General features: G+C 36.9%; 1 protein-coding gene across 2 annotated transcripts; it reads left to right on the top strand.

Annotated features, from left to right (window-relative positions):
• The first annotated feature begins 15571 nt into the window (after positions 1-15571).
• On the top strand, positions 15572-68241 carry SOCS5 (suppressor of cytokine signaling 5). Of its 2 annotated transcripts, none has more exons than XM_069494218.1 (2): positions 15572-15746; positions 63648-68241. In XM_069494218.1, exon 2 carries the CDS (start codon positions 63660-63662, stop codon positions 65268-65270), a length of 1611 nt encoding a protein of 536 aa, XP_069350319.1. In that variant the 5' UTR covers positions 15572-15746; positions 63648-63659; the 3' UTR covers positions 65271-68241. The 2 variants fall into 2 exon arrangements, with proteins under 2 accessions (XP_069350319.1, XP_069350318.1); XM_069494217.1 differs by lacking the exon at positions 15572-15746 and adding an exon at positions 15899-16085.
• The last annotated feature ends 3848 nt before the right edge of the window (positions 68242-72089 follow it).

The raw sequence follows: 72089 nt of genomic DNA, 5'->3' as shown, positions 1-72089 counted from the left end.
CCCTGGGCAAAGACACATCAGCTAGAATGGGAAAAGGAGAGGGGAAGGCACAGAGAACATAAGTCAATATCTCAAATTTTCTCTAAAATGAAATTCCTTTAGTGTTCATTTTAGAGTTGAGGCAACTGAGACATGGGCACAATGACCAAAGGCATACAACTAGTTACTGACAGTGACACAACTGGTTACTGACAGTTACTGGCAGCCAATAATAGCTGGCTCTTTCTGTTATATCAGAGTACTTCCTTCTTCTTCTTCTAATTTTCAACCTCTATTCTATTCTAAATCTGCCCTTGCTAATTGGCACTTAAGTCTCTGTACCTAGAGTTTTAGACATATTTGGAAACGTCTTTTAAAAATGTTGATCCAATCAGAGCTGAATTATTTGTGATAGCAAGAATTACTCTACCCTGAGGCAGATCCTGCAGGATAAGGGATTCAGGGAGAAATCACATTGTGTTCCATTCTTCTGGCTCTTGATGGTTTCATACAGTAGGAATTAGCTTCCCGAGAGCCCCCAGGGTCCAAAAAGCCATCCTAAGGGAGGATGGCAAAGTCCCATGGGTCCAGCCACCCTCCACAGCCACCTCCAGGATCACTTTCAGGAACCTGATTCTTCCTGTGGCAATGATGCTCATGGACAGGGTGTTTTGGGAAAGGCACATTAATGAGCTATTCATATGTAGTTAAGTCTTTGGTCTTTCTCAGCACCAGCTGGCAAGGCTATGCCCTTCTCTCACTGTCCCTGAGAGTCACTGTTCAGCAGCATCTAAGCAAGGAGGGGAAGAGGGAGTGGTATTGTGTCTAATTTTGAGAGTAATCATTACTGTATCAGTGTGCAAAAAACATGTTCCGCAGTGCAGTTGTCTAGTTATCTTGTATATTATAGGCATGTTCCAATACCTCCTCTTTCTTCTAATAATGAACCGCAAGAGAACAGGATGCTCTATGTTATGCTTTATAATTCAGGCAGACAATACAGGTATTGGCTAACTTGATTTGACGTGATCAGCTGCTTTTTTTTTCAGCCAATGTGGCTGAAAAGAGTTGGGCTATTGTGGGAGTTGCGTTGGCCCTTCCAACACTTTTCTGTCTATCCATTAATCAGCAGCAGAATAGCCAAGGGACTATGTTACTTTGCTGTAGCACAGAGGTCTGTGGTTGTGGGTGGGTTGGCTGGGAACAAAGTTCTATCTTTCCAATTCTGATTGATTAGTGCTGAAGTCATTGCTAAATAGTTACCACGCTCCGTCTTCACAAATCACTCTGTGGACAGATAGAACTAAGTTAAACAAACTGGGGCCTGTGAACACAGGTTTTCTTTTTTCTTTCTTTTTTTTTTTGCAGTGGGGAGCAGAGATGTGGTGATGGGAGGGAAGGAGGGTAAACACTGGATCTGCCTCAATAAGGGAAGAGAAAACAACCACAGTGTAGGTTCTTGTGGTGCCTTCACTACTTCCCTTCCTCACGCTGTTCCTCCTGCCCCACCTCTGCATCCGCCATCTCTCTGCCAGCAGATGCCTCTGACTGCAACTCCACCACCTCTCCCCTCTCACCCGTGGCTCCCTCCTCGCACACTCCACGGTGAGCCAGACAGAGTTACTGTCTCCTCACGTGGTTTAACCCCCCCGCCCCCCCGCAAGGCTTTCCCACCCAAACTCTCCAACTCCCCCAGTTCCTCCCCCGTCCTTGTACATATTTCACGTCGCTCTCTTCGTCACTTTCTGTCTCTTTTTCACTGCTCCCACGTCTAGGTATGCTCAGGCATGGAGAGATAGCATTCTACTTCAGTTTTATGACCTTTTCAAAAATGTTTAGTGTTATTTCCACTAATCCCAGACAGAGTAAGTAGGATATTAGAGTTGCAAGAATGTTTGGACAGTATCACATTTAAATATTGCTTTTCTGTTTGTGGTTCTTTGATACATATCCAAACAACTAATGGAATTTTTTTTTTTTTAAGTTTTAAGTAAACTCTGGTTGCTTTGGTGTCAGCAACCTCTAATGCTGCTTCTTGCCAACTTTCCACTTGGTAGGAGATGCTTCCTAAAGATGCACTTTTGTGAAATCTCTTCAGAACCAGCATAGACCGAGCCAAATTGTGATTAAAATTCTTGCTGTCTGCTCCTTTTGCCAGTAGTCCTGTGTTTCCACTTGTTGGAAGTATATCTGCCTGTCAATGTTTGAGAACGCCAATGCCTTTTTGATATTACTAACTCAAAGCGCTCCTCTTCAAGAATGCCAGCATTCATAATTTTTAAGCCTCAAACTTTCAAGAATTGAAAGCAGTTGAATTTCACTGCATTTTAAAATAGAAAAGGTAATATTGCATAGCTAGAAATTTCTATAAAGTATGGATTGGCATTAACATTATTTATACTTTTAAAAAAAGTCTCCATCTAAATTTATGCTTATGTACCAGTCACAAGCTATGTTTCAAATACGTTATTTAACTTCAGATGACTTTCTTTTTTGTACAAGAAATTCTGATTGCTACAATGCAGAAATTTACAGAAGTTTGAATTGAAATGAAATGTTTCAAAACTCAGGTATACATAAATTATATTTGTTACTGCAAGGAAAATACTCTTAGTTGCAACATCTCTCACAGGAAAGTTTTTGAATTTTTTAGATATGACTAATAAAGATTTATGAGGTACAATTTCACAAGGAGAAAAAGTGTTTTGGTAAAAACTTTTTTTGGAAGGTAAAATAGGAAATCACAAGAGTAACTACATGAACTTCTGTAGAATCAATCTACTATCTTAATTGAGTAAATTAAATACATTAAACTTTTAAAAATTAGCATATTTATTATTTAGTTTTTGGTACTGAGTTCTTTTTATTTTCCTACAGAGTTATTTGTTGGATCTATTATTTTGAAAACATGTTATTTTAACATGGATTGTCAATAACTTGATTCCAGTAATATGGTAGAAAACCAGGTGGCCTCAGCTTTATTCTCACCCTGCTACTTACCAGGTTTGTGACTATGGCCATATCTCTTCAATACTTTGGACCTCTGCTTTCGCATCTGTTCAACAGGAATAAAAAATACCTGATCTCTTTGCCTCTTAATATTGTGAGGATCAAAATAAGGTTCTGGTTGTTAAATCACTTTGAAACGATAAAGTGATGTATAGTATAAAGCATTCTGCTCATTATTACCTCAGAATTCCTCTCAGATTACATTGCCTCAAATGCATTATTTAGGAAAAGTACAAACTTGAATGCCATATGGAGTCCTTGTTGACACTGCAGATGTTGGTTAATTTTAGATTCTAAAAGAACAAAAGAACAGAAGCACTACCAGGCAAATTAGCCTCTCTTTAGCTTTTTCTTCGAAATCTCCCATTATACGAATACCAAACTAAAAATGGCAGGCTAAATATTATAGAAAATTACATCATTTGAAGCATTGAAATTCTGTATATCCAAGCCCTTTTGCAGAACATGAGTTTATTTCCCTCCAAAGCAGATTGCCAATGAATTTAATGCTATAAGATTAATTATGGTTATTCTTTTGAGGGCCAAATAAAAGGATTTAAATCTTAAACTTTAAGTTTAAATAACACAGAGCCAAGGGAAATGTAAAAATCTCAGAAGAACCACGAAAAGACATGCGATCAATTTTGGTAGCCATAGTCTCTCTCGAACTAATGGAAAACTGTACTAAGTTCAGCTAACCTTGGGTTCTGATTCTGAAGATCTGGTCATAGTTACAAGAGGGCATTTCTTCACAGAAGAACAGGTATGACAGATGTCCACATATTCAATGACGACTTCTTTTATGGCTCCATCAGTTTGGGAAGACCTGTCCTGCTCCTGTGTGCCATCTGTAAGACATCTTTTTGCATCTTGTCAAATTCGATTTCTTGCTTACACATGCATAAGCAAGAGATGTTTTTGTAAAATATATAGATTGCATCTGTCATTCTATCTTTTGTTTGCATACAACCCGCTCACAAAATATATGCTGGAACAAACTGAGCATTTTGTAAGTATCTTGAATTTTTTAAAAAATTATGGAAGCAATGAAACAAAGGATACTTTATATCAGAGCATATCAGTAGATTATCTAAAGTAGTTTAAAAATAGTCCAGTTAATATTCTGAGCTTATATTTTTAGTGATGTTTTCCAGAGAATAATTCTGTCCTAAGACTGCTCACTAAATATTAGGACCTTAAAACATTGATGAAATATGACTCTAACTAGAAATAATTTTGAAATAGAGACTGAAAATGTTTTGCCTTTTTAAAAATGTGGTCCTCTAAAAGAGGCAAAAATTATAAAAGATGTTTTAACCTATATTTTAGTAACTTAATGGATACAATATGATATATTTCAAAGTGTGCTCTTATGTGAATTAGAAATATTAAAAGTAAATCCAAAAGGTAGGCTTTATGACACTGCTCATTTTGGATGTAGTGTAGACTGATTTTTTAAATTATTAAGTATTTTACAAATTGACCCCTATCCTGCCCATATGCTACCTCTTTCAGTACAAAAGGCCTAGTGGGACAGGTGCAACTTGATTCCATGTTTTATAGTTCTCTCAAACTGGAACAAAACTTTAAACCCCCAAATATTTTTCTCATGTAAAGAACTTTAGATCAGTCCAGATGATTATAGGCCTGAACCAGAAATGGATTCAAACAACTTCATTCACTGCTGAAAGTGAACTAAAACTGACCCCCAAAGTAAATTGGCTTAATTCCCTCAAGTTGCCATCTGTTCCCTTCCTTCTTTAACTTCACCAGTGGGCTAGGTTTAAGCATAAACTAGAGGAGTCATTGGGGTAAGAGGAGGGAATTTTGGATTGGTGTTCAGTCCATGGGTATGCTGCAATGGTAGTCTGGCTCCTACCAAGAATAGCAGAATCTAGGAATTAACTGGAGAAATCACTTGTTAAACCATGGGAACACCATGAGTTTAATTTGTCTAATTTTGTTTGAAGATATTTATCAGCCAAAAATCATCTGCTTGCCAGAGATTAAAAAAACAAATAAAACAAAACATAATCCAAACTAGCTTAATTAAAAAGGTGAATTTACTGGCTCATGTAACTGAATAATTTAGAGTATGTGGTTCAGGACAAGGTTGATCCAGGACTCCAACAGCATGACCCAGGGTCTGATTTCTCTCTCTCCATTTCTCAATTCAGCATCTTCAATATTTGTTCTATTCTTAGACAAGCTCTCCTCTTGTGTGCCCAATATGGATGCAAGCTACTTCAGGGACTACTTACATGTAGGCCCAAATCCAGAGTTAACTTTTTCTCATAGGTCCAGAATTGATTACTGTGGCCAACGGATTAGGACAGGACTAGACAGTTTAGACCAGGGTCACATGCTTTACCCCTAAGGCAGGAGGTAGGGACTGGGGGTGGGGACATAATTCCCCTCCTCAAGGCCATTGACAAAGAGTAAGGGAGGACTATAGTCCCCAGAAGAAATGAGAGTGTGGTCAGTAGAACCGATGTTTTCTACAGATACTGGAACTAGGTGCACAAACAATTTCATCAAATATTATTTTTCACATAAGAAAGAATTCTTAATATATCTTAAGTTAGAGTCCAAGTCTCACCAGCTAAAGAAAAAAATAAGTAATGGCCAAAAGAGAGACTGTGGAATCTTTAAGTGAGACATTTTAAAGATGGAAGATATCCTGGAAAACATTTAGGGGATTAAGAAGAAAAAAAGGAAGATAGTTTCAAGTAGAGGTGGGACTAGATACTCTTCAGAGAGATTGGACAGTTGTACAATTTGTAGATTCTGTGATTCTTGAAGAGCACTGGAGCTAAGATAAGCTTTCTGGATGGTTATTTGCTGTATCTTGTTAACCACATGTTCTATTTTCAACACTTCTCTTATGCTATAATTAAACAAGAAAAAAACCAAAATCAAAAACTTCCATTCACATGAAATGGAACTAAAGAGAAGTTCTACGTAGTATGTAACATTTTCTAAAAATGATAGTAATGTGGCTGGGCTAGCTTCTTAAGATGTACGTATTTTTTAAAATGGCATCTGTCACTGCCATATCACGAGTACAGATTTCTGCATCTGTATATATTCTCCCAAAGATCTCATGTAAATTAAGTGTTCTACGATTCTTCCATCCTGGTCTCATATATCTAGAATCTAATAAATAAGAAAAGGTCTTTTGGGGGTACAGGGGAACTAGTGTAAAGATGTGTGAACAAAAGTTCTCTGAAAAGGAATTTGGAGGAAGATTTTTTTTCCAGGAAACAACTTACATTGAATTTAGCCTTCCAGAGAAGAGAGGGTTGGAAGGAGAGTTATGGCAAAAATTCCTGCCCAGGGTCCCAATCAGGTCCATTTATGCAAATGAAGGCTTGAAAGTTGCTTAGTTGTGATTGGTTGATACAGATGAACCCTGATTGGCGATCAGTTGAGCCTTGATTGGCTAGGACAGGTGAACTCTGATTGGTTGCTTCAGGTGAGCCCTGAAGTTGGTTTCTAAGCCCCAAATCAGAAGTCTTGGCCTATGTTTCTTTCAAAAAGGGAGAAGGGGTCGGGCACCTTGGCTCAAACTTGTAGTCCCAGCACTTTGAGAGGCTGAGGCTGGAGGATAGCTTGAGTGAGACCTTGTCTCTACAAAAAATTTAAAAATTAGGTGGTAATGGTGGTGCACTGCCTGTAGTCCCAGCTACTCCAGAGGCTGAGGGAGGATTGCTTGAGCCATGATCACACCATTGCACTCTAGTCTGGGCAACAGGATGAGACCTTGTCTCAAAAAAAAAAAAAAGGCAGAAGGGGCTCCGCCAGCAATTTATCTTGGCACCAACAACAGGAACTCGTTTGCCTTGACTGTAGAAAGGGAAGCCCTGTGTTATTTTTACAACATCTTTCTGAGAACACAGAATATGTGACCACTTCTTCACCCAGCCATGGCTACCTTTGTCTGTTTTAACATTGAGATCTCACTTAGCCAGGGCGAGTCCATTGTCCATTTTGTCTATTGGCCAGGAGCATACATTAACAGATAGAATACTTACTCTACATGGCCAGGTTATAAAGCACATTTACAAAAGTCTACACACCTTACCAAGCCCTAAATTTCCAAAAGCAACTATGGGAAAATGAAGAATTACTAAGAGAAATGAGAAGGGATGCTAATGAAAAATGGCTAAAGAGTATTTGGCCCTGGGTCTAGGGTAGCACTAAAGCAAGCTTTTGGGGGCAGGGAATACCTTACAAGTTCTAAACTCCAAACCTATCATCCCTATTTGAGACTTCATTCCAGAGATGATTACATATGTTGAATTAAGAAAATGCAAGTATTTTTTAGGGCTTGCAATTCATTAGCTGGGGCATAATCAAACTGAATTTTACTCTCTGGATTTTTTTTTCTTCTTTTTTTTTAAGCATCATGCCAACTATTATTGGTTGTAGGAGAGGTAGATTAAATATTTTTTAAAATTTCCTTATTGGAGGAAATACAAAGATATAATTTACAGCCCACAAAACGAGTTACTCTTAATGGAATATGAAAGTTAATCCTGCTAATCCTTGGAAAAGTGGAGCTCCAATTTGGACTCACACCGTTTTTGAACATTCCATTAGAAGATTTTATTGAAGTTTATTAACGTTTTGGAGACTTCTGGGAATTTATTGTAAGGATATACTTGCATACATATATGCCAGGTTATTCATTACAGCATTGTTTGTAATGAACAGCAAAGATTGGAAACAACCCAAGTGCCCATCAGTAGAGGAATGGTTAAATAAACTATGGCATAGCCTGCAGGGTAATGCTATGCAGCTGTTGAAAGAATGAGGAAGCTCTCTTAGTATTGATATAAAAGATCTCCAAGGTATGTTGTTAGAAGAAAAAGCAAGATGCAGATCAGGGGATACAGTATTTCACTTCTATGTAAGAACGGGGAAGAGAGAAATATAAGAATTTCTTGTACTTGCATGAAAAAACACTGGAAAGATACATAGAGAAACCAATATAAATAGCTCTCTCTACTTATGAGGGTGAGTTTGGGAGGAGACCTGGGTGGAAGGGGTGGGGTTGGAGAGAGACTTTTTACTCCAACTTTTTAAAGCAGTCCCCCCATCCTTGAAGCATGTGTTCCAAGACCCCCAGTGGATGTCCAAAACTGCAGGCGATACTGAACCCTATATAGACTATGTTTTCTTCTGTACATACACACCTATGACAAGGTTTAATTTATAAATTAGGCACAGTAAGAGATGAGCAATGAAGACTAACAATAAAATAGAACAATTATGACAATATGCTGTAATAAAAGTTATGTGAATGTGGCCTCTCTCTCAAAATATCTTACTATACTATAGATCTTAGCAACCTCAATACATGATTTTTTTTTTTTCCTTTCCTTTAGAACTCTCACCTTTTCACTTAAAGATACCACTTTCTGGCTTCTCTCTGGCATATCCAAATTGCCAGCATCACTACTTTTCTCCTTTGGGGCCATTATTAAGGGTTCCTTGAACACAAGCACTGTGATACGGTGGCGATCAATCTAATAACCCACAGGGCTACTCAGTGACAAATGGGTGAGTAGGCTGTGCTGGACAAGGGGATGATTCATGTCCCGGGTGGGAAGGAGCAGGATGGCAGGAGATTTCATCATGCTACTCGAAACGGCTCACAATTTAAAACTTATGAATTATTTCTGGAATTTTCCATTGAATATTTTCAGACCTTGGTTGACCACAGGTAACTGATTCCATGGATCAGGGGGAACTACTGTATTTCATTTTGATTTGTGAAACATGCAAGTATATCAGCTGGTTAAATGTAAATAAATACTAAAAAGAAAAAAACTTGAGAGGAGTCATTCTGGTCATATGGTAATTTCATAAAAGTTTAGCTATTATTAAAACAACCACAAAAAACCTGAACACACCCTCAACCAAAGGCATACTGTGGGTAGGGTTCAAGTTAGGGGCTACAGCAGAAGCCCATACTGATTCCCATTTTCGTTTGCTGAGCACCTTCTCTGGACTAGGGGTTCCTTTTTGATGCTCTTGTTGTAACCAGTGCTTAGCTTTCTTTGTGCTTAAAACATTCCACAGGAATTACCGGGGCATGAGGCAGTCTTTCCCACTAGACTGTGACTTTTTTGAGGACAAGGAGTCTTAGCCATTGAGTTTTGTATTCTCAGAGCCTAGCTCGTCCCCAGCACAGAATTGGCACTCAATAAACTGAACTTTCATCCACCTCACTGCTTAGGTCCAAATGCTAGGAGTTGTATTTAATGTCTTTCCCTCTTTCATCCCATTAAAAATCAGTCAGTAAGATCTTTCCATTCTACCTGCAAAATATACCTTAAAACCCACTCCTCATCACCATCTTCAGCGCTACCACCCTAATCCAGACCACTAACATCTGTAGTCTGAGCCATCTGCCTTCCGATCCTCTCTCACCGCCCGGGGAATGCATTCTCCATATGTAGCTGGGGTGAAATTAATCATATAGCATCCCTGCTTCAATGGCTTCCTATTACAATTAGAATAAAATTGAAAGTCTACCCTGAACTTCAAAGCCTTGTATGATCTATCCCCTCGATCCGCTTCTTTGATTTCAACTCCTACCGCCACTCCTCGCTTCTGCCACACCATACAGACCTCCCTTCCATGCACATCTGCTTTGCCTGCTCCTGTCTCAGGGTCTGTGTTTGCTTCCCTTTGCCTGAAATGCTCTTCCCTTATTTTTGTATGGTTGCCCCCTTCTAATCATCAATGCTCAAACCCACGACCTCAGTGTGGGTCCCATGACCACTCCAGTTATATTATTGTTCTATTCTATTTGTAGCTATATAGCTATATTGACTATATAGATTAAAATCTTTAATTGTTGGTTTGTGCTTATTGTCTCCTACCATCAAAGTAAGTTTTATGAAGTCTCTTGTTCGTTTCTGTATGCCCAGTGCCTACAACAGGGCTGGGTGCATAATAGCTCTAAAAAGTTTTGTTGAGCAAATAAAGGCCTTTAAAATTAAACATGGATAGAATATTTATTTCATTTCTTCAGAGACTTTTTTATGTGACTATTTAATTATAAAGGTAATAAACAATTATAAAAAGAAATGATGATGTCATGATTGGCTTTTGAAGAAACATTGTAGAAAGTAGGCTAAGAGAGTTAATTGAGGGAATAATTGGGATAATATGACTCTACAAAAAAATGGAAACTTATGTCATAAACCAATCTACGGAACAGGCAGGCCCAGCCACTATGTTAAGTAGAAGGCATATAAAGATGGCCAGGCATTGGTTTTTGTTTTTTTTTCTTTTGAGAGAGCATCTCACTCTGTTGCCCGGGCTAGAGTGCTGTGGCATCAGCCTAGCTCACAGCAACCTCAAACTCTTGGGCTCAAGCAATCCTTCTGCCTCAGCCTCCTGGGTAGCTGGGACTATAGGCATATGCCACCATGCCTGGCTAATTTTTTCTGTATATTTTTAGTTGGCCAGTTAATTTCTTTCTATTTTTTAGTAGAGAGGGGGGTCTCACTCTTGCTCAGGCTGGTCTCGAACTCCTGAGCTCAAACAATCCTCCCGCCTGGGCCTCCCAGAGTGCTAGGATTACAGGTGTGAGCCACTGCTCCCGGCAAGACATTGGTTTTTTTACTCAGGGCCCTAAAGTCTATCAGGAGATACAGATTTGTAATCAGAATATCTAATATCTACAGAGTACAAATCATGTTCACATTTATAATTACTTCATTTGATCACCAGAGTCCTATGAGATAGGGCATTATTATAGTTGTTTTTAATTTCAATTTTATAAGTGAAATAACTGAGGTTCAGAGAGGTTATGTGACTTGCCTTGGATGACACAGTGAATGATAAATGAGATTTTTAATTTAAACTCAGATCTTCTGACTCAGCTCTCCTGTTATGTTTCACCACCCTGTTTATTTAGTGTGATAAATATATGTGCGACATGCCATTGGAGGTTAGGTGTAACAGAGAGAATGACTGTTTTTATTGGAGAGGTTCTGGGAAGGCTTCACCGAGGAAAAATTATTTAAATGGGGCTGTGAAAGATGAAGAGTTTTCAGGTGCAAGAAGAGGCACATTGCAGGCAAAGATTTGATGAAAGTCACAGAAAGATGGGAATGAATATCATACTTCATGCGGTGACGAGCAGAGAAGTCCAGAGGGGGAGGTTGGGGCAATCCTGTGAAAGATTTTCAGTGCCATTTCATATGCAGCTGGGCAGTCCAGGAAAGCATGACACTGAAACAGTCAGACCTGGGCTTTCAAAAGAAAATTAGTGTGGCAGATTGCTGGATGAACTGGAGCATGAAGAAACAAGTTAGGAGTTTTTTGCAATCATGCAAGCGAGATAAGCGTCTAAATGAGAATAGTGAAAATGGAAAGGAGCCATTAAAAAATGTATGTGTGAGTCAGAATCACTTATTGACCTTGGGAGGTGGAAGAGAGGGAGAAGAAAAGATTATTTTAGAAAATTTGGTAGATGATTACCTCAACCAAATTAGCGAGTACAGAAAAACTGGTTTGAGAAGGAAATGGTAGGTGGGTGATGGGCGTTTTCTTGCATTAAGATAAAGCATTTCCCATTAGTCATGTTTGGTCTGAGATACCTGTTTGTAATATCCAGGTAGATATGTCAAGCAGGTAGCTAAAAACATGGGTCTAGATCTTGAACGTAAGGTTGAAGCCGGGGATCTAGATTTTAGAGTCATCAAAATGCAAGTTGTATTAAAATTTCTACTGCAAAGGGGCACAAGGAAACTTTTTGGGGGTGATAGAACTGTTCTATTTCTTGATTATGATAGTGGTTACAGAGTATATATGTATCAAAACAGAGCAAACTGGTACATTTAAAATGAGTATATTTTTTGCAGATGATGTGCGCTCAATAACATAAAAAAATAATAATAATGAGTATATTTTATTGAAACTTAAATCCCTTTAAAAAATTCCACTAGAAATAGTAGAAGCGAACTGCCTTGTATAGCATAGTAAGTACCAAACAGTTAAAAAATTGTTAATCAATTGTTTTAGAAAACAGAAGAAAATGGGGACTTGTTCTACACACATCAGTTAAAAACAAGTGATTGGCAGCAGAAAAAGCTACCACGGTTTTAGTTGTTTCAGAAGCCACTGGTAGATAGATGTACCAGTTTATTGGCCATTTGGGGAGTTCTCCATTCAAAGACTTATTCCCCCCTCAAACCACCCATCTCCACCCTCAGCACACCCTTCCTCAGCCCATGCCTCCCAACCCAGTACCACATGGGCTGACTTCCCCATTTGGAGTAGCTGAGACAATAAAGGTACTTGAAGAATATAATATGACTCATTGCTGAACAAGAAATCTTTCCCTATTGATTGATTTTAGGCTTATGGCCAGTTTGGCCTCCTCATTTGGCACAATTCCCTCAGCATCTCTTCTGAATTGTCCTTTCAGTGCTCAGCTTAAAATCTACTTTGTACAAGAAACCATTTTTAATTTGACAGAAAGAGGTGAAATCTGATACCTATATTCAGCTACAAGGAGGGAGAAATCCACTATAAGTATACAATTACCGAATTTATATATTTATGTTGGAATCTCAGCTCTGTCATTTACTAAGTCTTTGTGACCTTGAAGAAAATGGGGATAATGAAACCTATCTTGCAGGATGGTATGGATTAAGTCAGAGAGCATATGTGAAAATGCCAAGTGTGGCATTGACTAAGTGCTTAATAAATGGCAGGTTTCTTGTCAAACCTGACTATGCTTTCTGAATTATTTAGTCTAAAAGTTTCTTGAAAGTAAAAGCACTCTTCCTTGTGCTTTGTATTCTCACCCTAACTAATACAATGCTATATATCCTCAGAAGACATTGTGGAATGATATTTAGGAAGCTAGCTGGCCAAGGATAAAGTTGAAAGAGATTTATGCAATAAATAGGTAGATGAGAAGAGAATGTTCTCAGGAGATGAAAAAAAAATTTGATTCAGAGGTGGTGGCAAAGGGCTTTCTTTATATTTCCTCTTTCCATCCATTTACAATTTTCTTTTGCCAAAGAGAGGGGACAGAGGTCTCATTTTGATGAGTGTGGAGGTGCAAGACGATGTGCCAATACACCTGGTATTGATTCGTGCCAGCTGGGAGAGGAGCTTGGCTTCTCACTGTTTTACTACTGTGGTTTCCTGGGCTGGGCAGCTTGGTGCCTAATAATGATAAAAACCATAATAACACTTCATAATTACGTACTGCCCTTTGCCAGAACTTGGATTTAATTACAATGACTATGACGGAACTGGCAACATCTCACTCCTTGTTGGGGTGCAATACCCAAGGGCCTGGAAATACAAAGTGAAGTAGCAACTGCAATCTTCTCCTGCAGGGCCTATCCTGGCAATTCACCCAGAGTTCTCTGGGTTTGAAGCTCATCGTCAGAAACAAAGAGTACTTTTAAATTGCCCACATGTACTTGGCACTGTCAAGTCGTATTTATGAAGCAACTATTGCCACGCATGGGGCAGAGCATTATGGAATCCCAGGCCTGAAAGGGACCAAAAAAAAAAAAAAAAGTGATCTCATTCATAATACTGTCCCTAGCCTAGAGGCACCACTGCCACTACACTCAAATAGGTGTGTTCACTCACCTTCCCATTCTGATTTGCACTGGAGATGCTTTTGTGGTAGCCTGTTTCAGGTATCAGTGGACTCACCAATTGATTTAACACTCATTTTGTGAGCACCTACTGTAAGCCAAGGGACTGTGGTGGTACAAAGATGTATAAGATATGATCCCTGACCTCAAATAGCTTATCATCTAGTTGGGGGATTTGTATTCAGGCAGCTGTAATATAAAAATATAAAGATAGAGGAGGAAGTCCTGTACTCCACGGGAAAAGATCAGGGCAATCTCCTCTTGGAGAATGAGAGGAAAGAATGAGAAGGAAGAGGCAGGGGACTGCAGTGAAGAGCCGAGCAACAACTTCAGGAGGTTCTTATAAGTTTCCCTATTTTATTGCCTTCATAACACTTATCACCTCCTGAATTATCTTGTGTATTTACTGATTTACTCATTCATATGCCATTTGTCTCACCTCACGCACGAAGCTTGCCAGTTTTGTTCACCACTATGTCCTGAGCATCTCAAACAATGCCTGGCACAGAGTAAAGTGCTCAGTAAATATTGCCTAATGTATAAATGATGCAGGCGAGGCAGTGGCAGTAGAAATGGAGAAGTGAGGGCATTTAGTAAATATAATCAACACATCTAGTTAGAAGAGGTAGGGAGATGTCAGAGCAGTGAGGAAGTGGCATGGCAAATTACTTCTAAGTTCCTGGCTTGGGCAAATGCATGGATGGCGGTATTGTCAAGGAAGGTAAGGAACAGAGGAGAAGGAGCAGGTTTTATGGACCTTGACGGGTGTATCAGTTCCTACCTGGACACTTCAGGTTGGCATACAAGTGCAGATGTCCAAAAGGCACTTGTATATGCAGAGCTAGACCTCATCAAATGTACATTCAGCTGTTGGGCCGTCAGAATGGTTAGATTACCTAGTGTGCAGCAGAAGGATTGTGTGCCCCTGAATAAGAGGACTGATGATCAGATCCTAGGACTCTAATAGAGTCAACAGAGAACAGATTTAGAAAGATTAACTAGAAAGATTAAGAGAAAACCATCTGAGGGTTTACAGTGACAGGGAAAATGGGGCAAGGGGTGCGTTGGAGAGGAGAAAAGCTTCATGTCCACAACAGATCAAGTAAAAAGTGACCCTTGAACTTGGTCAAATGGATGTCACTGGTAGCCTTAAGAGAAGCATTAGCAGACAAGCAGGGAGAATAATTTAGCCTGTATATGAGGCATGAATTGAAATAAAGGATCAAAGCTAGACAGGGTCTCACAGGCAAGGTTTTTGGTTTATTTTATTTAAGTTTGGAGGCGCTAGAACACGATCATGGGGATGTTCAACACTTAGGAAGTGACCAGTAAATTTATGAATGACAAGGTTTCTAAAAGGCCAGATGGAAACAGCCCTGCAGGCGTCACCGTCCTTGAACTGTGCTTCTCTTCTTCTACCCTTTCAGTCATTTGTAGGCGGGGGCCCTTCCATATAAAGCGCAGGCCAAACGTGGGAGACAGAACACCCTCCTTCAGAATTGTGAGCCATTTTTGTCGCATCTGGGAGTGGAGACGGAAATATTTGAATTAAACGAGGTTCTCGGGTTCCCGTGGATCTTGGAACTTGGTAACTGGGTGGCTCTATGCTGAAGGGCGCCAGGGAAACTCATTCACATTTTCCTACCCGGCGCTCACGCCCTCCATTCAGCATTTTCCTCCCCTTCTCCCTAAAAGAGTTGAAACCAGGGACAAAGCTTTCTCCCTTCTCCCACCTCAGGCTGACCTTCCTACCCCAAACCCACCGCTGGCCCTTCTCCGACCACGTGATTCCCCTAGCCACCGTGACTCGCCGCCGCCGCCCCCTCCCCTCGGGCCGCAGCCCGCTTTACCCCGCCCTTCAGACCCACGTGACCACCTCTCTCCCACCTGACTGGCTCCTCCCTTTCCCCAGGCCGGACCCGGCCGCCGTCGCAGCTGCCCGACTCCAAAATGGCAGCCGCGCACAGCGCGCACCCAAGCGGCCCGACCTCCCTGACTCCCGGGCAGCCCTCCTCTCGCTCGCTACCTCCCTCCTTCGGCCTTCACCTACACGCCTCCGGATTGGTCGCTAGGAATCCCGCCCCTCCAAAGCCCCGCCTGCTATTGGTCACGGTAGGCTGCTCTTCAGAGAGGCGTACCCCCGCCCGTTCCCAGTCCCCCGCCCGGGGAGGTATTTTCCATTCCGGTGGGGGTTGGGGGGAGGGGGGAGGGGAAGAGTGTGAAGAGGGGGAGGTGGCCGGGGAAGGGGGTGGGGGCTTAGCGGGGGCATCCGGCGGAGCTGGGGTCCCCAGGCTCCGTCCGGAGGAAGAGCGGCTGCGCTCGCTGAGCAGTCGGAGGGGACGGGACACACCAGAGGGCGGGCGGACTAGCCCTGTCGGTGACTGCGCCGTCCGGGCCCGTCCTGCCTGGCCGCAGGTGCCCTGCATGAGGCCGCCCTGCGCGCCTGGACCGGTGAGTGTCCCCGCAGTCGCGCCCGGCTCGCCGCCTGCTCCCTGTCCCCCGCGCCGCCGTTAGCGGCCACCTCTCCGTGTCCCGGTGCCGGCGCTGGGCGCAGTCCGCCCCCGGCCGTCGCCCCCGCACCCCGGCTGAGGCAGCGCCGGCCCTCGGGCCGGGATGGGCCGGCCGGGAAGAAAACGGCGAGCCCGGGCCCCGAGCCCGGTGCAGACCGCGCTGCACGTAGTGGGAGCTTGCTCCTAGTAGGCTCTCGATGCTTTTCTGTGGGATTGCTTTTCTGGCTGGAGGAACGTGAGGTACCTAAGGGGAAGAGGGTCGTCCCGGGATAGTAGGAGGGCATTCGTGATCCAGGTCATGGTGAGTAGGGGAGAGGCCGCCGGAGACTGAACCAGTTAGTAGGCTGCAGGGAAGGGGGCACCGGCCAAGTCACTTGGGGTTCCAAGGGCCTCATCTGGGGGTCCTCAAGGTCGAAGAGTAAAGGGCCACTGGGGGATGGATGAGAGAGGGAACCGGCAGGCAATGAATGGGGGAAGTGAAAGGAGCACCTCGGGAGGTTTAACTTGAGATGGTAAGGGATGCGGAGGCGGGCGCAGGAAGACCCCTTTGCAACTGCTTGGGCTCCAGATACTCTTTGGTGCTGGAGTCTGAAGCTGAAGCAGAGTGACTTTGTGGAGAGGGAGTTGTATTTAAAGAAGGAAGCTAAAAAGCAGTGTAAGTACATCTTGGTTTGGTTCTGAACTTTGAAAGGCTTGGGAGATTGGGGTCACAGGAGGTTTTGACATTTTCTTTTGGCATTCCAACAAAAAGGTGCCTGGCTGCTGGATTTTGTTAGTTGTCGTTTACTTAAAAATGTATGCATATGCTTGATGGTATTTTATCACTTACTTTTGCAGAGAATTCTCGTAACTGCACCTTAAAATTGTTGTAGCAACCTCTCCACCTATAGTGGTGGCTTACTTCTTCTGAATTTAACATTTAGACTGGACTGTACTATTATTTACCACTGATTTTTATTCCAGGAGATTAGTAATTCACGTGCTTCCTTGTTTCTTTACAAGATCATGCAAAATTGACCTACAAATTTTAGAGAAGGTTTAAAATATTTTAACTTTAAATTTGCGTTGGGAAGGAGATGGTAAGCTAGCAGTTCTAGAAAGGAATACTAAAATCAGGTTGAGTTTTCTAACAGTTCGTAATCTTAGTGTCAGATGTTTAATTTTAATAATCTTGCATTTAGGAACATAGAAAAACGCAGTGGCAATCCAGAGTCCACAGAACCGCTGTGGAGGTTCTTCATTTCACTGAATAGAGTAAGCTAAGAATTGCACAGCTAGGTCTTTAATCTTTTTAATATTTTCGTAATCATATATATGTTACTGATTTTTTACGTTTGCAAAGTACTTAAAATTTACGAAATGAAAGTTGTTTGATTAAGGGAGTACTTAGACATACCTTAGAAAAATTCGTAGGTTGTATTTTGCACTTTATCATAGAAAACGTTTCTGCAAAAAGGTTAATATTTTCAGTTGGTACCTTCTTAGTTTGAACAGCTAATGGATAATTATATATTTTTTTTCCCCATTGTCCTTGAATTTTACTATTATTTGTCCTTAGGGAGAATGTACTGGCATGCAAAACAGTAGCCTAAAATATTGAAACCTAACACCTTTTAACATTATAATGGCTTCTACTTTATTCACCTTGCTAATGTTCTATGGCAAGCAGGTGGTCTGGAAAGCTTTCCCCTCTCACCTTTGTTTAAATTGGGTTGTTTTTTCCTTTTGTAGAACTAAGGAAAAATAACACTTACTGACTGTGAAGTAATGGTATTAACTAAGAATGAGAATGGGAAGCTTGGAAAAAAGATGTATGTGTATGAGTCACATTTCTTTTAGAGCTGGAAGAGTAGACTGTGGAGATGATTATTTTGTAGATCAGGAAACCAAGGCCTAGAGGAGTTAAAGGGACTACATTGCTAGTTGGTGATGGAGCCAGGATTGGTGGGCAGGTCTCTGGACTCCAGTCTAGAGTTTTTTCTGCTTTATCACATTCACATTGTTTATTTCTAAAACATTCTAATGCCAACTATAAATGGTTTTTGGATTATGTGATACTGTTCCTTTCTAAGAATGGAGAAGTTTGAGATGACTACTTCATACATGAAATGATGTGAAGCTGAGTGAGCTTTTATTTAAAAGTTTAAAACAATCTGCTGCATTGCTAGTGGAAGGGCTGATAGTTCCCTGTCATTCGAAAGAGACAAACTGTCATCTATATTAAAATATGAGATGAATGTCTTAGAGTAGGCTAGGATTCTATAATTTTTATGCTAAAAATTAATTGCTTTAAAGATTTTCAGAATTCAAGAGGCTCTTATATTTTCAAAATAAATTATATGAAGATTATTATTTTCAGTTATTGTGGGAGTTTTGTTATGTTAAAATGGATTTAGTACCTTTAAAAAGAGCAGTGGTAGAATTACATGGTAATAATGAAAACATAATTTCTATAATAATTATAGTAGAGAAAGACAGGATTTGTATCTCAGCCACTTAACATGGTCTCAGGCAAGTGATTTAACTATTGTGTACCTGGGTTTACTCATTTGTAAAGTGAATTTATTAAAAGTATCTACCTCATAACATAGTGGTGAGGATTAAATGCCTAGGACATAGTAAGGGCACAACAAATATTAGACATTATTCTTTATGGTTCATTAGGTATAAGTAGGCAGTTGTATGCCTATTTGTTTCCATGCTGTTAACACAGTCACTTTCAGGCTATAAAAAATTCCTAGATAAATGCACAATCAAATAATAGTCTGCCTTAAAGAACACAGTACAAATGATGCTCTCATGTTTTGTATTCTCCTTCTGCGTACCTTGGACCTTTAATTAGGTTTACATATCAAATTAGAGTGAATGTTTCATTTTTCTGAATGTCGTTGGGAGATCCTTGTTGCAGTTTTATTCTAGAACCAAAATGTTAACAATTGGTTTGCAAGTATTCTAGTGAAAATACAGTGAGTTCTGTAGGCCTACTGGGTTAGCTTAGGTGAGGAAGTCAGGAATTTGTAATGTGTCTTATTGATTACAATTCTTTTCTGCCAGTGGAACCGTGGTAACTCATTGAATCTTGTTTTCTATTAAGTGAATGTTTTGATGACTTCATTCATTAAGCCATTAGGTTGTAGTGATAAAATTTGTGTAACTCCAATTTTATAACATATGGTTCGTTTTAATTTGTTGTAACCCAGGTCCAACTAGTGTCATGACCATGTGCTTTAGCAAAGATTTTTGATGGTGGCCGGGCGCGGTGGCTCACGCCTGTAATCCTAGCACTCTGGGAGGCCGAGGCGGGTGGATCGCTCAAGGTCAGGAGTTCGAGACCAGCCTGAGCAAGAGCGAGACCCCGTCTCTACTAAAAATAGAAAGAAATTATATGGACAACTAAAAATATATATAGAGAAAAATTAGCCGGGCATAGTGGCACATGCCTGTAGTCCCAGCTACTCGGGAGGCTGAGGCAGGAGGATCGCTTGAGCCCAGGAGTTTGAGGTTGCTGTGAGCTAGGCTGACGCCACGGCACTCACTCTAGCCTGGGCAACAAAGTGAGACTCTGTCTCAAAAAAAAAAAAAAAGATTTTTGATGGTGACAGTTTGATTCATTAGCTATCTCAGAGCCCTTGTTAATGATGTCTTACCTAAAGAATGGTGGATATCTCTTGGTGATATTTCTATGGTTCTGCCTTCTCTGGTTCTTCTATTGCTTTTATAGTAGCTTTTCTTCTGTTTATAGTCCTCTTAACTTTGATTCTCAAGCATCTTTGTGGTCTTTCCTTCTCATAACATCTTTCCCTCCTGTTACAACATGGAACTTCTTATCTGTCAGGCAAGAGCTTTTTTTATGAGCCTTTTTTTAACATTAAATTAGTTTTCAAATGTATTCACATAGTATCTTTTAATTGCCCTTGTTTTTATAGTTTTGTTGAAATAAGTCCATTTTACAGGTTAAGGATTAAAATCAGAAACAAGTTGTAGCTCAAAAGTCTGTTCATTATGCCGGTAGTAGTCTTGATATTGTTTTAGATCTTAGGCAGCCATGCTGTCATTGGTACTTCAGATGATAAATACATTGGTTAAGTCTTTAGTCCAAAGTGGTGCTAGCAGGGCTAACAGAGTTACATCTAGCCATCACAGATTTCCAGGGTTATATTTTTCTTTCACTGATATACAGAATTTTAGTGTTTAAAAAGTGACTAACTCCTAATCTTCTTTTGATTATTATCATAAGAAATTATCACAATTTATTGGATTCATGACATGCTTTTAGGAATTTTTAGAACCTAGGGATGCAGATCCTTTCTTCAGGTTTATTACATAATCTAATTATGTAAATAAATTATTTCGTTAGTTTTAGAAGGCATTAGAAATACCATGTCATATTAAAATATAACCAACCATTGCTCATTTTTTCATTAAGTTAAAGTTTTCTTTATTAAAAATAATTATGGCATTGTGTATGGGCTGCTACTTACATTGAAAATTCATGGGTTATGTAGACGGAAAAGAAGCCAAACTGTGTAAAATAATTTTAAAGAGATTTATTGTGAGCCAAATTTGAGGACTATGACCCAGAGCCATGTCCAAGAAGCCTTGAGCAAGTGGACTTGCTGTGGTTGGGCTACAGTTTGGTTTTATATATTTCAGGAAGACAGGGGTTACGGGTAAAGTCATAAATCAATACATGGAAGGCATACATTGGTTTGGCCTGAAAAGGTGGGCCATCTCAAAGGGGGGGGGGGCTTACAGGTTATTAGGTGGGTGTAAAGATTCTTTGGCCTGTAATTGGTTAAAGACATGAAGCTTTGTGTAAAGGCTTGGAATGTTTTAAGATAAGGAGGTCTGTTAATTAGAGACAAGCCGCTGGACACATATTTGTTGTGTAAATTGAGGACCTACAGGCTTGTCTTGCATACCCTTAGGCTTGTTAATGTGTTACAAAGGATATCTCCAAGAAGGAAGGGGGGCATAATGTGGCTTGTCTGACCTCCCTCCTCCCGGCAGGCAACTTAGTTTTAGGATATCTCTTGGCCAGGAGGGGGGGATGGGCTTAAGATTTTATTTTAGTTAACAGGTACATGGATGGAGTAGATGTAGACCATGCAGAAACTTTCTTAGTTTCAATATAGTTGTTAGAGAATGAAAGAGGGAAAATATGAATTATTTGCCTTGTCTAACTTAATGTAATTCTTCATCTGAGGTAGCCAACTATCCTATTTTTGGAGGGGTGGGGAGAAGGGTTTTTGAATCTGGTTAGAGCAGAAATAATCTTGAAAGGGTAATTGGTTGGGATTGACTCAAGTTAGTGTTGGGGATATTTGCATCTGAGTAAACTGAAAATTAGTTGCCTGCCTTAACTTTACACATAGGTGAAAAATTCTAACGAATGATTTTAGAGTGACCATACTGTATTATGAAACACAATATAGCAATAATATGTTTTCACAGGTTCTTATGTGCTGTTTAACACCAAAATTAAATTTATGTTTACTTTGATGAGTTATCATATAGTAATCTTCTATCAAAGCTAATAAGAAGCAGTGATGAAGATAATTTTTTAAAAATTATATTTGAAATGGACTTATCTGCTCTGGGATTGTCTTAAAATTATGACTTCCTTATTTTATTTGAAGACTACCATAAAGAGGAACAATGTCCAATCTTCCTATTTTGAGCAGGATTCTTGAGTTAGAGGTGATAATCAACTATTGATATACTGTATTTCAAGCGATTTAAAAAGGTAGATGTTCATTTAAATAATATGTGGAAAATGGAACAGTGGGAAATAGAATGATGAAATGGAAATGGTATGAACTTTAGGCCTGTATATATGGTAGGTAGTTGGAAGGAGGGGAATTGGGATAAGAATTGGAGGTTGGATAGAAAAGAGTGTTAAGGAAAACTAGGATTTTGTAGTAGTTTAGTCCTAGTGTAAGTCCTGAGTCCCACAGATTGGCATGCCTTTGTTTCAGGATGTAATATTATGATGTACTGTATATATTTTGGTTTTGGTTCATGGTTCCTGGCTCACATATCTGTAAGCCTTGTTATTTCCTAAGTGACTAGAGCAATAAGGATATCTTTTGTTAAAGTGTTCAGCCTTTTGTCCTTGGGACAAAAGCTGCTCAAGAACAGCTTCACAGAGATGAAGATGCGTGATAGTCTTGTTATTTACAGCAAGCCCTTTCAAACACACCTGAGCATATGTTAATAAGGCAAATTTTGGAAAGTCCCTGGATAACCACTAGATTGGGGGGTGGGGGGTTGGTCTGCAGGGGAACCAGCCTTGTGCTGGGGGGCAGGGTTAGAACTTGCAGTCCCATCCCCAACCTTAGAGGAAGAGATAGGCTAAAGGTTAAGTTGATGACCAGTGGTTTAATCAGTCATGTCTACGTAGCAAAACTTCTATAAAAACCTGAAAGGGAGGAGGTTCGGGAAGCTTGAGGATAGCCAAATATGTGGAGGCTTCCAGGAAGGTGAACCAGAACACATCCACATGCTGGGAGGGTAGCACGTTCCATGGGGACAGAAGCTCCTGTGCCCTGGACCCTTCCAGGCCTCACCCTACGTATCTCTTTATCTGGCTGTTTTATTCATATCCTTTAAAATATCCTTTGTAATCAACTGGTAAAAGTGTGTTTAAACACTTGTAAGTACTTTAAAATGTACTTTTAAGTTACCTTTTAAACACCTTTATGTGTTTTAAAAGTGTTTCCCTGAGCTCTGTGAGCTGCTCTAGCATATTAAACCCAAGGATAGGGTTGTGGGAACTCGATTTATAGCCAGTTGGTCAGAAGCACAGGTAAAATAACCTGGAATTTGGGTTTGGCATCAGAAGTGGGGCTCAGCCTTGTGGGACTGAATTCTCAGCCTATGTGATCTGACTCCAGGTTGATGGTGTCAGAATTGGCTTGAATTAGACGGTATCCTGCTGGTATCCACTGCAGAACTGATGGCATGCTTTCTGGTGGGGAAAAATCCCCATACATTTTGAGGTCACATTTATTTTCTATGTTGATTGTTGAGTGAGAGTATAGGAGAAACTCAGTTTGATTTTTTTTTTCCTATATGTTACCAGATAGGAAAACTTCTGAAAAATATTCTGTAGCTAAAGGACAAACTCACTGAACATTAAGTATAATCTGTAAGAAGTCCATGTACTTTCCTAAGTGCTAAAATACTCATGTGGCCAAAGGGGAGCTGGTTTATCTAATTATTTGTTTAGTTTTTGACTTTGGCTATTTACATGAGAACAGCAGTCTAACCCCCTTACCCTTCATATGCTCAGTACTAAGACCAGTTTTATTTAACATTTTTATAAATGATTTAAAAGTCAGACTGGCAGTGAAAGTTGCCAGATTTGCAGCTGCCTCCATGTGCTGTTCCAGGTAGTTAAAAGCCAAGCCAACAAGGAGAAGCTACAGGAATATCCTTTGATGAGTTTTCATGTGGCACAGAACAAGATAATGCATTTAGGAGAAGATATTCCAAATTGTATTTATAGGGCCTGAGTTGTGACCCAGGAAGGGGATCCAGAAGTCTGTAGATGACTTCCTTGAAGGCATCTATTGTAGTTGCTGCTGGTCCAGAAATCCAAGAATATATTGAGCATTGTTGGGTATGGTTCTGAAAACAAAAATGATGTTACATAAAAATAATACCTTTATTATTCATTTATGTCACCATATTTTTACGGTGACATAACAGTCACCATATTATGACTGTTTATTATGTTCCAGGCTAAGTGATTTACAGCCATTCTTTCATTTAATTCTCTTAATTCAGAAATGTAGGTGGCATTATCCAATTTTATGGAAGCAGAAGTTTGACTCAGGAAGGTTTAGTGACTTTCCCAAGTCAGCTAAGATGTGGTGGAGTTGGGACTAAGGCTCTAGTCTTTTTATTGCTAATCCTGAACATCCCAAGATATTAGGTGGCATCACTTAAAACTTGAAATAGTTTGATTTAGGGCTTGTGAAGTGCTCTTTTACTTCTTGCTGTGGTCTACTTTGGATGTCATTTTACCACAGGGTTGGTATCTAAATACTTTGAGAGGATTTAGAGACATTTCTTAAATTCTTGATTTGTAAGGAAAGCTAGGAATATTTTGGTATATAGTTTTATCCTTCAACAAGATTGGTAAGTCACCTCTAGGTACCCGTAAGACATTCCTCCTCTTGACTTTGTAAAATGCTGAATCGTTAGTGGTTACTAATAAAGGTAACATTAGTTAACAAGGAAAATACTGTTCAGTAGAAAAGTTATGAGAGTAGGAATCCAGGGACCTGGATTGTTCTAAATGGCATAAAATAGTTTTGTTGAAAACGTCAGGATAGCACTAAAACAAGCATCGTAATGTTCTTCTTGCTCTGGGAGTAGAGGAAGGCTTAGATATGTCTTGAGACATGAGCAGGTGAAGAGGGTTTCGGAGTTCTAGGCAAAGGGAATAGCAGTATATTAGATGAATTACTGAACTATACTGAACTGCAGTTTTCCTCAAAATCGAGATAAAATATAAGAAAGTACTAATGGCAGCATTTGATTTTGGAATCCCCCAAAATGAGGTTGTAAAGGACCGAATGAGTAAGTATATGTGAAAATGCTTTGTAAATTTTAAATGCTTTACAAATGAGAGTGTTAGAGGACTACTGATGTTTTTGTGAAGGTGGACAAAGAGGGTGCAGTGAAAACTTAGGTGGCAAGAGGAGCAAAGAAGGTAGAAGAGAAGTGGGGAAGGGAGGTATTAAAGGTGAAAAAGAAGAAAAGAATAAATGTGAAGAAAATTGCATTTTATTAATAGTTCTCTTTGTGCCTGTCAATCAAAAGGTAGGTAATAAATCTGTAACGGAAGAATTTTAACATTAATTTACTGTAAGGAAGAAGCACAGCAGGCAGTTGAAACGTTTTTTTCACTTTTCCGTTTAGTTTACACTGACCATGTTAATAAGGCTATGAAAATAAGCTAATTGAGAGTTGGCTGTGTTGTCTGATTGTTTCTTCACTCATTATTTCTGTACAGGTTTAGCTAATGGCTTTAAATAGTAAAAGGGTGGTCATAAAAATAAAATAAGCTGGACTGAGTTACTATTTATTCTAGATTATTAGAAATGAAAGGGCATAGAGTGTTTAAGGAGAAGGGTGATGTTTGATCTTTCTTAATGGGTGTCAAAGAAAATTAGGAAATCACACTAGGACCAAGGCAGAAGGAAACAAATTGTGAAGAGTTTTGTATGTATGCCATACTAGGAGTTTGGATTTTTAATTAGTTTCATAGGTGAGGAAGTGACGCCATTTTGTGTTTTAGAAAACTTATCATAAGGCCGGGCATGGTGGCTCATGTCTGTAATCCCAGCACTTTGAGAGGCCAAGGCAGGAGGATCACTTGAGGCCAGGAGTTCAAGACCAGTCTACGCAATGTAGTAAGACCCTGTTTTTACAAAAAATAGCCAGGCATAGTGGCATGCTCCTGTAGTCCCCGCTATTTGGGAGACTGAGATACAGGATTGGTTGAGCCCAGTAGTAAGAAGCTCCAATAAGCTATGATTGCACCATTGCACTCCAGCCTGGGTGGCAGAGTGAGACCTTGTCTAAAAAAAAAAAAAAAAAAGGAAAAAGAAAATTGATCATAGCAGTAATAAAGAAAGCAGTCTGGAGGAAAAAAAGATAGGAGACATTTATTCACCAAGTAATTATTGAGCAAATGCGGATGTTCCTTGCTTCTTGACTTAAAATGGGGTTATGTCCTGATAAACCCATTGTAAGTTGAAAATATCAAGTCAGAAATGCATTTAATACACCTACCGAACATCATAACTTAGCCTAACCTAACTTAAACTTGCTGAGAACACTTACATTTGCCTACAGTTGGGCAAAATCATCAAACACAAAGCCTATTTTATAATAAAGTGTTGAATATCTTATGTAATTTATTGAATACTATATTGAAAATGAAAAACCAAATGGGTACTTAAAGTACAGTTTGTAGTGAATATGTATCACTTTTGTACCATCATAAATTTGAAAAATCCTTAGTTGAACCAAATTGTAAGTCAAAGACTCTGTAACACATGGCAGGGTGAGTGAATGGGAGGAAGTTCTCTATGGCCTGTAGTAGGAAGATCATAGTCAAGGATGCTATTTAAGGGTCTGTCCTAGTTCAGGAAAGAGATTATATTGATTTTCTGAGTTAAGGAACTTGTAGTGGGGTGGAAAACAAGAGCACTGATTTCAGAGATATTTAGGAGTTTAAATCCTCCAAACTTAGTGTTTGGAAGTGATGGAGAGAAATTGAGGATGAGTCCAAGGTTTTGGGCTTGGCAATAGAATAGTATGTGCAAGTTTGGTAGAGAGGGAGTACTGAGTTTGATTTCAGACAAGTAATTATGATTTTTAGATAAGTAATGACACCAAGGTATCAGTTGGAAATAGGGGCCTGGATCAGGAGTGTGGTCAGATTTATAGATACGATTTGGAAGGCATATAGTTTAAAGTTGAAAATCATGAAATTAAATGAGTGATGCCCATAATTTCTAAATGATAATGCATTCAGAGCAGGAAGTAACTACCATTACTGGTACTTAGTTCAAGAGTGTAGACATTTTTTAATATTTATCTGTTGCCCACCACCATCTGAAACACTACAACCTAGCTTTACAAAGACTATACAAAAATGTTGTTGCCAGAAAGCCAGAAATACTTTAGTGTGTTTGAAACAGTATACCAATTGGGATTTTCCTTCTTGCTTTCCACATGCTATCTAGTCATTCAGTACAACACAAGGAATTCTTAGACAAACGCGCTTCTTATTCCTCATCTGGAATTACTTTTTAGACTCCCCGATTGCTTGGTTGGGCTGGTGAGCTGGTCTGAACAGCTGAAGCCCGAAGTCTTTTTTTCTCCTTCTTTAAAATCTAGTCCAGAGCATCCCTGAGCAGTTAGCTCTTTTCCTCTTTCCCTCCTACCTCTCCAGCCCTTTAGAACTTAAGGGAAAAGTTAAAACAGCTTGAAAAAACCATGAAGAGGCTGTAATCTTTTCAGTTCTCCTCCAAAGGTTCTACTCTTTAAGCTAGGGGATGGAGTTGGTGAGTCATTAAGATGAGATGTCCAATTTCACTAAAATAAATACATCTATTAGGAGCAAGATCTTCAAGTGCTGAAGGGAATTTGGAAAGAATCTTGAGTTAGGTGGCTTAGCACTTAGTGGAAAAGATGAGTTTTGGGTTCAGTAAAGGAGGTAGAAAGACAAGGCTGTGCAGTGAAAAGTAGGAATAACACTATGAAGAAGTGGGGAAAACTGTACCAAGAAATAGAACATTAAGGAAGAAAAAGTAAAGGAACTGGTGAACAGGATTCCATACCTACAATGTACATTTTGAGTTAGGATTAGTGAAAAATTAAGGGGAGTTGGATGATTGAAGACTAAAGTTTGGAATTGGAACTTCTCAAAGCACGCAGGTAGAAAATTGAAGGTGAACAGAAGAGTATTGTGACATAATTTAAATAGCAATTTAGCACTTCAGTAACAACTGTTACAGTTTATAATTATTATAACACTGATTGCTTAATTTATATTAAGCAATAGTGATTCTCAAGCTTTGCTGAACATGGGAATTATATGGGGCTCTTGTTTAAAATATAGATTTTCATCCTCCCACCCTCACTCCCAAATTACGGTTTGGTAAGTTAGGAATAGGGCCCAGGTGATTCTGATATATATGGTCCATGGACCAGACTTTGGGAAATACTGTTCTAGAGGGTGGGCAAAGAGTAAGAAGAGAGAATTCTATTTTTTGGTGGTTTTGCTCTTTTTTTTTTTTTTTTAAAGTGGTGGTATAATTTACATATAGTGAAATAAACAGATATTAAGTGTACGGTTCCATAATTCTTGACAATTAATACATCCTTGTAATTCATGATGTCCATCACCCCAGAAAGATCCCCTGTGCCCCTTTCCTATTCAATCTTTGCTATCTCTCCCTTGCCATACCTGCAACCACGGTTCTGATTTCTTTCATTATCAGATTAACTTTGGTCTAGAATTTAAGATAAATGGAATCATGCAGTATGTATCTTGTGCATCTGGCTTCTTTTGATCAGCATGATGTTTTTGAGGTTCAACCACATTATGTGCTATAGTTGTTTGTTCCTTTTAGTTGCAGACTAGTATTCCATTATATAGATATTATTGTTGTAAAAAGGGTTGTTTCCAGTTTTCAACTGTTATGAATAAAGCTGCCATGAGCATTCTTGTACAAGTCTTTTTGTGACACATGTTTTCTTGTCTCTTGGGCTAATACCTAGAAGTGGAATTGCTCACTTATAGGATAGGTATATATTTAACATTATGAGAAACTTCCAGAACAATTTCCAAGATGATTTTACACTCCCACCAAAGCAATCTATGAGAGTTCTGTTCGCTCTATATCATTATCAATATTTGGTTTAGTCATCCTACTAGAGTATCTCATTGTGGTTGAATTTGCATTTTCTGGTGACTATTTATATTGAGCACTTTATTGTGTGCTTATAGGCCGTTTGCATATCTTCCTTTGTGAAATGTTTGTTCAAGACAGCCAATTGCCAAAAAGTGTTTGTCATTTTGCTGTTAAGTTTTAGGATTTGTATATATGTTGGATACAAGTTCTTGGTTAGGTATATGTATTACAGATTTTTTTCCCAGCCTGTGGCTTGCCTGTTCATTGTCTTGATGGCATCTTTCAATGAGCAGAAGTTTTGAATTTACTGAAGTCTGTTTTATCAGTATTTCCTTTTTTGTTAGTGTTTTCTGGGTCCTATCTAGAATCTTTGTCACCCCACAGTTGTGAAGATATTCTTCTATGTCTTCTTCAGATGCTTTATAGTGGTAGCTTTTATTTTTAGGTCTATGAACTATCTCAGATTAATTTTTGTGTGTTGGGGTAAGGTCTTGGTTGAGGTTGGGTTTCCCCCAAACCCGTATAGATAGCCAGTTGTTCCAGCATAATTTACTTTCCTTTCTCTATTAATTGCTTTGGCACCTTGATCAAAGATTGGTTGACTGAATAAGTGTGGGTCTGTTTTTAGACTCTATTCTATTCATCTGTTCATCTATCTTTATGCCAGCATCACAGTCTTGATTACCATACCTTTTAATAAGTCTTGAAATGAGGTAATATGAGTTCTCCAATTTGTTTCTTTTTGAACATTGTTTAGACTTTTCTAGGTAATGTTGATTTTCATGTAAATTTTATAATCAGCTTATCAACATCTACCAAAAAAAGCCTTTTGAAATTTTGATTATGGTTGCATTGAATCTATGAATTGGAAAGAATTGACATCTTAACAATGGAATTTTTCAATCCATGAACATGGTGTATCTCGATTTAGATCTTTAATTTCTTGAGCAGTATTTTGTACATTTCAGTGCAAAGGTTTTCTACATGGTTTATTAAATTTTATACCTAAGTATTTTTAGGCTAGTGTACATGGTATTTTAAATTTTTTGTTTTTCAATGACATCTTTCTAGTATGTGGAAATATGGTTAATTTTGATACATTTATTTTGTATCCTGCAGCCTTACAAAGTTTACTTATTAGCTCTAGTAGGTTTGTTTTGTTTTGGTAGTTTTGCTACCAGAGGATTTTCTACATACATGATCATGTGCTCTGTGAACAAAGATTACTTTTTTTTTTTTTTTTTTAAGAATTGGAATGCTGGCCAGTCCTGGCGGTTCATGTCTGTAATCCCAGCACTTTGGAAGGGTGAGGCGGGAAAATCGCTTGAGACCAGGAGTTCGAGACCAGCCTAGGCAACAGCGAGACCCTGTCTTTATGAAAAATAAAAAAATTAACCAGGTGTGGTGGCATGAGCCTGTAGTACCAGCTATTGGGAGGCTAAGGCAGGAGGATCGCTTGAGCCCCAGAGTTCGAGGCTGCAGTGAGCTATAATCATGCCACTGCAACTCCAGCCTGGATGACAGAGCAAGACCCTGTCTTTAAAAAAAAAAGAAAAGAAAAAGAAAGAAAGGAAAGAGTTGGAATGCCTCTTTTTTCCATGTTTGTTGTATTGTCCATGATCTCCAGGAGAATATTGAATAGCAGTGGTGAGAACAGACTTCCTTCAATCTTGATTTTAGCAAAGGAGAAGTTTAGTCTTCGACCACTGAATACGATGTTAGCTATAGGTTTTTCATAGATTCCTTTATCAGATTGAAGAAATTCTCTTCTATTTCTAGTTTGCTTAGGGTTTTTTTCACAAGTGGATATTTAACTTTCAAGAAAAATTTTTCAGCATCCATTGAGATGGTTATATGGTATTTCTCCTTTATTTTGTTGAGATGGTGAATTACATTGCTTGATATATATGTGATTGTTAAACCAACCGTGCATTCTTGAGATAAATGCCACTTGGTGAGATGTGTTATCCTTTTTGTTTTGTTTTGTTTTTGCTAGATTCAGTGAGAGATGTTGGTCTATAGTTTTTTTTATATTAAATAATGAATTTTTTGTTTTGGTATCAGAATTATGCTGGTTTTATATTAGGTTATTAAATATGAAATGTCTGATTTCCTTAAGTATTTAATAAAACAAATTAGGAGGTGTTCTCTCTTCTTTTGTTTTATGGAAGAGTTTGGGTAAAATTGATGTTCTTCTTTAAATGTTTGAAGGAATTTATTAATGAAGCCATCTGGGCCTGGTGTTTTCCTTGTGGAAAGGTTCTTCATTAAGTATTCAATTTAAAAAAGAATAGATATAAGACGATTCAGATTTTCTATGTCTTTTGTGTGTTTGCTAATTTGTCTTTTGGGGAATTTGTCCATTTCATCTAACTTGTTGAATTTATCAGCATGTAAATAAATTATAAATTTTAGGAAGCGATATGTCCTTTTAATGTCAGTAGGATCTGTTCCCTTGCTCATTCTTGATATTGGATGCATTTTCTCCTTTTTCTCCCTGGATTTATTCTAACTTCAGGATGGGTATCAATTTTATTAATCATTTCAGAGAACTAACTTTTTGAACTGAGAGTGGTGGCTCATGCCTGTAATCCCAGCGATTTAGGAGGCTGAGGTGGCAGGATCACTTGAGGCCAGGAGTTCAAGACCAGCCTGGGCAATATAGTGAGATTCCATCTCTAAAAAAAAAAAAGAAAGAAAATAAGAAAAATTATCCAAGTGTAGTGGAAGGGTAAAGCCAGGAGGATTGTGTGAGCCCAGTAGTTTGAGACACTAGTGAGCTATGATCATGCCACTGGGCAAAAGAATGAGACCTCATCTCTTTATAAAAAAAAAAAAAAAAAACAACTTTTGGTTTTGTTGTTTTTTCTCTATGATTTATCAGTTTTTCTATTTCATGTTTTGAGCTCTTTCGTAATTCTTTCCTTTCTCCTTACATTCTTATACTGAGTTTAATTTACTCTTCTGTCCCTAGCTTTTTAAAGTGAAAGCTTAGATTGTTGATTTTAAAACTCCTTTTTAGAAACAATTAGCATTTAAAGCTATAAGTTTTCTTATAAGCCTTGTCTAGCTGCCTTCCACAGATAATGATATGTCGTGTTTTCATTATCATTCCATTTAAAATATTTTTAAATTTTTCTTGTAATTTCTTCTTTGACCTATGGGTTGTTTGAACAAATGGTTTCAACTAATTTGCTAATATTTGCTATTTTCCAGGTATCCTTTATTACTGTGTTTTCATTTAATGGCATTGTGGTCAGAGAACATATATACACTTAATAATTTCAATTCATATAAACTTTTTGATTGTTTTTATGGTCTAACATGTATATCCTAGTGACTGTTCAGTGTGTGATTGAAAAGAATGTATATTTTTCTGTTGTTGGGTAGAGTGTTCTATAAATGTCAATTAAGTTAGGTTGGTCTTACATCTGAGGGTTGAAGTTTCCAACTCCAGTTTTGGATTTACCTGTTTCTTCTTTCAGTTCTGTCAGATTTTGTTTCATGTTTCAAGCATGGTTGACAGCACTGTTAAGTGCATGCATGTTTAGCATTATTAAGCCTTACTGAAATTTCCCCCCTGTCATTATAAAATGTTCCTTTTTATCCTAGGTAATTTCCCTTGTTCTGAAGTCTCTGTCTGAAACAAACATTTCTTTTGATTAATATTTGCATGGCATATATTTTTCTATCCTTTTACTCTTAAGCTATTTATATTATTATATTTAAAGTGAGTTTCTTGTAGAGAACATGTAGTTGGGTCTTGTTTTTTTTTTTTTTATCTAGTCTGACAATCTCTGTTTTAATTGGTGTGTTAGACCAGGAGTTTGCAAACTATGCTTGGTAGCCCATCTGCTTATGTAAATAAAGCTTTATTGGAACACAGCCATGCTCATGGCAATGGTAGTTTAGACCATTTATACTTAATGTAATTATAGATATAGTTGAATTAAAATGTGCCATCTTACTGTTTGTTTTCTATTTATTTGTTCTTTTTTCCTTGATTTTTCTCTTTCCTTTTAGATGGATTGCTTTTTATGATTTCATTTTATCTTTTCTGTTACTTTATAACTTACATCTCTTTACACATTTTTTTAGTGGTGTTCCTAACAATTAATCATGATCTGCCTTTAAATATTATACTTTTTAATGTGTAATACAAGAATCGTAATTGTAATATAATAGTATACTTCCAATTCGTCCTTTCCACCGTTTATGCTTTTGTTGTCATTCATTTTGATTTATGTATTCTTTTTGCTTTGTCAGTAGTTATGTTTTAGAGCAATTAAAAATGAGAAAAATATATTTAATATTTATTCTCATTTTAACCATTTTTTCAGATCATTATTTCTTTGTATAAATCCAAGTTTATGTCTAGCATCAAATTTCTTTTGCTTGAAAAACTTCCTCTTGCATTTCTCCCAGTATAAAATTCCTCTCTTATGGTGTTTTCAATTTTGAAAGTTATTGTAGGTATAGAATTCTAGGTTTTCAGGGTCCCGTTCCACCCTGCCCCCTCCCCCCCCCCCCCCCCCCCGCCTTTGGTACCTTAAAAATGTTGTTCTCTATCTTGTTTGCATAGTTTCTGACAAGAATTCTGTGGTAATTCTTGTACTTGTTTCCCTGTTTGTAATATATTTTTCTCCTTTGGCTACTTTGAAGATTTTTTCTGTATCACTGGTTGTCAGCAACTTTATTATGGTAAAGCCCCTTGGTGTGGTTTTTTGGAGGTTTATTGAGCTTCATGGATCTGTTGATGTATTTATCAAATTTGTAAAAAAATTTTAGCCATGTGTCTTGAAATTTTTTTTCTTCCCAAGTATCTCTTTTTTTCTCAGACTTCAATCCCACATATGTTCAACCACTTCATATTAACTCATAGGTTACTGAGGTGCTGTCCATTTTTCTTCCAATTTCTTTCTCTTTCCTTCAGTTTGAAAAGTTTCTGTTTCCCTGGCTTCAAGATTACTGGGTTTTTTTGTTTTTGTTTTTACCTTCCCCTTTGTCTAATTTGCGATTGTGCCTGTCTGGTTAATTTTTTTTATATCAGATACTTTTTTTTTCAGTTCTAGAATTTCTATGAGGTTCTTTTTTAAAAAAAAAATAAAACTTTTTTTTTTTTTTTTTGAGACAGGATTGCGCTCTGTTGCCAGGGCCATCATCATAGCTCACTGCTACCTCAAACATCTGGGCTCAAGCAGTCCTCCTGCCCCAGCCTCCCAAATGTTTGGGACTACAGGCATGCACTATCACTCCTGGCTAATTTCTTTATTTTTGTAGAAACAGGGTCTCGCTATTGCTCAGGCTGATCTCGAATTCCTGGTCTCAAGCTGTCCTATCCTCCCACCTCAGCCTGAAGTGCTAGGATTACAGGTGTGAGTCACTGCCCCTGGCCAAGGTTCATTTTTTATGTGTATTCCACTTCTCTATTGAGATATTTCTTTTTCTTCATTATGTTGATGTTTTTCTTTAAGTCTTTGAACTCTTTTCTAATAGCTGTTTTAAGTCTTTGTATTTGAATGTCCTTTAGCCCTGCCGTTTCTGGGTCCTGATTATAGGTTATAATAATCAGAGCAGGTTCTTTTTCTTATGTTTGGTGATTTTTAATGGATTTTATGATGTTAAGTGTCTTGATTTTTTTTTTTTTTTTTTTTTTTTTAAGGGGGATGGTGTTTCTTGAGTGTTGAGTCTTGTTCTGGCAGGCAGTTTATGTGTGGATCACCTTGATCTTTCAAGTTTGTTTTAAGGGTTTTTGGTTTGGGGGAGGTTTGTTTGTTGTGGGGCAGTTCTAGAATATAGGTTTTAGGTTAGAACTTGTTACGGCCCACTACTGAGGCATGCCTCTGTGTCTCCCTTAGTTCCCCCATGTAGTCATCAAAGTTTATTCATTCCAGCAGGTGGGAACTCAACGATCGTGGCCCTGTGTGAACTCTGTAAGTTGTTTGGCCAAGAACTCTCCAGTATTTATTTTCTTGTTTTTCTTTGTCAAGCCTTATGGGATTACACACCACACATATGTAGAGTGTATTTAACCAGAAACTCAAGAAGATCCCTTTTGCAGATTTGGGGAGCACTTTCTCTGTGGTACTATGTCCTGGAAATTCTAGCTGCCTCAGACTCCACAAACAGTTGAGTTCTGTCACCTCAACTGAGTGAGACTATTGACTCTACTTGGTTTCCTCTCCCTGTGTTGTGCAGTTCCAGGCAGAAAGCTGGGACAATCATAGGGCTCACCTCATTTGTTTTCCTTCTTTAAGGCATCATGTTTTCATAACTGCCTAGCATCTAATGTCTTAAAACTATTGTTTGATATTTTATCTAGTTTTCTACTTCTCCTATAGCAGGAGGACAGTTCTGAACCTTGTTACTAGCTCATGACTAGAAGTCATAGTCTTCTGCCTTCATTTTTGGAGGATATTTATGCTGGATATAGAATTTTAAGTTAACAGCTTTTTTTTCTTTTAGTACTTTAAAGTTATCATTTCATTATATTCTTTCTAGCTTAGATTGTTTCTAATGAGAAGTCAGTGGTAATTCTTACCATTGTTCACTTGATGTAATATGTCTTTTTTCTCTCTGAAGATTTCTCTTTTTATGTTTGGTTTTAAGCAATTTTATTAATTTTAGGATTAGCTTACTTCTAATACAGAGGCTTAACTTTTCTGGGGTCTCTATTGAATACATGAGGTGTTCAGTGAGGTCTCTTCCCTGTGGTTGCTAGGAATTTTAATGTCTCCCGGACCTTTGCAAGCTCAGGTAGTTGTTGAGCCCACACTGTGTAGTTGTTTTTTTCCCTAGATGTAATTCTTTGGCTGACCTCATAGAGTATGGCTTGTGCATATGCAGCTTAGTCTCCAGGCAAAGAATCAGGAGATCTCTCTACAGATTTCTGAAACTTCTTTCCACAGTTCCCTTCTAGTACTTTGCCCTTTAAATTCCAGTGACCTCAGTAGCCCAAAACTTCAAAATCTATTTCCTCAGTGAGATTTTCGTGCTTTTGTGGGGGTTTCCCCTCCCAGTGGCTTAAGCAGAAAGCTAAGGCATTTCTTGAGTCTTTGTTTCTCTTTTCTCAGGAATCACAGTCCTACACTGCCTGTTGTCTAACATCTGAAAATAATATTTCATATATATTGCCGAGTTTTATAGTTGTTTACTGCAGGAGGCCAAGCGCAGTACCAGTTACTCCATCATAACTAAAAGTGAAAGTGTAGATGTTTATTTAAATTTTTCCTTTTAAAAACTCTGTATAGTTTTTGGTGTATCATACTTTTTAGAGTAAAGCTTTATTGTAAAAACTAATGCCAGCTTATGCTTTAATTTTCAAGCGATGCAGTTACAGAGAAAAAAATTTTTAAAAAGAGGAAAAATAACTCAATATCCCAAAACCTAAAGTTTACCACCTATCTGAACATCATTTCAGACATCTTTTATTGCAAATATATATAGAAGGATAATTTTATTTTAAAAATAGCTTTATGTACTTCATGCTGTTTTTAATTTGAAGCATTTAAGTTTAATTAACAGAGGTAAATTTGTTAAATAAAAGCAACAGAAGAAAAACTGTTCAACCACAGACAAATACTTATTTACTATAAGAGATATTACTTCCTAAAAGATTTTTCTCTAAGCTTAAGAAATAAGATGACTGAAAAAGCCTAAGAGGTCAGAATTATTGTGTCATTAATTGCATGCTCCAATAGTTCTTGCCCATAAAAAATAATCAAGTGTTGCTGGCAAATATCTGCTGCTGGTAGGAACATACATTGGTACAGCTTCCTAACTGGCAATTTGACAATATTCTCTTTGCCCCAGAATTTCATTCTAAGGAATTTATCATAAGAAAATAAGCAGTGCACACAAGTATGTGTTACTTATTCATCATTACAGGGGTATTTATAATGTTAAAACATTAGAAGCCTCTAAATGATTAAATTATGCAGTAGCCGGCCATGTAACCAAATACCATAAATCCATTACAAATCATGCTTTTTATAATTTTTGTTTTGTGTACTGATTATAGTAAAAATAACTGGCAAGAAATAAAAAATCATGAGCTTTAGGATGTTTCAGGGTGTAAGAAAATGTTTACAATATAGTGAATGGAAAAAGTGGGATGATACTTTTGAGTTTCTTAAAAAGGAAACATTTATTTAAAAGGATATAAAATAAAATATGCTAACTTTGAGTAGATTATGGATAATTTTTCAATCATGTCATAGTATTTAATATTTTTCACAATTTCTGCAACAAATGTGTACTGTATTCATAATAATCTAAAGAACAACGTACTTAAATTTTTAAAATTCTGATAAAATTAATGATTTGGGGGGCGATGAAGGAAGAAGGATGTAAGTGAATTGTAGCTTTTCTTATCTTGATCATGCCTTTTTTCCATTTTTGCAGATACTTTAGCTTGAGCTTTATTGAACTTTATAGATTCAATGAAAGGGACATTTTTTCTTACACTATATGTAATAGTATAAGAATACTATATGTGTAATATATATCCTAAACTTTTTTCAAACTGTCAGTCTCCCATGTTTCATAGTTTAAAATTGTTTCTATCAAGCACTTCTGTATGAGCTTGAATAGATTTAATATTACTTTCTTTCCTTTTCTCTTTTTTCCAAAGCGGTTTTAAGAAGTTTCGGTCTTGCTTTCTCGGTCATGTTACTGCCCATTTCTTTGCAGGTGTGGATGTACTAATGTTAAAGAAAGAATGGAACTCATAGTCTTTGGTTTTCTTAACAAAATACCATATTTGCTGTCTGTAGCCCTGGCTTCTAAGGATATAGACCTGGGGCTCTTCAGGAACTCACCATAGTGACTCAGCTTCACATATTTTGCTATATATAAAATAAAACATGTTAGAAATCTAGAGCAGAAAGTTAACATTCAAGAGACAAAGGAATGTTGTGGTTAATGAACAAAGAACTAGACGTGTCCTCCAGGGAGGCACCATTCATACAGGACCTCAGAAAATGACCTTAAATGTCTAGAGTCTATTCCTCAGCCATTGCAGATCCAGAAACTCAGTTTGATTTCATTCTAAGCAAACTTAATGAAGGCTAATATAGAAAACAAAGCAAATTTTAAAATTTGTATTGGAGAATATATCAAGTCGTGATAGTCTGACAGCCCATGTCTTCATTATAGGGCTGTATCTGCCAAAAGGATGGGAGTGATTGGGTTCACTGATCAGAGTCTGTGTCTTGAAGGCTAAAGACAGTGGTTCATTCTTTACTATCTTATTTTTAGGCTTTGTAAATGGCTCTGTAGCTGTAGGCAAGTTATTTAACCCCCTGAGCCTCAATTTTTTCATCATCAAAATAGTAATAACTAGTACCTCGTAGGATTGTTGTGAGAACTAAATAAGGTAATCCATGTAAAGTGATTAGCATGATGCCTAGCACATCATTACTATTCAGTAATTGTTAAGATTGTTTTCATCTACTTCTAGATTTGAGGTTTGGAACTTAAAGGTACACTTGATCTTTTCTTGATCCCTACAGACATTGGTGAGAACTCTACTGCTCTTGGTGTTGTAGAGGTACTAACATTACTTGATTTACAAGAACATTGTTGTTTTGAGTGGTAAAAATTTAACTCAGTTTAGTAAAGAACTATGGTGAGTTTTTGCATAGGTAATGTTTTACTGTGAGATCTAGCCATTTTAATATTTTCACACTAAGGTAAAAATCTTTCTTTTAAGGAATTCAGTAGTGTTTGTTTTTCTAATATGGCATTTCTAAAACAGCTTGATATTTCTTCATAAAGAAATAAAACCCAGATAGCAAGTTTAATAAGGTGTTTTTCCTTACAGCTGACAAATGTATAAGATTTTTGTTCTATGGTTAGTGTTTGTAATTCATTATATTTGTAGGTTATGATGTTGTATGGGATCTGGTCCAATTTCCTGTTTTTCAGATGAGCTTACAGGGACCTGTAGAACCAGAGTGAAACTAAGCCAGACAGCTGATGCATCATAGGGGGTCCCTGGGACTGTGAGGTGCCAGTGCAGCTGGGCCCAGGACAGTGAGGCCCTTGATATAAGTGTTTGTACTCTGGAGGAGGCCAGGAGAGCAGCCAGCTCCTCCTTTTGGGTGTCAGCGTCCTTTCTTTCACATGGTTGTGAGAAGGCAGTATTGAATTTAAGCAGCGAGCTTGCTGTCCTGAGGTGCAGACATCTGAGAGAGCCCCTTCTGGAAGGAGCCTCTGCCTGCCTCTCCTTTCTTGCTTAGCCAAATCCAAATCAGAGGTGAATGAACAAATGTTCTTTTTGTGTCAGGTGTCATGTCTACTAACTAGACACTGTAGAGCAGTTGGGACTTATCCAAGAGCATTTTTATGGAAGAGCTGAGATAGGTCTCTAGAGTCTAGCGTATCACAGTGCCTCTCTACTTGAGATGAATTTATTTTCTCTTCTGTGGAAGAAACTTATATGAGAGACTTGTTAAAAAAAATGTTTTGACATCTATTTAGATATTATTCTTTAATTGTACTACATAGTACTTTATTATTTTTAGTTCTGGTGTCTAGATGTCTAATTATCTCACAGGTTTGTATTGTCTCCTTAGCCAAGTCCCTGAGGACTGTATCATAGTGATCTCTTTTTTGTATGACCCTTAGGGCTTGGATTTTTTTTTTTTTTTGAGTCAATGTCTCACTCTGCCACCCAAACTAGAGTGCTGTGGCGTGATCATAGCTCACGCAATCTCAAACTCTGAGGCTTAAGCAAATCCTCCTGTTTTAGCCTTTCCAGTAGCTAGGACTATAGGCTCATAACACCATGCCCAGATAATTTTTTCTTTCTGTCTGTCTTTTTTTAAGAAATAGTGTTTTGCTATGTTGCCCAGGCTGGTTTCAAACTCCTAGGCTCAAGTGATCTCCCACCTCAGCCTCCCAAAGTGCTGCATTTACAGACATGAGCCACTGTGCCAGCCAGGGCTTGAAATATTTTAAGCATTCTGTTATTAACTTGTTGATTAGTAGGTAAATATTTGTTGTCAATTTTTTAATTGTACCCCATATTACATTTTAACATAATAGAAAATATAAACAAAAATAGAAAGCTGGATTTACTGCTTACAGCTTATATCCTCAGAAGATTTAAGATCGAGAAGTTATACTAGCTCTGTTGTCATTTGAAAGGAACCTTGTGCTGCCACATTAAACTTACATGTAATGTGTTAAGAATTAGGAAACGTTAGGGACAGTGAAATAGGTCACTTATTTAAATAAATGGCTTTTAATCATCTTGTTAGAACTACTACTAACTTTTATGGCAGCCATCCAAAAATATATGCAGTTACAGAGAATGAATAGCAGTCTTCTTTGAATTATAATCCTCTGTGTGTTTTGGTGTACTGATTTGCTGTGGGTTTATTTTCTTGGAGAAAAAAGAAATATTTCATGTCTTCTTAGGATGATTCACAGAGTGATCGAACTATGACCAGTCTTAGTATTTGATCCCAGTCAGCATTCTGCAAAGTGCATGTTTTTGATGTCAAGGGGAATCAAGTGAGAAGAATATGGATAAATTAGTATAAATCTGTAACTGCTATTAGAAAAAACAAGGCACATTCCATAGCAATAATGAACAAAATTGTAATTACTGTTCCAAGGACCAATTGAATGAATGTGTAATCTTTATTCAGACTTCTATTTGATTTGTCTACGCTCTGTTTGTTTTGTCTCAGATTATCTTTTTCACGTGGTGATACTAAATATTTGTGTTTAGCTGATAGTAGGTATTAATAGCCTCTATGGTTGGTTGAGGGATATAGTTGTTTCTGAGTCTAAAGTTTAAAGGCCGGGCGCGGTGGCTCACGCCTGTAATCCTAGCACTCTGGGAGGCCGAGGCGGGTGGATTGCTCAAGGTCGGGAGTTCGAGACCAGCCTGAGCGAGACCCCGTCTCTACTAAAAATAGAACGACATTATATGGACAACTAAAAATCTATATAGAAAAAAATTAGCCGGGCATAGTGGCGCATGCCTGTAGTCCCAGCTACTCGGGAGGCTGAGGCAGTAGGATCGCTTAAGCCGAGGAGTCTGAGGTTGCTGTGAGCTAAGCTGACGCCACGGCACTCACTCTAGCCTGGGCAACAAAGTGAGACTCTGTCTCAACAAAAAAAAAAAAAAAAAAAAAAAAAAAATAAAGTTTATACCCGTGTCATATCTTTGTAGGTAATTTTTTAAGTCTCCTTCTGGCTATCTCTTTATTCTCGTTTTTCACTGAGGTAACTACGCTCAAAAGATTTACTCTGAACCTTAATTTGTAAAGAATTAGAAAGTTCTAAGATAATTTATACTATGTACTTTAAAAGGCTTTTTGCATGTTTAAAATTAACATACAGCAAAATTGGTTATTTGGTATATTGTTCTATAAATTTTAACTAATTCATAAGTTCGTGTAACCACCACCACAGTTAGGATACAGAACAGTTCCATTCCCCACAAAAACTTCCTGGTGTTAGCCCTTTGTACCACATTCCTGACCCTTTGGTTATCCTGCCCTAAAAGCCCTGATAACCACTGATATCTTATAAATGGAATCATATAGTATGTTATCTTTCAAGACTGGCTTCTTTCACTCAGCATAATGCCTTTGAAATTCATCCAGGTTGTTGCATGTATGATTTTAGTGCTCAGTAGTATTCTGTTCTATGGCTGTACTACAGTTTATTTATCTATTCACCTGTTGAAGGACATATGGGTTATTTCTGGTTTGGAGCAATTAGGAATAGAACTGTCATAAGCATTTATATATGGATTTTTATGTGAACACAGTTTTCATTTCTACAGGGTAAATACCAAGGGTTGAGATTGTTGGGTCATATGGTAAGTGTATGTTTAAGTTTATAGGAAGTTGCCAGACTGTTTTCAAGAACGACTGTCTTACTTTGCATCCCCACTAGCAGCGTATGAGAGTTCTGGTTGCTCTGCATCTTTGCCAGCATTTGGTATCACTGCTTCTTACTCTATGTTTTTATATCATTTTGGCTTTAATGTGGATTTCCCTAATGGCCAATAATGTTGAACATCATCTTATTAAGTATGTACTTAATTGTCTTCCATCTATTCTCTTTGGTGAATGCTCTGTTCAAGTGTTGTTCTATGTTTTCTTACTGTTGAATTTTGAGAGTTCCTTACATATTCAGGATACAAATCCTCTATTGAATTTGTCATTTGCCATTATTTTCTCCCAGTCTGTAGTTTGCTTTTCATTCTCTTGACACTGTCTTTCATAGAACAGAAGTTTTTAATTTGATTAAGTCCAGTTTATAATTTTTTTCTTTTATGAATTATACTTTTGATGCTATGTCTAAAAGTTCTTTGGCTGTGTCACAATGATTTTATTTTTTATGTTCTAAAATTTTTATAGGTTTGCATTTTACATTTAGATCTATGATCCATTTTGAGTTAATTTTTGTATAAGATGTGAAGTTTAGGTTGAGGTTCATATATTTTGGCATACGGGTGTCCAATTGTTACAACACCTCATATCTTTTTGCAGAGACTATCCTTTCTCCATCGAGTTGTCTTTGCACATTGTCAGAAATCAGTTGGACATATTTGTGTGAGTCTCTTTCTCAACTCGATTCTATTTTTGTGGTCTGTCCCTTCTCAGTACTATACTGTCTAATTGTTTGGCTATTCTAGTTCCTTTGTGTTTGATTTTAGAATTGGTTTGTCTATGTCTACAAAAAATATTCTGGGGAGGGATTGATCAGAATTGTGTTAAATTTGTAGATCAAATGGGAAGAACTGATGTTTTTACTATGTTGAGTCCTCTAATCCATGGATGTGATACAGCTCTCTGCTTATTTCTATCTTCTTTGATTTCTTTTATAGATTACTTTCAGCAAACAACTCTTGTACATGTTTTGCTAGATTTGATATCTCAGTATTTCAATTTTTCAGAGCCATTATAAATGGTATTTTAAATTTTTAGTTTCCAATTGTTCATTGCTAGTATGTAAAAATATGGTTTTGGTGTGTTGACCTGTATCCTATGACCTTGTAATCTTACTCATTAGTTCTAGGAAGTTTTTTTGATAGTTTCCTTGAGATTTCTCTGAAGACAGACATGTCTGCAAATAGGGACAGTTTTATTTCTTTTTAATCTGTATGGGTTTTTTTTTTTTTCCTTGCTTTCTCTTACTGGCTAGAACTTCAAACACAATGTTGAATAGAAGTGATGAGAATAAATGTTATTGACTTTTTCTCAGTCGTAGAGGGAAAGCATTCAGTCTTTCACCATTATGCCCTTCTACTTGATTTGAGTTCATTTTGCCCTACTTTTCTTCTTAAGGTGGACACTTAGGTTATTGATTAGAGACGTTCCTTTTTTGTTAATATAAGCATTTAGTGCTATACATTTTCCTCTGAGCATTGCTTAACTGCATTATACGAATGTTAATGTGTTTTTATTTTCTTTCAGTTTAAGATACTTTCTAATTGCCCTTGAGACTTCCTCTTTGACTTGTAGATTATTTATAAATACATTGTTTAATTTCCTTTTTTCTTTGAGATAGGGTCTCTCTATGTCACCTGGACTAGAGTAATGGCCTCATGATAACTCGCTGCAACCTCAAACTCCCGGGCTCAAGCGATTCTCCTGCCTCAGCCTCCCAAGTAGCAGGGACTATAGGCACAAGCTACCACACCCAGCTAATTTTTCTATGTTTTGTAGAGATGGGGTCTCACTCTTGCTCAGGCTGGCCTCAAGCAATCCTCCTACATCGGCCTCCCAGAGTGCTAGGATTATAGGTGTGAGCCACCGCACCTGGCCTAATTTCCAAATTTTTAGAGATTATTTCTATTACTGATTTCTAAATTCTTTATGGTCAGAAAATATATTTTGTGTTATGTCAGCTCTTTTCAGTTTGTGAAGATTTGTTTAATGGTCCAAGATATGATCTATCTTGGTGAACATTCTGTGTGTACTTGAAAAGACAGTATATTCTGTCTGCTCTCATTGGGTGGAATGTTCTGTAGATATCAGTTAGATCCAGTTGGTTGATAGTGTTAAATACTATATTCTTAATTGATTTTTTTTTTTTGGTTTACTATATTTTTGTTACATAGATTCCTGAGAGGAGAGTGTTGAAATCTACAACTGTAATTATAGATTATATTGTCTATTTCTCCTTCTAGTTCTGTCAGTATTTACTTTACTTCATCTACCTCATATATCAGCCTCTGAACCACGCTCCATCTTTTGGAAAGCCATTCCCTTTCCTGAGTCTGTGCCTTTGCAGTATCTGCCTGTTGGGGCATAGCTATTCAGTCTTTAAAACCTAGCTTAAGATCGTCTTTCCCTCCCAGTCTCCCTCCTTCCCTCCAGGGTCTCACTCTGTCACCCAGGCTGGAGTGCTGTGGTGTGATCATAGCTCAGCCTCCCAAGTAGCTTGGACTACAGGCATGTGCTACCAAGCCTGGCTAATTTTATTTATTTGTTAGAGATGGGGTCTCACTTTTTTGTCCAGGCTGGTCTCGAACTCCTGGCCTCAAGCAAGTCTCCTGCCTCAGCCTCCTGAGTGGAATGATCATCTTTTCTATGAAGTTTTCTTTTACTTCCTGCATTAGTTAGGATTAGTTAGGTATAGTAGCAAGTAACAGAAACTTCATAATACCGATGGCCTAGAAATGAGAATTTCTTTCTTTCCTGTAAAAGTTCAGAGTTTGTAGTATAGGGCTGAGATGACAGCTCTGATCCATAAAGTTATTAGGAAAGTAATTTACAGCTCATGGCTTCAGTATCTCTCATATTTGACCCTTGATCTCATGGTTCAAAATTGAGGTATTTGGCCATGTGTGGTGGCTCACACATGTAATCGCAGCACTTTGGGAGGCTGAGGTGGGAAGATTATTTGAGGCCAGGAGTTTGAGACCAGCCTGGGTAACATAAGGAAACCTTGTCTCTAGCAGATAGATGGATGGATGGATGGATGGATGAATGGTAGATGAAACCCTGCCATTCATAGATAGATAGATAGATTAGATAGATAGATAGATAGATAGCCAGGTCTAATGGCATTTGCCTATAGCCCCAGCTACTTCAGAAGCTGAGGGTGGGAGGATCGTTTGAGCTCAGGAATTCGAGGTTGCAGTGAGCTATGACTATGCCACTGCGTTCCATCCTAGAGTGACAGAGTAAGGCCTTGTCTCAAAAAAAAAAAAATTTTTTTTTTTGAAGTATCTTTGTTTGAAGTAGCAAGATGTATGAGAAGAAATAATAGAGACAAAGGACATATACTAGCTGTCTCTTAAGAAAGCTTTCGTAAAGCTCCTGCACTGCATATCTGCTTGCATCTCACGGGCCAGAATTTAGTCAGTGGCTGCAAGGAAGGTTATATAACTACTGAAGAAAGGGTGAGTAGTCTGCCACATTCCCCCAACCAGAGGTAGCTGCTTTGTGCTTTGCATTCCCAGAGTACTCTCTTTAGTTCACACTTAGATTATATTGTATTTTGATTTTCCTGCTGGATTGTGAACTTCTCAGAGACTATGTTTTTCATATTTTTATCTCTGGCACCTTACGTAATTTAGCACATAGTCCATGTTCATAAGTGTTGAATGAATAAAGATATTCTGTAAGAGTACAGCAAAAATATCAGACATAAGCAGATGGCAACTTTTAAATACTCATGTGAGTAAGGATAGTTGCTTATGTAGACATTGATACCTATATCTTATACTTAAATTTTTTCCTATCTTCTCCATTATATGAATAAAAGTAGACACTACCAATAGCAGATGGCATGGCTGCTGCTTTTTAATAATGTCTAAAAATTGATTTGGCACATAGAACACAAAGTTAAAAGTCATATAATTTTTCTTTATGTTATACTTTTTTATTATTGTGGTAAAATATATACAACATAAAATTTACCATCTTAATCATTTTTAAGTGTACAGTCTCACATTTGTCTACCCTGAGGTTCAGAACCTTGTAACCAGAAGAGACTGGTAAATGAGTAAAGTTAAGAGTTGCATTCATAAGTGACTGATACATGAGTAAAGAGCTGAATTCATATCAGAGTGCTGCTGTTTTGATTAACAAGTAGAAAGCATTTTTTAAAACAACGGAATACTCACCAATCCTACCACTGCTTTTCCCCTTTCATTCCTTTTTACATTTTGGAAACTGTCATCTTCAAAGCTCATCTGTACTAGTTGTTAATATTATGTGGCATCACATAATCTATTTCTGTCCTTTAGCCTATAAATAGTACCTCCATATACAAAGGAATGCACATTACTTATTATTGGCACTCTTTTGGATAGGGTATTTCCTCCTTCTTAATCCAGTGTTACTTACCACTAATCCCCAGCACTGTTTGAGAAAGTCAGGGTGGCTTGAGTGGCTTGAGAACTATATTTGCTACTCCTTTCTCCATTGATTGTGTTCTTCTGCCTGTTTCCAAACCCCTGTTTCTTTGTGTGTCTCTTTCCTTCATCACTGTTGCCCCATCTTTTCTATAAAAAGTTTTTTTAATACTTCATTATTTATTTCTTCTGCATTTTATACATAACTTTGGTTTTATTTTTATTTTTTCTTCTTCTTTGCTTTTTTCCTTCTAAACCGCATAACTTTGGTTTTATGATATGAAATTAGATTGGGCCTTTTTAAAGACCTACTTCCTTTTTAAATAGCTTTTTTTTCCAACTAGGAAATTAATACATATTGAATCTAATGTTCTGGAAAATAAAAGAAAAAAATGAATTTGATTAAAATGATTTTGATTACAATAATCAAAAACTATCCAGAGATAACATCAGTGGTATTTCCTAATAATAATCTTTTAAAAAAAATGTTTGTAGGTATATGTGTATATACCTATACCTGTGTTGAGGTCAGTTTGAATGTACCTCTATTAACTGAATAATACGGTTATTGCCATTTTTTGCTAATATAGCTGATGCTGTGATGAATATCTCCTGTATATAAGTCTTTGTGTCCTTGTCTGATTATTTTCTTGGAATAAATTTCTGATTGTGCAACCTTGGATAAAAAGATATGCATAGTTTTTAAGCTTTGATACATAATATAAAATTTTCTTCTTGAAAAGTCAGATGAATTTATGTTCTCACATTAGAATGAGAAAATGCTAGCTTCCCAATACCGATATTAGATAATACCATTAAAGTGTAAAAAAGAAACAAAAGGAATCTGTCAAGTTGATAAAATTTTGTATTACATTTTTATGTGCATGTCTTTGATAAATTACAAGAATCACCTTTTTTCATATATTTATTAGTCATGTATACATCTGATATGTGATTTCTCTGGAGATGTCCTTTGCTATATCCTTTTCTTTTCTTCTTTCTTTTTTTGTTTTTTTTTTAAAGAGACAGGGTCTTGCTATGGTGCCCAGGCTAGACTCGAACTCTTGGTCTCAAGCAGTCCTCCCACCTCAGCCTCCCGAGTAGCTGGGACTACAGGTGTGTACCACCACCACACCTGGCTTATCTTTTTCTTATAAATTAAATATATTAAAACTTTGTCATATGTTGAAAATATTTTTTCCAGCTTATTGTTTACCTTTCAATTTTGTTTATGATGTATTTTTTGATATACAGAAGTTTTAAATTTCATGTCGTTACTTCTTTTCATCATTTACTTTTGGTTTCTTTTTTCAGCATTTTGCTTAAATAGGTCTTCCCATCTCTTCTTTGAGAAGTCGTAAGTTTTCTTACATTTATTACTTTTTTTTTTAATGGTAGGTTATCTGTTTTTACAATCCATTGAAATTCTCACCCATTCCTCTTGTGGGAACATTTGAGATTACTCAATTTTAGACCTAGAAGTATAGAGATTTTTAGTTTCAGAAAACTGTTAAATTTATTTTTATATTTGTCTACTTCCAAAAGAAAAAAAAAGATGATTATCAGATCTATACCTGGACATGTAGTGTAATGATAATTAAGAGTTGTAGAAGGGACTGGGGGGAGTCTCTAAATATATCAGAAGTTTAACAAAGGCCTTCTATTTGGGTTTTCTGTTGGTAATAGTAGGGAAAAAAAAGGAAAAACACAATGAGTTATATTTTTTTCATTTTCTACTTAAAGGAAGCATATAAGTTTTTTAAGGAGAGAAACCTTGGTAGAGTCAAGGAAGAATTTTTTTGTATGGGTCTTTATATGAGGCATGATGTCTTTGATACAATTTTTATAGGGTATGGAATCATACGAGACCACTTATTTTATAAACTCTTGATAAAAATTGAGGGCATAACATTAAGTTGTACTTCTGGTAAAGTATTTATGTAGGGAGCCAAAGAGTGAAGTAATTTGATAAGGGATAGAACATAGAAAATCTTTGTGGGTGGTTAGATATTCCTTAAACTAGCTCTTCCAAGATAATAATCAAGACTTTTTGATCTGGGTTTGTTTTATGTATATTTGTGATTTCTGGTTAGTACTTGGAAAATAGTTGTGGAATGGTTTATCCACCTTAGATCTGTTTAACTAGAAAGTTGTGCATTTTATTGTGAAAACTAGGAAGTCTACTATTTAACAAGATGTAGAATTATCCCGTTTAAGAGGGTTTCCGAGACTACCTGCAAGTAATACCAGAGGATTTTTGCCTCTACGCTTCAGACAATTATAATGTGAACTGTTAATCTTACCTCATTTCAGATCTCACAGAATGTCTAAGAATTTTTTGAGTTTTCAGGAAGCACCACTTCTGTCATTATCAAAGAATATTGAGAATTTAAGCTGCTCAGTTCTTCTTTGAAACTGTTTAAACCTGCTTTTCTTTATCTGTAAAAGAACTCTCATTTTTAAGCTATATTTATGGAAAATAAATATTCCTTAAATTGTTTGGGCAATTTTTTGGGGGGTGAGACAGGAAGGGGAAGGTTTGCGTTGAAGGAACAGTATTGCTTCCATTAGGTATTTTTGTAACTGGCACTAAACCTACAGTGTTTAAATGGAACATTGAATTTGCAGCTGATCAAAACCATGACTAGCTCTGTAGTATGATACTATTTAGATAACTCAGTATGTTGCACATTAGGATTTTAATTTAATTGGAGAGTACTATGATCAGAGTTCGAGTTGTAACTGCTGTGCTGTGCTAGATGTTAAATAACTTGAGTCTGTTTGTGGAATGCTATGCTTATTTTTTAAATTCTAATATAAAAAAAAATTGCAGATCTTTGAGGTTAGCTAATTGGGTTGCTTGTAGAGGAGGGACTACCTGGGCTGGCTAGAGACAGAGGGTTCCTTATCCTCTTTAACATCTACCATGAAAAATTCCTCACAAAACTCTTGGTTGTTTATTTACCTTCTTAACCATTTGAAATACAGTTTTCTTCCTGAGAGTTTCTTTGTTTTGGTCTTCAGAAGCATTGAAGAGTGACAAGTCAGAATTCCCATTTTTAGAGAAAGGTTCTTTATATACTTAAAAACAGCCATTTGGTCATCTTCATGCTCCAGATTATATTAATTTCAGCTGTATTATCTTTATACTCTTAAATTATAATATTGTTAACTGTTGATTTGTTGTTCCTTTTGTTCCCAGTTCTTGAAGGGTGGAGGAAGTAGCCAGGCACAGAATCCTTTGATAGTTTTTTTTTTTCCTTCGATGCTTGAAATCCTGGGATCAATATTAATGGAAGAGGGAAGTGAGAGTAGAGGAAGGTAGACTATTTAGGCTGCTGTTACAGTTAATCAATACAGACGATGATGAAGACTGAACCTGGGAGGAGCCATTGGAGCTAGAGAGGAGGGAGGGACCTGAGGAGTAGACTGTAGACCCACACTCACCACTCCCCAGGGTAACTATAAAGGCAGTGGTAACTGTAGGATATCTAGCATATTTGATCCCCTGCCATTCAACTCTCATCCTTTCAGAGCATAGAGAGTTAGAACTCCTTCTAAGGAAATAATTTGAAAGAAATATCAGTCTGTCTGCTTATCCTTAAGGTCGTATTCTTTGTTGCATCTCTTTAATTTTGGTTTCCACATCTTTATTGTTAGTACAGTATATAGTTATGTGATTGATTTTTGTGTGTTGATCTTGTTTCTGTGATCCTGCTGAACTCATTTTTAGTTTAGGGTTTTGGGGATTTTTTTTTTTTTTTTTCATCTTTTTTGAAGATTCCTTAGGGTTTTCTATGTGGACAATCATGTCATCAGAAAATGGAAAGTTTTATTTCCTCTTTTCCAATTTATATGCCTTTCTTTTTCTTGCCTTGTTAAGCTGGCTATTGCATCTCTTTTGACCTCTTGCTGTGGCCATCAGTGATTAGAAATCAGAGTTGTTAGATTGGCTTCTTTTGCCCAGAACATCTTGCCTGGGTTGGTGTTTTCCTTGTGCAAATTTTTTTTTTAATTTTATTTATTTAGTTATTTATTTGAGAGAGAGATAGGGTCTCTCTCTGTTGCCCAGGTTGGAATGCAGTGGTGTAATCATAACTCATTGCATCCTTGAACTCCTGGGCTTAAGGGATCCTCCTGCCTCAGTCTCCCAAGTAGCAGGGACTACAGGTGCATTTAAAAAATTTTTTTTGTAGAGATGGGGTCTTGCTATGTTGCCCAGGCTGGTCTCAAACTCTTGGCCTCAAGTGATTCTCCTGCCCTGACCTCTCAAAGTGCTGGGATTTCAAGCTTGAGCCACCATGACCGACCCCTTGTGCAAAGATTTTTAATTACTGATTCAAAGACTTTAAAAGTTATGAGTTATTGATTTTTTAATTTATTTTTGAGTCAGTTTTGGTAATTTCTGTTTTTCTAAAATCTAGTCATTTCTTCTAAATTTTAAAATTTATTTGCTTACAGTTCATAATGGTCTCTTATCTTTTAAATCTTTGTTTTGTGTCCCCTTGTGTTCCCTTTTTTATGTCTTACAGTATGTATCCCCATAATTTGTGGCCCCAGGCTACTATGCTCCTTAAGGTTTCTTTGTTTTCTCTTGCTCTGGTCAGTCTATTTGCACATGGCAATCGTCTCTAACCACACTCTCACCCCTTCTGATTTGCAGTTTCTAAAGCTGCTGTGTACTTGGTGTCCAGAGAATAAAGTTTGCTTGAATTGTGGGTCATTTTAGAGAAAATATGCACAGAGCAAGAGCTTTAAGTATTCACATGTGAGAGCTTGAACTTTATCATAATGTCGTCCACATGTGGTCCTCGACAAATGTTAAAATGAATTTTTTTAAATCTTTTCAGCTTACTTGTTTCTCAGCTTTTGATAGGTAAGATTTTATTTCAGTTCTATTAATAAGCTAATGGTTTTTTGATTGCCCTTTTTAAAAATAAATTTGTATGTTACATGGTAATTCTTAAAACAAATCCAAGATGTATTACTTGGAGTTTCTAGTCTATAATTTTGGTCAACATACTTCTCTTTACATTCGTGTTCTTACACGATTAAAAAGTATCCTTATTTGCCTTTACTTCTCCTGGTATCCTTCTCAAATATCTTTCTAAAGAGTAAACTAATTCTGAGATGTTTAAATTTTCCTTTTTCTTAGGTCAAAAAAAAAGGGAAATTGTCCTGATTGTTTTTTTTTTTTCTTTCTTTCTTTCTTGGATTCATGACAAGCTGTCAAATTATTTGAAGCCCATTACTAAAATTTGGCATAGAAGACAGTAGTACCTTTAAGTTTTTAGGAGGATAATTTATTTCAAACAGTTTTAGATAAAAAGTAAAAGGAAGGTGTTATCAAAAAATCATTTTATTATAGTCCTCAGAGTCTTTGTATTTCTTGTGATGCTTTACTTAAACTGCTGGAGTTAAAAAGTAGTTATCATTCTTAGAGAAAGAAATGGTTCAGATTACATTTGCTCACTTACCATTGGTAACTGAATATTCTTTATAAATTATTAGCAGGGTCATAGTGAGCTCACTGTTAAGTAGTTCTCCAAATCAGAGACTCTTTTCTGGATTAAGCTAGCTACTAAATTCCTCAACTGAGAGTTATTTTACTTTGTTGGTTCTTTTTAGACTGCCTTTTGTATGAAGGGAGATTTGGGGGAAGCTTTGTGCGAAGCTTTGTGCTCTGGGAAGCATGATCTGTAGAGTCAGTGCTGTCAGTACTAATCATGTACAGTTTAATGCTTAATAAGGCTGATTGGTTTGCCTAACTGAAGTGGCCTCCCTAGAGGTGGGAGATCAATGCAGGACTAACCAATAATCTCTCCCTACACATAAAACAACCATGCTTTTTGCTACTATCGCTAATATGCACCTTCTCTTGCTTTGGATTGGTTGTATATAGGAAGATATCATTTTTGAGCCCCTCTTAAATACTCAGCTATATTTATGTCATGTTATCCTCCTAAAAAACCTTGTAAGAAAGGGATAATTGTTCTTATTTTTAAATGGAAAAGCTGAGACTTAGTGAGAGCTTGAATTTGATTTTAGGTACTGCTAAATCTAAAGCACATGTTATTTGTGTTATACCACAGTCTGCCAATAATGCTGGCCAGGTAAGAACATTTCAGTGAATAGTACATTTGTTACTATACTACATAAGATATTTTCCCCATAGAAAATGAGTATAACTTATTAGGATTTATGCTTCTTTAGTGGGTGGTATCTATAGAGTAAAATTTAAATTGTAGCATTATTTTATAGACTAAAAAGGAATTTGAATCCCCCCAAAATGAATATGATTATATTCCTAGGCCTTGGCCAGTACTGTATTATCCTTAGTTTATATTGTAGATGAACTGTACCTTCAACCACTAGAGAACACTCTAATTTCCATAGTGCTTCGTAGGAAGTAATATAGAAGCTGGGATGATTGACAGAACTTTCAGTCTGACAGATACTATACATAGGAAGATATTGACATTTGTGGCATGAACTGGAACTGAAATGGAGAATTATTTTTAAAAAGAAAAGCCAGAGATGCTAGATGGTTTACTGGGAACATTTTTAAAACCTCTGTCTCTTAAGTGTCTCCTATGAGCCAAAGGTTTTATGTATATTATTTCTAATCCTCTCATCCAACCCATAAGGTAGATATTATCCTCATTGTACCAGGAGGCAAATCTAGGTTCGGAAACATGGAGTACATTCAAGTCTACAACATTCTTAAGTGGTAAAACTGGAATTCAGCCCTCCCCCACAGCTCCCAAGTGTTTGACTGTTTCTTGCATGTGCCCTTTTCATTATGGTGCCCTAAGCAAAGCTCAGGTAGTGTCTCTATATGGGATTTGGTCCTAAGAATAGTATTTCTACTGGGCCTGGAGCGCCCTCCTACATAATAATTGGAAGTTAGAATTGTGTGGGTAAAATTTTACAAATAGAAACACAAAAGTAAATACTTATTTTCTTATTAGAAAAAGAAGTAGCCCTTAAATTGTCTTTTTACGGGGGGTATTATTGCAGAGTCTATGTAACATGTGACTCTTTGACTCTTAGTTTGGTTCTCTGTCTTCTTTCTTTTTTCTTCTTTTTAATAATGGACTACTATATTAATATGCAGAGAGAAATATAAGAACTTCTTAAACTTCATCCATTGAAATTAGACATGTGGTTACAAAACACATTCTTAGCAGACTATGTGGTTAAAAGTAGTATTCTAGAAAAGCAGTAGAACTTAGTCATATAGACCCATTAATTACAACAATACCAGAACATTTCTGAGTGGTGTATAGGTCTACACAGAGTTGTAGGTTTCATAGTAGATAGGCATAGAGACACCAAAACATTCACAGTTGGTCTATGAATATACTTTTTATTCTGGATTCTTTTGGTCAGAGTATTGTTTCATTACAATTAAAATGGAATAGGCCAGAAATTGTCTTTTGAGTATGCATGTGCTCCCTTTGTCAAATTTTAATGTTAGAGTTATACTGGGTGTATATAATAATTTAAGACACATTCCATCTTTTTTGTGCTTTACAATAGTTGATATAGAAATTATGTATTTGAAGTTTTAAAGGACTTATTAATGACACTACAGTACTTAGAGTTGTTAACATACAGTTCTAAAATTGATTCAAGAAGAGGTAGAAAACCTGAATAGATTAATAATAATAGAAGAAACTGAACTCCAGGTTATTAATCTCTCAAGATGTATCAGTTTCTACATCAATAAAATTGAGATCGTTACCTGTAGGGTTGTTGGGAAAAGTAAAATGCTTGTATCAGAGGCTGACACATGGTTAGCCCCCAGTAATGTAAATTGCCATCGCAGCTATCACCATAATCATTATTATTCTTTTTTGTCAAGTTTAAGCTTTCTAGAGGTTTGTCTGTTTTATTGCTCACTTCGAAGACTCTTGGATTTATTTATCGTTCTAAAAAATACAATTGCCAGAGAGTTTTCTCTTTTACTGGTCTGATCCTATCTCTGACATAAACTAAAAAAAAAGAAAAATACACTTTATGATAAATAAGAAGGGATATAGATAAAGACATAGAGGAGTTGGGTTTTTTTTAATTATAAGAGATTATGTACAGCTTTTGCTTATGGAAAAATGCTTACCGAATATTAACATAACAGTGATTATCTTTGAGTGGTAGTATTTCAAGTGAGGGTTAGATTTTTAAAATATGTTTATGTAGTATTGTAATTCTTCTATATGTATATGTTTTCTTTTTACAAGAAGTAGTTTCCAGTGTTATCACTGTTATTCTCTAGTGATCATCCATATACCTTTATCTTTGCATGCTTAAGTTTATCTTCTTAGAGTTATTGAGCCCCAAACTGTTCCATAGAATGACTGTTAGTTTTGGTAAATGTAATACTTAAGGTTTTATGATGTACTACATCAGGGGTTGGCAAACCATGGCCCACGGGCCCAATCTGCCCCACCACTTGTTTCTCTACAGCCCCTGAGCTAAGTATGGATTTTACATTTTTAAATGGTTAAAAAAAAATCAGAAGAATAATCATCTTGTGACAGGTGAAAATTATATGAAATTAAAATTTCACCGGCCAATGAATGAAGTTTTATTGACGTGCAGCCGTGCTTATTTATTTACGTATTATGTGCCTGCATTCAGGCACCAATGGAAGAGTTCGGTAGTTGCCACAGAGCCTGCATGGCCCACAAAGCCTAAAATATTTACCGTCTGTCCCTTTGCAGAAAATGTTTGCTGAGCCCTGTACTACCTTAGAGAAACCTGTGTAGAGTTTTGTTTTGTTTTTTGTTTTGTTTTGTTTAATGTTGCTCTTTAGAGTAACCATCTAGAGTATGTAATTGCCAAGTTAAAGAATAAGAGCATTTTGATAAATATCACTAAATTGCCATGCAGAAAATTATACTCAAACATTAATAACCTATTTTCTAAAAGATCTGTCATTTTCAGTTCTGACAAAAATTTCTCTTTTACCTAAGAGTTAAAAGAGCTTTATATTATCCGTAGTTGTTTTGTTTGGTATTTGGTTATTAATTAACATTATGTTCAAAATGTAGCCTGTATAATTTTTAAAATTTTATAATGCAATATGTCATGTACAGCAAAAAGTGTATAAAATCGAAGTGCATTCTAAAGACTAGTTAATAGGCACAAAACATGTACCCAGACTCAGAAATAGAAAATTACCTGTGTTTTAGAAGCCTTCTGAGTGCCTCTCCTAATTCTGTATCCCTCCCCCTCCAATAGGCAGCCATTATCCTAACTTTGTTGGCATCCTTTCTTTTATATCTTTATTATACATGTATATATAGCTAAATAAGATAGTTTGGGGTTTGCTTATTTAAAAGATAAATTGATTCATAATAGATATATTCATCTGTTATCATTTCTTCCTCTAAGCATTATGTTTTGTATTGATACAAGTAGCTGTAGTTTATCATTTCTGCTATATAGTACTCCATTATATGAATGTATATTAATGGACTAATGAGAGTTCACTTAGATGTTTCCATGACGGCCCCAACTGCAACATTTTCTTCTCCTCCTCCTCCTCCTTCTTCTTTTTTTTTTAAAAAAAAAAGAGAGAGAGACGGAGTCTTGCTCTGTTGCTCAGGCCTGAGGTACAGTGATGTGATCATAGCTGACTGCAGTCTCAAACTCCTGGGCGCAAGCGATCCTTCTGCCTCAACCTCCTGAGCAGCTGGGACTGCAGGCAGGTGCCACCATACCTGGCTAATTTTTTTCTTTTTTCTTTTTTTTTTTTTTAGGTAACTAGGTCTCACTATGTTCAGGCTGGTCTCAAATTCCTGGCCTCAAGCAATTCTCTCAGCATGGGCTCCTGAGTAGCTAGGATTACAGTCGGGAGCCACTGCACCCAGCCAAGTGCAACATTTTCTAAATTGAATTCGTTAACTCTCTCCAAACTCACACTTGCTAAAAACTTTTCTCTCTCTTAGGTGTCCTGTATCTGAAATAGTATCTCTGTTCACCCATTTGCTCAAGCTAGAAACCTAGCATCATTTTTGACACCTCTTTCTCATTCCCCATTTTCAGTCAGTCACTGATCCTATAGATTTGACTTCAGAGCATCTCATACCCATCTCTGCCATCTTAGGCTCTCACTTGGACTCCTGCGGTACTCTTCAATGCAGTATCAGCATCTATCTTTGTTCTCTTACGGTGGATTACAAGGCCTACCTCTCTGATTTCATCTTGGCACTCCTCCCCTCACTTGCTAGGCTGTGTTAATTACAGCCATTGTTCATATCATGCTCATTTCTGCTTCAGGACTTTGTAAATGCTTTTCCTTCTGCCTGTTGAACATTAGTCATTCATTCTTACTTATCCTTCAGGACAAAATTTTGAAATATTACCTCACCAGAGAAGCTTCCTTGCTCACCAACCCCCAAACGAGGTCATGTTTCCTTGTTATCATTAGGACTTTGTGCTACTCAATCCTGGCACTAACTATAAATTTTAACTAAATGATTGTTCAGAAAGGCCTCTTATCTGATTCAGTCAGGACCAGTTATCTTTTATAAAGTCTAATAAAGCAAAAAATCTTAAAAAGGGATACGTACCTTAAATATTTAACTGAAAGAATATAACTGTATGTTTATTTGGTATTGCTTTGATTAAGGAGCCAAGGCCTCTTCTTTGAGAGTAGGTCTACTAGTTGCAGATCCATATTGGCTACGTTGCAGAAACCACATCTATAATGTATCACCTAAGATTCCAGTTTGAGTTTTTTAAGTAGAACAAGCATTTAGACTCTTCCAATGCATTCTGAGTTTAGAATCCTTCTAGATCTTAGCAATATTTTTTCCACTTCTTTGAGCTGTTTTATTACCTATATCTAAGTCAACGGCATAAGTATTTTACTTTTATTGAGTATTTCAAAGTCATTCAACTTAGTCAAACTCCCCACTCTCCCATATTTCATTAGATTTAATTAACATTTAATTAAGTCACATAATTACAATAATATAAATGGCATGAACAGGTTTGGAACCTAACATAACTATATAAAAATATAACTCGACTGATAGGAACAGAAATATCTGGTTGTGCTAGATCAGAGGGCTCTACATTTTTTTGAGTGTACATGTACATGGTCCACTACATTAATAATTATGTGCACTGTAATAGTATAACTCTGAGGTTGAATTATATGATCATTTTTTACCCACAAAACAATAATTTTATATAATTGTATTTTATATAGTTCAACCTAATATCAAATAGCATTATAAAGGATAAATAGCCATCAGGTTGGATAATATAGACCATGTCACAATATGGTATGTAAATAATAATTACAAATAAATAGTTTTCTAAAGACCAGATGATTCTCAGTTTCTTTTAAGGAGCTACAGCTATAACAGCCATACATCCCCGGAATTCTGGGACAGTCTTATTGTAAAACATTGTGTTATCTTTTGCTAAAAATTATTGAAGTGCCCCCAAAATTATCAATCAAAACTTCAGTCTCCTAAACTGCCTCTTGTACCTGAATTTGACACACAAATACTTTAATCAACCCGTGTGTCCCAGTATTTGTTATATAAATGAATGACTTTTTGTTGGCACAGTGTTATCATGGCTAAGTATTCTAGATAGACTGAACAGTGATGAGGGGTTTGAGTTGGGCGATATTCTTCCTCTACTTCATATGGCATGCAATATCCTCCTAAAGCGTGTTGAATTTAATTTATTTCTCATAAAGCATGGGTTAAGTTTCGTTAATACTATTTCAATTATTTTGTGTAAATTTTGTAATGTATGCTACTTAGTGTTAAGAAGAGCCATTGACTATACTCTTTAGTTTTTTATATATGTAAATTTTTGTGGTAATGGAGTTTGACCTAACTCTTCATATTTCTAATTTATAGCTTATCCAGTTAAATATAATTTTTCAACAAAAGCCATTTAACTTACAAAAGCATTATTAAACCAGTTTCAAATTATGATTCCTTGGGGAAAGAAGTTATTTTTTAGAAATTTGCTTTGGATAGTTTTAAGGATAGGTAAGCATGTGTAGAAATGTATAAGATTGTAATAGATGATAAATTTTCATTCTGGAATCAATACAATCGAAATTGAATCCTTTTTTTAGCCCTCTATAACTTTATGTAAAACTGTAAAGTAATACAGTTGTGATTTCGATCTCTAAGAGTTTCAGCTTTATCTTAAATACATTTCCAAAAATTTAACAGCAAAACAAAAGAACCTCAAACCTGACATTGTGAGGAAGGTTGAAATGCCTTCCTTATTCTTACGTGTAGTAGTCTATGAATCATGGTCAGTACCTTTTCCTTCCCACTGTTACAGCTGCCAATGTTACCCCATGTCAAGCAAAATCCCCTTTCTTTTCCCAGGAGTGTGGAAGCATAATAGCCTTTCTTTAAATTAGAATATTTTGTCACAATGCAATATGATAACATTCTCTGGATTAGAAATAGACAAATAACTAAATTTCATGCTCTGAAAAACTGAACCAAAGCTTCAGTGTTGGAAACTGCCTTCTGTGTCCTGGCAGGTACAAATATTTTCTGTACGTCCTACTCATTCATACAACTTATAAAAAGCTATATAAGGAGATGAGTGGTTTTAGGTTTGATCACTTTCTAAAAGTCATTTTTCAGGTATAATTTGCTTGTCTGACAAATATCTTCAGATAGCTACAAAATTTATCATATAAACATGGAGAAGAGAGACTTCTGGACTTCTTGAATATGGCTCTTCTAGCATGTACAGTGGTGTGGTTTATTTATCTTATTAATACGTACTCTAGGCTAGGGGTCAGTAAACTTTTTCTGAACGGGGCCAGATAGAAAATATTTTAGGCTTTGCAACTACATGTGGTCTCCGTCAAATGTTCTTTGCAGGGTTTGGGGCTTTTTTAAAGCCTTTAAAAACGTAAAACCATTCTTAGCTGGAGTTCCTACCAAAATAGGCCCCAGGTCAGATTTGGTGCTCAGGCTATAGTTTGCTGTCCCTTACTCTGAATCAGTAGTGTCCAGTAGAACTATAACCTGAACCATATATGTAATTTAAAATTTTCTGGTACTTGCATTTGAAAAGTAAAAAGGTGAAACTAATATTAATAGTATATTTAATAAATTATATCCAAACTATTATTATTTCAATATGTGTACCAGCTGCAATTCAAGTACGCAAAAGCCACATGGATTGGACAGCGTAGCTCAGACCAGAGCTCCTCAAAGTATGGTCTATGAGCTGGTGCCAGTCTGCAGTTTGTTACCACTCTGTGACAAGTTAAATATAGAAATTGAAAATAAGCATTTAAAATATTTTATAGCAATTTGATGGTTATTTGCTATCTGTTTAATAAAAATTGGCACTCATGTCTTTTTTTTACATTTCATTTTTCTAGTAATCCTTATGTCTTACAAAAGAATCGTTCTACAAAATTAAAAATAAAAACATAAATGGCTCTTCATAGCCGATTGTTTAAGAGACACTGCTCTGGACTGTCCTGAGATTCTGCAGGCCTCCTGTATACATGGCAAAAATAAGAAGAGAATACTGAGCAGCATCCTTTTACTTGTCTCTTTTAGAGCTCCCATTGAGAACTTTTAAAAACTAGCAGTGTCCAGAACCTCTCTTAAACCAGAATCTCTTTGAGAAGGAGCCTGTCCATCATGTATTTTAAACGATGATTATAATATGCAGCCGGAGTCATGATGTGGATCCCTCATTCCAGGAGAGGGACTTTCATATGGTAACATTCATTCTCTTTAACAGTAAAAAAGGGGACTTTCCAGTTAAATATGTCAAATTCAACATTGGCATTTAATTTTAAAAAGGTATAAGTAAGTCATAAACCCACGAGTAGAAAGCAGGAGAACAGGCAGAAGTAGGCCAGACTCATCAATGAATTTTTGGTAGAAGCAGGTAGCAAGAAAGTAACAGAACTGAAAAGGCTAATCTAAGTGCCTGCAAAGGAGGATGTTGAAAAGCAGCAAACCAGTTTTTATTGCTGGCTCAGAAATTAGAAGAACCAGTTCCTTCATAAGGTAAGGGCAGGAGTGGCTGAAAATTTGTGTGTCAGACTCCCACGTGCCCTTTTCCCTGAGCAGCCAGGAGACCATTGTTCCTTTACCTTTGGTAAAACTAGAGGTTTAGAACCTAGAGAAATTTAATCTGAGAGGTTCAGTCATAGGTGAAGTTGGGATATCTTTGGAAAATAAGGACACCTTTTGAAAAACAGGGACTAAATAAACGGGCTAAGTAAAAGTATGAATATTGAGTTTGAAACCTCACCATTCCACTTTCCCTGTCCTCAGAACACAGCAGTCAGGTGTATATGTCCTAGATAAAAGGTTGGAACATTTCTCTCTGGGATAATTCACCAGCCAGGAGACAAAGCTTATAGGTACTGACTTGTAGGGATCCCCTAATATACGAGCCAACTCATTGCTTCATCACCCTGTAGTAAATCCAGCCAGTGGACAGACAGCCCTACTCATTTCAGACAGAGCCCCTCTCCTAATCAGTATTTTAATGTTAATGGGCAGCCAGGGATCATCAGACACTTGTGAAAGCCTCTAAAAGAAAAACAGATTTAAAGATTCAAGGAGAAAAAAAGGTACTCCGAAGAAACAGATAAAAATATTTAAGGTGTTGATTTATATATTTAAGAAAAAAGGAAGAAACAGTTTAAAAGTTTGCATCCTCAGAGAAATTAGATATTGCATATGGGAAACTAGAATAGGATGCTATTAAAACAAACATTCAGAGAATAAGAAAATGGTCTTAGAAATTAAAATTGTGATAGGAGGTTATAACTGTAATAGATGTGTTAGAAAGTGAATCTGAAGAAATTTATCATAAAGTAGAAAAAGGAAATGCAAAATAGAAAATGCAAGATAATCAAAAGATCTATCTTAGGTCTAGTGTCTAATGATAAGGACTTTCACAAGGAAAGGAAGAGGGCATTGGGGAAGACATTGAGAGGGCCCAGGACAATGAATGAAAAAAAGGCCACACTAAGGAGAAGGAGAAGAAGCTACATTTTTTCAGAAAATAAAAATAGGTCACATACAGAAGACTGGGAATTGGCATTGTATTGACCTTTTCAACAGCTACACACAAGTTAGAAAACAATGGGGTAATGCCCTCAAAATTCCAAGGATAAGTTATTTCAAACCTATAATTTTATTCTGAAACAATTTTAAAATGAGGATAAAAATAGAACATTTTCACAAGAGAGGTAAAGGGAATTCCTAAATGGTAGCGCGGGAAAGTCACAGGACAGCACAGTGTAGCAGTGTTGACTTCATTGAGAGTCGTTTTACAATCCTGTTAAAGAATTTGTGAAAAAATGCAATACAGAGAAAACAAAGCAAACAAAAAAGAGGCCATTATTCTAGAAAAAACAAATGTACAAGAAAGGAAAAATAGCTTAACTACATACAATATTTTTATGGTCATAGTGAAAACACTGAATATTAATTTAACCAAAAAATGTACTTTTAACTGTTTTGGGGAGGAGGGGTAAGGATAAATGGATATTGAGACTATGGTTAAAAAAAAAAAAAAATCTGAAACCATTATCTTCCATAGTATGAAGTCAGTAGATAATGTCAAAACTGAAAAGTCAACAAATAGCAATATGAACATGTTACCTAGAAATGATGAGGAATTTGAAGTAATAAAATGGGAATCAAGGATAGGAAGGGTGTGCTGGGTGCTATTTTTTGTTAGAAGACTTGCATTAGTATTTGACCTTGAAAGCATAAATATATGAATTAGGTAAAAATAAAAAGCAACTTTAAAATAAGAGAAATGAGAAGGAAGAAACTAGGATACAAAGGTGTTAGGCTATTTGAAGAGTACATCTATAAAGATAATGGAGTCACCAGGAATGTGGCAGGAATCAGGTTATAATAACAAAACTATGAGCAAGGAATTGAAATCTTAATGTAAGAAATAAGGCATATGCAATTCAAATGGTATAAGCCTCAAAAAAAAGATTTTTGCAAGAGGGAGGAAACAAAATGTTCTGAGATGGATGTGAGGGCGATCTGGCTGCGACATCTGTCACCCCATTGATCGCCAGGGTTGATTCGGCTGATCTGGCTGGCTAGGCGGGTGTCCCCTTCCTCCCTCACCACTCCATGTGCATCCCTCCCGAAGCTGCGCGCTCGGTCGAAGAGGACGACCTTCCCCGATAGAGGAGGACCGTTCTTCGGTCAAGGGTATACGAGTAGCTGCGCTCCCCTGCTAGAACCTCCAAACAAGCTCTCAAAATGTTCTGAGATCAACATTAATGAAATTTAACAGTTCCATTAATAGGAAATTCATTTAAATATATACCGACTACTGTGTGAACTTCCCATGTGCCTAAACAGCATGCTTTTAATAAAGAATCATCTGAAAATACATTTCATGATATCGTAGACATTAATTCTCTCTGTTGGTGTTACCATTAGTCAAAGAGCCCTTTCTGAAAGAAAATAAGGGGAAAATACATAATTCATTTGGAGAACGTTTATTCTGTGTTGTTCTCTTGACCCAAGTCAACTTCTTAACAACACAGGTATTCATGACAAAGAGAATTAGTCAAAGTTATGGAAAGATCAGCTCTAATGACGTTTACCGCTATAAGAAAAAGTACTTAAATAGTTTTTCAAAACTGATGCCAAATTTAAGAATAGTGCATACTTTATAGATGATAAATATGAGCAAAAAAATTAAGAAAATTAAAATTGCCATATCTATTAAATGGCAAAATAGAAACAGAGACCTTTTGAGAAAAGTTTTTTGTTATCAAGATGTGATAAAGCCAGTTGAATTTTAAGTTTTCCTATTTCTTGTAATGTTGACTTTCAGGTTACTGAATTAGACAGTATACTTGTCGATGTAGTCTTAAAAGAATTTGTAAGGTGCCATAAACTGCTTTACATTTTTTTTTAAGGAACAAGAATAAAGATGCCAAATTACATGTTTTTTGTTTTGTTAATAACTATAGCAATAGTCATAGCTTTTTTTCTGTTACTCTATTATTTCCATACTTCCAGGATTAAAAGTTGGGAAGCTTAAAGACACCTTTTCTAAATATTATTCTCTTTATTCTTATTTTACTTTCTATTCAAACTGCTTCAAAATCATAGATAAAATTTGATACATTGTAGGATAGGGAGGGAAAATATGGGATTTTTTAAGTGACTAAGCTGTAAACTTTAGAACAGCAGGGAAGGGGTTGATAAGTGAAATTGCATAGATTGCTACTTAAAGGTTTTTGAACTAATTTTAATGTGTTACACAAATGTAGTCCTGGTTGTAACTTTTGAAGAGTTGAATACAGATATGTCTCAGCAGCGCAGAACGTATTTTGTCTTTGTAATATTCAAAGTAAGGAGACAGAAAACAATGTGATAATGAAATTAGGTTGATACACAGGAAAAAGAAACCAGAGTTTAATTAAGAGGGTTTATTTCCTTTCACCTGAGTTCAGAGTATTTTACCTGAAAGAAAATGGGAAGTGAGGACTGGCTTGAACAAGGTCAGTGCCACTGCAGGGCCTGGTGGCCCCACTCCTGCCAGAGTGTTTGCCTCATCCCCTCAGCAGGGCAAAGTGAGGCCAATTCTTGACCCAGGATTACTGAGATTCCTAATGAGAAGGGGAGTGGGTACTGCTTTTTCTATCTTTACATGCCACTTTGATTAATTCATTTTTCTCCTTTTCCTATTTTGCCTTTAGATCTTATAATCAATGGATAAAGTGGGGAAAATGTGGAATAACTTCAAATACAGGTGTCAAAATCTCTTCAGTCATGAGGGAGGAAGCCGTGGTGAAAGTGTGGACATGAACTCCAATAGATGTTTGTCTGTCAAAGAGAAAAACATCAGTGTAGTAGACTCAGCTCCTCAGCAGCAAAGCAGTCCCTTAAGAGAAAATGTTGCCTTACAATTAGGATTAAGCCCTTCGAAGAATTCTTCAAGAAGAAACCAAAATTGTGCCACTGAAATCCCTCAAATTGTTGAAATAAGCATTGAAAAGGATAATGATTCTTGTGTTACCCCAGGAACAAGACTTGCACGAAGGGATTCCTACTCTCGACATGCTCCATGGGGTGGAAAGAAAAAGCATTCCTGTTCTACAAAGACCCAAAGTTCATTGGATACTGATAAAAAGTTTGGTAGAACTCGAAGTGGACTTCAAAGGAGAGAGCGGCGCTATGGTGTAAGCTCTGTACACGACATGGACAGTGTTTCCAGTAGAACCGTAGGCAGTCGCTCTCTGAGACAGAGGTTGCAGGATACTGTGGGCTTGTGTTTTCCCATGAGAACGTATAACAAGCAGTCAAAACCTCTCTTTTCCAATAAAAGAAAAATACATCTTTCTGAATTAATGCTTGAGAAATGCCCTTTTCCTGCTGGCTCAGATTTAGCCCAAAAATGGCATTTGATTAAACAGCATACAGCTCCTGTGAGCCCACATTCAACATTTTTTGATACATTTGATCCATCTTTGGTTTCCACAGAAGATGAAGAAGATAGGCTTAGGGAGAGAAGACGGCTTAGTATTGAAGAAGGGGTTGATCCCCCTCCCAATGCACAAATACATACATTTGAAGCTACTGCACAGGTTAATCCATTATATAAACTGGGACCAAAGTTAGCTCCTGGAATGACTGAAATAAGTGGGGACAGTTCTGGAATTCCACAAACTAATTGTGACTCGGAAGAGGATACAACCACCCTGTGTTTGCAGTCACGGAGGCAGAAGCAGCGTCAGGTATCTGGAGACAGCCATGCCCATGTTAGCAGACAGGGAGCTTGGAAAGTCCACACACAGATCGATTACATACACTGCCTCGTGCCAGATTTGCTTCAGATTACAGGGAATCCCTGTTACTGGGGAGTGATGGACCGTTATGAAGCAGAAGCCCTTCTTGAAGGGAAGCCTGAAGGCACATTTTTGCTCAGGGACTCTGCGCAGGAGGACTACCTCTTCTCTGTGAGCTTCCGCCGCTACAACAGATCCCTGCATGCCCGAATTGAACAGTGGAATCACAACTTTAGTTTTGATGCACATGACCCATGTGTATTTCACTCCTCCACTGTAACAGGACTTTTAGAACATTATAAAGATCCCAGTTCTTGCATGTTTTTTGAACCATTGCTGACTATATCACTCAATAGGACTTTTCCTTTTAGCCTGCAGTACATCTGTCGCGCAGTCATCTGCAGGTGCACTACGTATGACGGAATCGATGGGCTCCCTTTACCATCAATGTTACAGGATTTTTTAAAAGAGTATCATTATAAACAAAAAGTTAGGGTTCGCTGGTTAGAAAGAGAACCAGTCAAGGCAAAGTAAACGCTCCTGCCCCCGAAGGGTATTCACTAGGTCTGCTTTCATGTGCATCAGACAGTAACCTCTAGCAAGCACACGTGTCAGTGCTAGGTTTTCTCATACAGTATGTGAGCTTAGTGTCAGTGTCTGTCAGATGCAGTCTGCTGTTACTTAGTCAGATAAACATGGTGCCTATTGGAACAACAGAGGATAGAGCTCCAGGTGTTCAGTAAGACGACAAAAACATTTTGCTGATTTAGCTAACAGTTTGGTTTTTAATGGCTGTAGTAACTGAGTGAGGCAACTGTGGGGCATTTGCTATGAAGAATTCTATTTCTTACTGAAGAACAAATTATTAATATTGGATGAGTATTTCAACAGTGTGACTAATGTTTAAAAGTATTTTTTCTAAGAATTTTTCTATAACCTTCCAAAAGTAGTGATGTTAGTAGTTACTATAAATCAATCTTTGGAAGTCTAAAAAATAAAAGACTGCCTTCCTTTTAGAAAAAAAAAATGCAATTTTCTGGCCACAAGGGCATAGTGCAGTTCACTTAAAGTGTTGATGTAGTTTATAGTCAGACTCCTTTTCTCTTCTGCAAAAGGTACTGTTAAGTAAACCAGGTTTTCTAAATAGTTGTTCTTAAAATTTCAGACTTTAGGAAGTTAGTAGTAGGATTTTATTTAAAGGCCCTAGGTATTAATTTTTTAATGAGTGCTTTAACTTAAAACAGATATTTGAATAGCTGCTGCAACATAGTGTCTTGTGTGTGATTTTTTTTTTTTAAGTTGACGTGCAGTCTAATCGTTTCATAAAAGTTGGATCTTTTCCTGTGCCCATCGTGAGTTTGTGAACCATGAAGAAAATGAGACTAGAAGATGCCCAAATAAGTCAGATAATAGTAACTACAGTGGTTGCTAATGTTGAGATTATTAAACTGTAATTAATAATTTGGATGGCAGTATTTATCTCTTTGTTGTAAACTCTTATAGCTGAATTACTTAAGTATAATTTATAGAATTTCAGTGCAGTTAATTCTTAATGGAAAATCTGAAACCTAAATTGCAGATTTAAAAGGTACTGTACAACCATTGTATCTGTAAATAACTTTAATTAGCACCTTTTTGTCACTTAGAATAATATGTAATACTACTTGAGTGAACTCTTTTGGAAGTTATATCAAGTTCTAGTGTTTGCTTCTTAGTAATTGAACTGAATTTACAGTTCTGTCCTAGACATTTTGCACTAAAGTAGCCAAATCCATTCTTGTGTCTTTTTGTTAATGTGCTCTGTACCACTGGTGAGTGCTCCATAGTTTCCTTACCTGCTGCTACAGAATGTTATTTTACATCGCTATGGCTATTGCCAAGGCTACAAAAAAGAAAAAGCTATATTTGTATGCAACACTAACCTTTTGACTGCTAATGTATGTTTCTGCTTGCTGTGCCTTGTTATGGCTGCTTTTTTGTGCTAATAAAGTATGTTTGGTGTTCTCCTTGTATATCTGCTGTTTTATACATTTGCAACAATTTCTCTTATAAATGGAATGGTTTGGGGTTTTTAAATAAGCATTAACTCACAATCTACTGTAGTTAATGCAGAGTTACTGTACAGTCTAATATTGACTTAGCAGAATAAGCTAACTCTAAATTTAATGCTCTACATCTTTCCAATCATAATCACATATACTGTGGAACAGTATCTATAGTTATTACAAATTACTGTACAGTTTAGGTTGTAACAAAACTAACAGAGAAATAATAAACCTTTTGATTTCTCTGCTTGTAAACAAAACATTGAAACTGTCAATGACATGTCATAGGAAATTAATATCTATAGCCTCCCACTGCATCAGAAACAGGTTAAATAAAGTGAACTAATAATACATCAGTACCATTTATTGGTTTGGGGACCATTTTAATTGATGATAATGCCCAAAATGTAGAACTTTAACCAAAGACTTATCCATTTTAAAGCAAAATGGGGATTGGAGGGACTTTTAATTTATGTTATTTCTAATAGAAGTCCCTAAAGAACATATACCAAAGTGTTTGAGAACTTCATCCAAACCTACTTTAAAGCATTATGTGCAATTAAGTTGTTATGACATAATTATATTGCATTATTGTTGGGTCCGTTTTCTTGAGCTTATAATGTACCTGGAAAATAAACCTCTTGAGAAAAAAAAAAAGTCCATACTGATTATTGGGGAAGGTCTATATATACGAGCAAGATTGTGTTTTAGAGTGGAAACTTGAAACTCCAAGAAAGCACTTGATGTTTTTATATACTTGTAGCAAATTGATGTTCTAACTGTAGTTTTATAGGAAGTGTTAATGCTTTTATGTATTTCAGAACTTTCATATGTTAAATGGAAATTGTTTTAAATGTGTAACTATTTGAGTTTATGTAAGCATGTATACACTGTGCTAAAAGTCACTTATGTTTCAGTTTGTGTATAATATCAATATGCAACTTTTGGTTTAAATTTTTTTCTTTAAATAATAGTGGCTTACATTTTAAAAAAGAAAAATCACCAGCATGAAATTGCACCTAAGTCTATATTCACTGTGTCCTTTTCTGAATCTCATTGTAACCTGTCAACTAAATTTTGAGTTTTTATGGTCTTTTTGAAGTGTGTTTTAATACAAACCAGGAAATTCTTTAGGAGTTGGGACACATCTTCATAATGAAATAATTCACCCAAGGAAAGGTTGCTTTGATTCACATCCATTTTCATTCTTTCATTCTCTCCCTTCTCCACACACCTCTCTCTCTTTCTGTATGTATACATATACATTTATAAACACTCACATACATATTTCTGGTGTTAACATTAGACAGTATTGCCACCTGATTTAAAATCATTTAGAGGCCTTATTCCACAGATACTACCTCGGGAGTATCCCTGTACCATTCAGATTTTATTATCTGCACCTAAAGTTTTCCCTTGCTACTATAGTCTGTTTGTAATATAGTCACCTTGCAAAGAGAGAGAATTCATCAGTATTTTCTTTTTTGGCAGTAAAGAATTTGAAGAAGAAATAGTTTGGTTGAAGTAGAGTTATTAAGAGTGATAATTAAGTTTGTATTTCTTAGACAAAAATTGAGCCCAAATAATCATTCTCCACAAACCAATTTGTATTTTTATGGTCTTTTGGAAGGTTTATATAAGATTTATAATGGCTTGAACCATAAAAATCGATGCTTGAATTCTAAGCGTCACTTTAACAAAATCCAAAGTTTATGAACTTTTTTATTTGACCTTTTGATCTGGTTGCTGTTCATTTCTATCCAAAAGCTTCCTTTTCTCCCTGGCACTAAACACTAAATTTGCTAAGTTTCAATGAAACTGGTCTTAAATCTCTTATTTTTATGGCAAATAGTAAAAGTTGCTTTTTAGTAGTGACAGAGAGCCTATAGATGAGTCAGGATCCTCCAAAGAAAGTTATAGACGGAGCCATCGGAGTGCATGTTAACACAGGGCAGTGATACCAGGTTGTTTGCTTGCTTATTCTATACCCCAACACATCCGGTTTTACTTAAAATTAGATTAAAATGCACACAAAGGGCTGACTCAAGGGTGAGAAAAGTTTCCAAAGAGAACAATGATGTTTGCTGCATGTGCATAAAAACTACATATATATGGGGCTCAGGGTTTGTTTTATATTTTTGCAACAGCAAAATATCCAGGACATATTCTTTTAAAATAATATATTCTAAGGTTTGGGGTGGAATTTTTGTGGGAAGTAGTTGGGTTTGGAGGGGGGGAAGGGAGTGTTTTTCATTGCAAAGTATGGATGAGTTGGAGCAACTCTTTTCACGCCCTGCAAGCTTGCTTGAACATTTGGATTCTTTTCAACCATTCATTCGACAAATTTTCATTGAAGACCCATGTGCTGGTCACTATTTTAGGTAATAGGGATACAAGACAAAGTTACTGGCTTTTCGAGCTTATTACATTCAAGTAGATAAGACAGCAATGAAATACAAAATAATTTCAGGAGCTATGAATAAAATGAGGCAGAATATGGTGACAGAGGGATAGGGGCATAATTTTATAGGGTCATTGGAGAATAGTAGCCTTCAATGATGAGGCAGTCACACCAAGATCAAAGAATAGAGCATTCTAGATGAAGGGAACAATAAAACCAGTCCCCAAAGCAGAGAGGTGATCATATGCTGAGAAAGAATGCCAGTAAGATGAGTCCAGTACATGTGGTGGGCAGTGGTAGGTGGTGAGGTTCTAGCGGTTGGCAAGGGCCTGACCATTCAGGGCTGTGAGTCCACAGTGAAGGGTGTAAATGTTACTCTGTGATGGGAAACCATTGAAGGGTTTTAAGCAAGAGAGTGACGCAGTTTGCTGCATATTCCTCTGGTGGGTGGAGAATAGACTAATGAGGCAGGATAAGGGAGACTTGCAGTCATCTAGGTGGGAGATGGGAGCCTGGACTGGGGTGGTAGTCACAGGAAAAAGTCAGATATAGGATGTATTTTAGTGTTAAAGCTGACAGGATTTGATTTTCAATTAGGAGAAAGCAAAGATGGCCAATTTTTGTCATGAGCAAAGATGGTGATTAGCTGAGATTCCAGAAAACCAATGGAGGAACAAATTGGAGGGTATAAATCAAATCCTGCCTTGGATATGTTGAGTTTTGAGATTCCTATTAATTATCGCAATAGAGACATTGAGTAGGCAGTTGGATATATGACTGTAGGGTTTAGGGGAGAAAATAAAAATGATGAATCACTATACGGATAGTATTTAAAACCACAGGACAGGGTACAACACCTAGGGATTTTATGTAGAATGAAGTGTTTCTTTGAAGGAAGTAATTATGGCAACATTTATCTTAGTTTGTCAGTTCAAGATTCCGTATTAGATTTTTTTTTTTTAAAGCCATCTACTTTCAATACAGGGCTTGCCTTTCAAGAAGTTTTAACATATTGGAATCATAACCTTGCACTGAGTTTTTAAACCTTATCCACATCAAATTTGGGCGTCATGCTTTTTCCATGTCTGATTTGTGTATCTTTTCTTAGTGTGAATTTCTATGTGAGAAATCCAAGTTCATTATGGATTATTTAGAAAGGACTAAAGATTTTACAGAACTAGTACCAAAAAGGAGTCCACATTACCATTTTCTCTGCCACCGGCACCCTGCCCTGCTCTCTCAACTCCCCTTTTGTAATCTTGGAGAGGTAACTGCTATTAACATTTGTTATTTACCCTTCCACCATTTTTGCATGCATTTTTAACAGTTAAAAAGTCAAAAATTTATATAATATATAGTTAGAGAAAGAGTTGTAGGCCTTGGGTCACTTTCTGAGGATTTTTTGAAATAAAATTTCAGCAGAGGATGAGGCCCCTTAGTTCATTGATTTTATAAGCCAGTGGGGGCACCGGCATATGTAAATCTATAATGATGAGAATAAATGGAAAGAGACCAAGCAAAAACTGGTTTTATTGGTGATAAGGAAAAATAGAAGAGTGACCCAAATGGAGTCAGGTTGATCTGGGAAGGAGTCTGGGATTTCCATCATCACAAGAATGTCTGAGAACTTGGTGTAGCAGAAGGTGGTGGAGAGGTCAGGTGCAGTAGAGCAGCAGGTAGTGACTGGAGCGGGGCAGGATGGAGGTGGAGAAGTCCGTCACTGGTAGGGTTTGAATCTGCCGGACTCAACAGTCTGAAATTATCCAGCATCTGAAGCGAAGAAGAACTAGAAATTGTGCCAGCAGCCGTAGAATGGACTGGAACCCCAAGGGCTTGCAGTCAGGAAGTCCTGTGAGATTGGCCTAGATCAGATCGCTCGCACTGGAATTAAACCGAGGAGCACATGTGAGAGAAGTTGTAAAAGAAAAATTAGCACAATTTGGGTAAGAAGAAGCAAGCACTTTGCTTGCCTAGGAGGTTTCTAGTTAAATATGTCAGAGTTTCTCCAAATTTAAGCAAATCATAAAGCCAAGCTGTGTTTCCCATTTAATACAAATATGTATCCCGTTTTTAAATAAAACTGAATATGGATATATTTTTGAAAGGCACATTTTAGTGCAAAAATTAATAAATATTTGATCATATAAGGAAAACTTCATCACTACTGGCTACACTTAACATAGAGAAAATTAGGTCAAATCTAAAGCAACACCAAAAAATTTTTTTATTTGACAAAAATGCTGAGGAAAGGTAGCAAAATAAGATTTAAGAGGGAGTTATTAAGCTGGGCTTGGTGGCTCACACTGGTAATCCTAGCACTCTGGGAGGCTGAGGTGGGAGGACTGCTTGAGGTCAGGAGTTGGAGACCAGCCTGAACAAGAGTGAGACCCGTTTCTACTAAAAATAGAAAAATTAGCCTGACGTTGTGGCACAGGACTGTAATCCCAGCTAATCAGGAGGCTGAGGCAAGAGGATCACTTGAGCCCAGAAGTTTGAGGCTGCAGTGAGCTATGATGACACCACTGCACTCTACCCAGGGCAACAGAGTGACACTCTGTTGCAAAAAAAGAAAAAGGAGTTATTGAATTTGACTCCCCCAATCCTATGATTGATGTAGTTTTTCTGATTTCTCAACTTTGGTGTAAAAACTGCTTTGAATTTTTATTGTTTAGTAGCAGTATATTTAGAAATGTATTGCTGCCTAACATTTCTTTCCCTGGGTATTTACTAAATATCCCTTTCTAACTAGGAACCCAAGATTTTAGGGTCTTTTCTTTTTACCTAATGTATCATTACACTGAACGATTTAATTTTTTCTCGTCTATCTTAAAATACAAACAATTGTGCACTTAACCCTACCTTTTTATGTGCTTCTAATTCTATAATAAAAAGGTGAATTATTTTAAA

The sequence above is a fragment of the Eulemur rufifrons genome, chromosome 19, assembly GCF_041146395.1.
Source record: "Eulemur rufifrons isolate Redbay chromosome 19, OSU_ERuf_1, whole genome shotgun sequence".
NCBI lineage: Eukaryota > Metazoa > Chordata > Mammalia > Primates > Lemuridae > Eulemur > Eulemur rufifrons.
Note: the sequence above shows the minus strand (reverse complement) of the source record. Positions and strands in the feature narration are given on the sequence as shown.

Coding starts and splice junctions, on each gene's coding strand:
- SOCS5 (XM_069494218.1), top strand. CDS start 63,660: ATGGATAAAGTGGGGAAAATGTGGAATAACTTCAAATACAGGTGTCAA.